General features: G+C 34.8%; 2 protein-coding genes across 3 annotated transcripts; one reads left to right on the plus strand and one right to left on the minus strand.

Moving 5' to 3' along the window:
• Positions 1–5,045: 5,045 nt before the first annotated feature.
• LOC124364811 (golgin subfamily A member 2-like) lies at positions 5,046–43,399 on the minus strand. 2 transcript variants are annotated; one of them, XM_046820584.1, is made up of 15 exons: positions 43,241–43,399; positions 39,625–39,786; positions 38,173–38,685; positions 37,432–37,603; positions 34,928–35,093; positions 32,839–32,980; positions 32,450–32,641; positions 29,987–30,181; positions 29,765–29,902; positions 26,943–27,023; positions 24,197–24,283; positions 22,726–22,819; positions 22,250–22,381; positions 14,820–15,002; positions 5,046–5,481 (listed from the first exon to the last, which is right to left on the minus strand). In XM_046820584.1, the coding sequence occupies exons 1-15, from the start codon at positions 43,286–43,288 to the stop codon at positions 5,273–5,275; spliced, it is 2,514 nt and encodes an 837-aa protein (XP_046676540.1). In that variant the 5' UTR covers positions 43,289–43,399; the 3' UTR covers positions 5,046–5,272. The 2 variants fall into 2 exon arrangements, with proteins under 2 accessions (XP_046676540.1, XP_046676541.1); XM_046820585.1 differs by lacking the exons at positions 14,820–15,002; positions 22,250–22,381.
• Positions 43,400–45,083: 1,684 nt separating this feature from the next.
• On the plus strand, positions 45,084–47,730 carry LOC124364812. The gene has a single exon (XM_046820586.1). It carries the CDS (start codon positions 45,339–45,341, stop codon positions 46,242–46,244), a length of 906 nt encoding a protein of 301 aa, XP_046676542.1. The 5' UTR covers positions 45,084–45,338; the 3' UTR covers positions 46,245–47,730.
• Positions 47,731–72,089: the final 24,359 nt, after the last annotated feature.

A 72,089-nucleotide genomic window follows, 5' to 3' on the forward strand; every position in this document is an offset into this window, starting at 1 on the left:
ATAGAAGAAAGGAGGAATAGAGCATTCGAAGAGTGTGAGAAGGAAGACCAGAGAGGACGAGACCAAGAATGAGACGGGGAGATCAGACATGAGGAAAAGAAAAGGATAGGAAAAGATCTTGGGAAAACCAAGATAAGAAGAGCATGGAGATACATTTTTGATAAACCGAACACCCAACTGTGTTTCAAGTAAATAAGAGTAAGGCTAGGAAATTAATTGGATAAAAAATTAAAATTATTTTATCTAGTACTTTCGTCTAGAATTTTGAGAAAGAAAGAATATTTTAACAGTACAAAGTATTTTTGAGTTATAATTAATTGATAAACTCAACTCTAAACTAGCCAAATTTCAATGACTGGGTTATAAAAGTTTAACCTTAAATGCAGTGGTTAGAAAACTCCCAGGTTGACAAACCCACTTTGGTGCTCATGCAGAGGTTCACTAAATATACGCACGCAAAGACTAAACTACAGTTTTGTATTTTGTAGTAATCAACAAGTTTTCATAGTTAATATTTAAGAAAATACATAGAAATGTTAATAAGAGGAAACAATGGTTGCAATGAGAGGTTGCTGCAGTACACAACTAAACTATGAGTTGGCAGTGTATATCTTCGGCGTGTTGAGGAAAGAGGAGTACAGTCTGGTTCTGTGAACTGTGTGCTCACAATGCATTGTAATGCAAACTATCACAATTAATACTCAGAGCAACAAAATAGCATCACTTGTTTTACTCCATCCTGATTTATGGATGAATAGGCTGTCAATGAATTTGTAGCCTCCGACACAAAGTGGAAGAAAAGTCTGTGCTACTTGACTCCCTCATACACAAGAAACTATTCTTATAAATGTATCTCAGTTAGTAATAGTAGTAGTTCACAATATCAACTTCACCATATGATAATTCAGGTTATATCTCTTTCGGCATCTCTTCCCTTCATTCAACAGGGAATTACAGTACAGTATTACCCCTCATATCCAACCTTGGGGGGAAAATTCTATTAATTCAAGAAGGAAAACACAATTTTTCAAGCAAAATGTCTATTGTATTTCATGAAAAAAATTCATACAGAAATATAACAGTGTATTCTGTATTAACGAAATAAGTTGTCGTAAATGAAAATTACACAGTAACTTTCCAGACAAGCTTGACGTTATCGCATGATACTGGAAACAATCAGACAGGATATCCAGAGGAATCTATTTAGAAGGGTTCTACTGTATATTGTACTAACTGTATCTTCAGTTCAAAATATTTGTGTGTGTTAAGTACACTTTATTCACAAAAATGTCTTAGTATACTATACATGATGTTACCGTTATTCCAGCTAATTTAAAACGGGTTTTGGATGGGATCAGTCGTTTCACCTTGAAATTTTTTTACGTTAAACCTTTTGTTGTTTGAAGCCCCCCTCTCCCTTATTCTAGCAACACTAGGAGGTTTATGGAATAGTAAGACCAAAATGTATGAAATTGTGAAAAATGTATTTAAGGCATTCAAAAGCGTTGGTTACATGTCTCACATATGTCCATATTAATTTAAGCACATAACCCAACATTTTTATATATATATATATATAACATATTGCTGCTATATAATGTACAAATATACAATAATAATATTTACATAACTAGCCATAATAACATACATTTTCCTTAATACATTGGACCTTAATGGTGGAAAGATTTTATAAATTCACATTCTTTACAATATTATATACAGCTGGAAAAAATTACCTGGAAAAATCAGTAAAGTGACGCTGAAAAAAAATTAAAATTATTAAAGTAACGTAACTTATATCACAAATTGCAACAAACCATCGTAAATGTCTTTGCCAAAGAGAGCCTGTTATACTAGCAGGAGATAACAACCCAAACAATCACCTAATAACAAATTAATGCGTTTTCTGAAAAATACACACATATTGCAGAGTAGAACATAGAAAATAATTTATTATAATCTGAAGATTTTAATGATAGAGTAAATTAACCTCAATAAAAATCCAGCAACTTCCATAGGAACTAAATTTATTTTGAAAAATAAGTGTTCTTAAACCAGTGATATTACTCAATATAAAAATAAATTTAAATAATTTAACCCATTCTAGGCGGTGAAAACTCACCACTTGACACCCAATGGTCAGAATTATTTCCAGTGGCAGATTCAGCAGCGCATATACAATTTATTCACGGCAATTCTTTACTGAACTAATTGCGCTATTCTAAAACATATTTTTATATATTGTTTATACATTTTTTACATATATAAATATAAATTAATAAATAGGAAATCATAATATTTTACTCACATTTACTTGAAGTTCTGAAGTGAACAATATATATATAACCGACAGCCATTTACCATTTAGAAAGAAAACAAATGTAACAGAACATCTGAGCTCATTCCACCAGATGTTCAATGTATTACTGTGAAAACATCCAAACTCATTCTAGCAGAAATGTCAAAAAATATAGAGATCATTACTGTAAGCAAACAGAAAACACAGTGTGTGTGTCTTTCGATCTCCGGCCCACTGAGTGATAGGAAGGACTTGCTGTGCCTTTCGACCTCTGATCCGCTGAATGACAGACGAACACGCTGTGCCATTCGACTTCCGGTCCGCTGAGTGATAGGAAGGACACTGTGCCTTTTGACCTCTAGCCCACTGAGTGATAGGAAGGACTTGCTGTGCCTTTTGACCTCTGGCCCACTGACTGATAGGAAGAACACGCTGTGCCTTTTGACCTCTGGCCCACTGAGTGATGGGAAGAACATGCTGTGTCTTTCGACCTCCGGTCCACTGACTGATAGGAAGAACACGCTGTGCCTTTTGACCTCTGGCCCACTGAGTGATGGGAAGAACATGCTGTGTCTTTCGACCTCCGGTCCGCTGAGTGATAGGAAGGACTTGCTGTGCCTTTCGACCTCCGGTCCGCTGAGTGATAGGAAGGACACTGTGCCTTTTGATCTCTAGCCCACTGAGTGATAAAACAAACACACTGTGCCTTTTGACCTCTGGCCCACTGACTGATAGGAAGAACACGCTGTGCCTTTTGACCTCTGGCCCACTGAGTGATGGGAAGAACATGCTGTGTCTTTCGACCTCCCGTCCGCTGAGTGATAGGAAGGACTTGCTGTGCCTTTCAACCTCCGGTCCGCTGAGTGATAAAACAAACACGCTGTGCCTATTGTCCTCTGGCCCACTGAGTGATAGGAAGAACACGCTGTGCCTTTTGTCCTCTGGCCCACTGAGTGATAGGAAGAACACGCTGTGCCTTTTGTCCTCTGGCCCACTGAGTGATAGGAAGAACACGCTGTGCCTTTCGAGCTCCGGTCCGCTGAGTGATAGGAAGGACTTGCTGTGCCTTTCGACCTCCGGTCCGCTGAGTGATAGGAAGGACACTGTGCCTTTTGATCTCTAGCCCACTGAGTGATAGGAAGGACTTGCTGTGCCTTTCGACCTCCAGTCCACTGAGTGATAAAACAAACACACTGTGCCTTTTGACCTCTGGCCCACTGACTGATAGGAAGAACACGCTGTGCCTTTTGACCTCTGGCCCACTGAGTGATGGGAAGAACATGCTGTGCCTTTCGACCTCCCGTCCGCTGAGTGATAGGAAGGACTTGCTGTGCCTTTCAACCTCCGGTCCGCTGAGTGATAAAACAAACACGCTGTGCCTATTGTCCTCTGGCCCACTGAGTGATAGGAAGAACACGCTGTGCCTTTTGTCCTCTGGCACACTGAGTGATAGGAAGAACACGCTGTGCCTTTTGTCCTCTGGCCCACTGAGTGATAGGAAGAACACGCTGTGCCTTTCGAGCTCCGGTCCGCTGAGTGATAGGAAGGACTTGCTGTGCCTTTCAACCTCCGGTCCGCTGAGTGATAGGAAGGACTTGCTGTGCCATTCGACCTCCGGTCCGCTGAGTGATAAAACAAACACGCTGTGCCTTTTGTCCTCTGGCCCACTGAGTGATAGGAAGAACACGCTGTGCCTTTTGTCCTCTGGCCCACTGAGTGATAGGAAGAACACGCTGTGCCTTTCGAGCTCCGGTCCGCTGAGTGATAGGAAGGACTTGCTGTGCCTTTCAACCTCCGGTCCGCTGAGTGATAGGAAGGACTTGCTGTGCCTTTCGACCTCCGGTCCGCTGAGTGATAAAACAAACACGCTGTGCCTTTTGACCTCCGGTCCGCTGAATGACAGGCCAAACACACTATGACTTTTGACCTCCGGTCCGCTGAGTGATAAAACAAACACGCTGTGCCTTTTGACCTCCGGTCCACTGAATGACAGGCCAAACACACTATGACTTTTGACCTCCGGTCCGCTGAGTGATAAGACAAACACACTGTGAGTTTTGACCTCCGACCCACTGTGTGACAGGACAAACTCGCTGTCCCTTTTGCCTGTAATGAGTTAAATTGATACTCCTTTCTTGTATATTAAAATTAATAATATTTACCAAAATCTACATGAATAGTTACCTACATCAGATAATGGAATAAGAAATATGTAGTAAAATCTCTCACGCTCTAACAATTATATATATTAATAATTTTTTAATGTATTCAACATTGATTTTTTATTATTCTCAGACTTTTTACTGCACAAAGTTAACTTTAAACTTAGCAAATCGAATAGTAGAGAAAATTGGGTCCATTCCTATGAATTGGTAATTGCTTATAAAATTACTCTTGGACTACGTGACAAAACACCCAGAATTAGAAGCAATAATTTTAAGCACTGAAAAACTACAAGGGATATCCAAAATTTGTCCAAACTCTTTTCTTAGTTTTAAGCGGCTCTACTGATTTCCCTGTTGTACAATAATTTTGATGAGGATGTGCAGAAATCATTTATAATATTTAAAAACTACCACCATACTGTTAAAAACACATCAACAATTCGTTATTAAAATATTAAACCCTCCATTAGTTTGTCTAGGATTAGGTAGCCGAATAGAACAGATTACTGTCAATTTTCAAGATAAGCAAGGAACTGCCAAACTAACAAATTTAATTTTAGGGTGGAAATTAAATCCGGCTCTTAAAGTATAAAAGGTACTTTCAAATTTATTGAATTTCACCTCATAAATTCTCTTTGTTTACTATAATTTACATTTCTTAATACAATATTGCACTTATACATAAACGTTTTCAGATAAATAAATGCCCATAGCTATTAAAATATACCAATAAAATATATCCGTAAAATGGGAACATGTTTCAGGTAACCTTGATTTGTTTATTTACACACGAGAGGCAAGGCACAATTCAGACGGTAATGAGGCGGCCAGAGCACCAAGGACAGGGATGGAAGGTGATGTTCGAATGTTCTCCCGATGAGACCAGGTTGTGTGATCCGATTTCCGTCAGTAGACTTCGAATCTGTTCTGCAGTCTCTGCATTCGCTGTGGTGATTTCAGGGGTTGGTGACAATGTTGGGTCGTTCGGCTTATCTGACTCTTCGGTAAGCTCAGTTTCTGTGAATACAAGTAACATTCTAAGTTTACAACATAGATTACATAAATTTCTTATAATTATCTGAAATATTATCTCATAGCATGAAACAGTACAGGATATGAGTGTGACATTGTACATAATGTGAGCATGACACTGTACAGGATGTGGTCATGGCACTATACAGGATGTGATCATGACACTGTACAGGATGTGGTCATGGCACTGTACAGGATGTGATCATGACACTGTACAGGATGTGATCATGACACTGTACAGGATGTGATCATGACACTGTATTTGTCTATCAAGGGTCCAATTAATGGTATCAGATTAATTAAAAGAGCTAGATTTGATTCTCATTATTCCTTTCTCATCCCATTTAATCTTGTTCATGATGTACTTCTTTGGTTTCCCAAAATTAAAATTCATTCAAAAAACAATCATTCAAAAACAAAATTAATTTTGAATCCATCTAAAGCATGACAAAAAAAATATATTTTAAAAGCTGCAAAATTCTAAAACTCATGTGATGATCACTATAACATCAATAATTCAGCTGTAAAAAAAAAAAAACAAATACGATTTCGGCATACAAATTACACTAAATAAATATTGTACCGTATTAGTTTAATTTTCACTACAGATATGAATTGTGTGCAAACTCTGTGCTGGGTAGTGTCAGAAGGGGCAGTGACGGTGGAAACATCATTGTTTGTTTATTTACTTAGACATACTGTTTCATTTAAAGGTGATACAGAATCAGTAAAACAGACAAAGACTAAATAGAAGTTTCATTCAATCCATAAAATAACTCAATTATCGAATGACATACTGTGCCAAGGAATGTTTCCACTGTGAAGTGGACAATGAAGATGGCCTTACTCTTGAAAGATCTCAAAAAAGAAAAATATTTAAGTATTGGTTGTTATGAATTTTAAATTTAGTAATTAGAATATGTTTCCATAAAAAAACATTTAAAAATTAAACTACAGTAATGGTTGTGTTTATACATTCCACTTCCACAAACCATTACTGTGAATGTTGGGCTGATTGCAGCAAAGTGTTTACATTGAAAATGTCTATGGTCTTTGAATATCAGGATATCAGAGCTTAGTCCCAAATAATCTGCATTATTGACGCTCTGCTCTAAATAACACACAAAGAAATTATTCTAAATTTTTCTGCCCATACCTTACTATTTTTATTTGAAATTTTTCAACTTTTAAACAAAATAATCAATTTTATATCTCAATGATTTTGAATACCAAGTTATTTTGTAATTATTTAGAAAATAAAGAAACAAATTTATGTAGATTAACGTTATTAAATCAAATACCAGGCCAGAATGAGAGTGTGAGAGTGAGTCAGGGTTGCATTGCATCATTACCTATGAATCCAAACTTATTAATTGCGTTTGGACCATGAAACGTGTGCACTAAATAATAATAATTATAAATAGTAATTATTATGAATAAAAGCTCAAAATAACTAAAATAGCTGAAATTGTACTTGTTCTTATATACTCTAGACTTACACCCATTCATAGTTAAAGCTATAAACACAATAAATACCTTAACTATTTTAATTAACACTCCAAAATAATGTATTTCTGCAAAGCAGGCATGCTCCAGGCAAGCAAAGCTGTTTTAAATAACACCAATCAATCAGAAAGCTATCACACCAGTTAAAAAAAACAACTGCATGTAAAATACAAGGACTATTTTTATAATTATGTATAGATATGATTTATTAAATATAACTTCGATTTGTACACAGTACATACCATGGAAATGATATACTTTCCACAAATCCAATGTACATAGTAAACATTAAAATTTTCATTACAGTACATTCTGAATTCCACCAGGTACAATAATGCATGCCAAATTGATGACCAATTTTTGTATACTGTATTAGAAAGTAATAAAATAATGTATGCAAGGCTCAACCGTTGAGCAAAGATGACATTTTACAACTGAAATTGCTACTTCACAGACTAATATCACTATCAGTATTCTTTCATTAGAAAGGAAAATCTTGTAAAATCAACCAATTTCTTGTTCTTCCCAACGACAGGCTTAAAAAAATAATACACATTTTCCGTCATGTACCAACACCAATACAGTCACCCCTCTAGAACCGAACTCGAAGTGCTAGAATTGTGTCCAGCCCAGCCAGTGGACTTGCAAACTGTGAAGTGGGTGGTCTCTTCGTGAAGTGCATGTCCATTACTCACTCTCAAATTGTGCGTATTAGACACTGTTTCTCTACCTATGTAACTAAATAACAGTGTACCTAAATGGTAACTTTCTCCCTCCTCATCAGTGAAGATAAGTGCCAAGTACGGGAACTTTCCGTTACGCAAAGTTGATGATTTTTTTTCTTGCATGTGTTTTTATATGTGACAGCTCTCGTCTCCACTCTACCCTAGAAGTCAACTTGCTCCATTAATGGAGGACAGCTCAGAAACTCATGGACATCTCTCTAGCCCCCTCAACCCTGTGGGTTCTAGTTCACAGAGTGGCACAGCCACCTGTATGGCTCGGCTGTGGACAAGTACGAGATTGACTTTTGAAAACGAAACTGAATGTTTTTGAAATATTTAAAAATATTTTTTTTCTGTATCTGTGTTCTTATTTCAATTATGACAATGCCCAGTCCTGAAACATTTTAACAATTTTTTCTACTCGTTTGACAATGATGTTATATCATCAAAACAAGGTGTTAATATTGTTTTTGGATTACTGACTAAAGGTACGTAATAACCTATTCAAATACTGATTTACACAATCCACAGGCTGAGACATTAATGTTGATAAATGTTTTCTTATTCAAATGTCATGAATTAACTGTTATTATCCTTATTACCAACATTGCCTGACTGGGGCATATCTCACTGCCGTAACATCACACATTAGTGCAAATGGATTTGGAAGGAGAATAATAAATTAGAAACTTAAAAAAGAATGGGAAGTCAAAGTCAAATATTTCTCAGTTACCTGATCTTCACACACCAAGAAGTAAGTAGTTGAAGTCTAAGACTATAATGGCTTACTGATCTAAGCCTTGTACTGTTAGTTAGTTCCATTTTATATAATGCAACATTTCACAACCTAGTTAGCCAGTACAACTTAATATTATTTTGTATCCAATGTTCCGGAACTAAATTATCGACGGACTAACTACCTAATTGGCACGGGTATGACTATTTTATTGTGACCCTTCGTAGCAGCCCAACTACGTGACCGATTTCACCTCGCGCGCTATGTCCGTAAGTAAAATTTATATTTTCGTATTATTAAATTAGCCCTTTGATGCCAAACATATAAAAATGAATGTAACATAAAGTAAAGTTGTAAATAGTAAAGTAACTTACCCTTGAAGATCTTTTATTTGCTTGATTGAAATGGATACAAGTTGTGGCGGCATCCTTCTGACGAGCACGTTGTCGTGATAAGTTTTTGTCTCATTAAATGGCTAATACCTTCGCGAATTTGTTTTAGGCGAGCTCACGTATTATTTGAGTAGATGGCTACCACTTTCATAACTTTTACTCCTCTTCTAGTAATTACCGACTAGAAATAACCCTTCTTAGACTACAGCTTCAATGTCTCGTGCCAAGACGCCGACGCCCAGGTTGTGAGTCTACATATTGTGAAGGGAAGTAAAATCTTAAAGTTTTATAAAGTAAAATATCGTAGGCATAATTCCATAGAACATTGGATATTTTAGGCCCACCTATCAGATATACATTTTTAGTTCTTGTACTCTAATTGGCAGCAACGTGGCAAGGCATACATTTAATTCATCATTTATTCATTTATTTACCAACTAAAAGTGGTGCTTGTAAGTTTCATTAAACCTCCATCAGGCGCTTAAAATTAGAAACACCATCAGGCGCTCACGGAGGTTTCCTCCAGGTTAGCGAATAATGGATATCATATTTGTTTAAATATTCATACTGATTTAATTACAATGTAATATATTAATTTTTAGAAATTAAATAAAAATTACTCTCTTATGTAATGAATTTTTCAAATAAGAAATTCAAAATCTTAAAAAATGTTATTGTATAAAATAACAACATGATTTATTTTAAGGAATAATGCAATTAATTGTAAAAATGTTTAACCTACTGTAATAATATATGGAAATTAACTTAGTTTTTAACTTCTTACAAAAACAACTTACTTCAATTCTCGAGATATTATACAATTGTAATGTTAATTATTACTCTGAAATAAAAATGTATTCTTTACTAACAATTTTTTTAAACACTACACAAAGTTTCAAAACATTTTCCTTCTGGTTCTTATAACGACAATGTTCACTCCATAAACAGTACTGAAATGTTCCCTAGCACACGGGTACTGTACTGACAAGTCTCTCGTCTTCATTCTCCATTTCACAAAATTCAAATAAAATATATTTTAAAACTTAAAAAGAAACCATCACAGGTCACACATTTAGGCGCACACGGATAAAAAGTACTCCATAAAAAGTAAACCCAATAAGGCGCTCACGGAGATTTCGTCCAAGCACTACAAACAAAACATCGGGCGCTCACGGAGGAATCGTCCAGTCTCGCACGGATGTAGACCTCATACTGACAGATTTTGACAAAGATAAGCGGGAGGCTATTGTTTCGCTTCCCCGAAAGATGCTCGTGAAGTACACTGCGGGAAACGACTGCCAACATCAGAAAAGTAGTACTATTTTTAATAATAAAAAAATACACGGAGGAAAACTCTGTTTAGCGCCCGATGTAGGGTTAATTAAATTGAACTTAGAAGTAAACTTTGCAATTCAAGTATTTATTACTACGACCTCAGAAGTCACCACCCCCATGTGTTATCGTCATTCGGTACACATACTGATTGCGCAAATCTGCTATTGATGTGCCTACTCTGACATCAACTGGGTGAAACTGAGTGAAAACGCCACAATGCCTGCCATTAAAATAGAGTATTTGTCTAAAGATGAGTTAGTATTTGAACTGATATCTAGAGGTGTTAAATTAAATAATGACAGTACAGTAAATGAACTTAGAAAGTCCTTAAGACAGTGTTTGAGAAATAATATTTTACCTACTGCAAGTAGCCTATTAAAAATAGATCACAATCAGGAAGTACAACTTCTCAGTGAAAAAGTGATTCTATTAGAAGATGGGTGCAGTGAATTGAACAGAAATGTTCACCTTTAGAAATCACCAAATTTCATGAAAAATTTAAACATTTAATAAACCGTTTATTTTTAGACAACCAGCTAGAACTAACTACTGTACATAGTGAAATTTTATCAGCTTTAAAGTGTAGGCTATTAAATGTTGAACAACAGTTAGCTAAAAACTTGCTACCTAAAGTGAACCTAGAACAGCTTAAAGTGTTAGAAGCCAATTTAAATGAATCATTGGAACAAGATAAGGCTATGGAACAGGCAGTTAAAGAACAAATAGGCCCTACTTCTGTACAACCACCAACAATATCGCAGCCTACTGCCAGTACCCTCACTTTGCCTTTAATGCCTATTTATAATGCAAACAATAATTGTATTAGTCAACCTATGTCTACTTTAAATATGTTTAATAAGTTAAACAACCCTGTAGAACATTATTTACAAAATTTTACAGTAACAAATGGTTTAGTAATACCTGAGCTTATAAACTTTTTGAAAACTTTGTGAAAACTAAAATATGAAACTAGCCTATCAGATAATGAAATTTTAGCATTGTTACCCTGTTATGCAAAAGGTCCACTTTTAGCCAAAATAATACAGTGTAAGTCTGTCACGCCAAATGTCAACTATCTACACAGGGAATTAATTAGTGCTTTTATCCCTGTAGGCCTAATTGACTTAGACTAGATTTAGTTTATAGGCCACAAAGGTTTGATGAGCCACTGTATGAATACATCTATGATATCAAAGAGCTCAGTCAAGTTTTATTGTGTAACATAAGTGAACAGGACTTGGTAACTTGTATAAAAAGAGGTATTAAAACCTACAGATAGGAATAAGTTAATTTTTGAAAACAATCCTATTTGTTTTATAGATTTGGAAAAAATTGTGTATAGCTAGTAACAACATAACCTTTAATGATAAACTTAAGGGACAATTTAATAGGACCATATGTTAACAACATGTATCCACCACATGTTTGAACCTAGAAAAAGTAGACCTACTGTAAAAAACCCAAAGTTATGTTTCAAATTGTAATAGGCCTGGTCACTTGGCAAAAAATTGTTTTAGGAAGCCAAAAAAAACTAGTTGGTAGGGGATTGGTATTACACACAACACCTAAAAATATCCCTCCCCAGTTTCATAAGTCTAAGAATAATAATTTTATAAATAGTAATGCAGTAAGAAAAGAAAAACACCCTATTTTATGAAAGTCTATGCTAAGGTAATTAAAAATTGGAATAAATTAAACTACAGAAAACCTAATCTAAGACTAAATGTTAAACAGTGTTAACAATATGCCTTTAGTTGAAGCTATAGTGGGTAAAAAATGTAAAAACAAACTGCTTATTAGACACTGGTGCTACAAGAGATATAATTAGTAAAGAATTTTATGATATACCTATTGTTGAATAAAAATGTTTCTAAATTAATGTAGTCAGATGATAGAATGTTTGCTGCAAATAACACTAAAATAAAATGTTTTAGATGAAAACAATAATACAGTATTGGTTTGACCAAGGAATAATTTGAACCCAGCACTTCAGCCTACTAAATCCAGCCTGTTTTAACTAAAAAAGGACAGACTTGTAGTCAATTACACAGAATTAAATAAAAAGTTACAGAAAAAATTGATTTTTCCATTGGTGATTTTAAAATAACTATTATCAACATCTTAGTGGAGCTAAATATTTTTCAGTAATATATTTAAGAAAAAGTTTTTTACAATGTCCATTATCACCTGATAGTCAAGATCTAACCTCATTTAGTACTATATTTGGTAAATATAAATTTAAACGAGTCCCCTTTGGTTTACATGTTGGTAGTGCTGTATTGTCCGCCTATCTGGACAAAGTCCTAGACAATATAAAATTTAAATATGTGATAAATTTTTGTGATGATATTTAGTGTACAGTAAAGACTTTAATTCGCATTTAGTACATGTCAGAGAAATTGTAAATAGACTAAGCAAACATGGCTTAAACGGCAAACCTAGAGAAAGCAAAGTTTTGTTTTGAGGAAATCTCCTTTTTGGGGGAATTTAATAAAAAAATAATACAGTTACTATAGATCCCGAGCGCGAACAAGGAGTATAAGAGAATTTATGCCACCTAAAGAACGCCAAAACAAGTTTTACAGTTTTTAGGTATGACCAATTTCTTTTCTAAATTTTATTTAAAATTATACCGAATTATGTAATCCTTTAAATCGTTTAAGAAGGAAAAACGCTAAATTATTTGGACAAGTGAAATGTCGAGATTCATTTTTAAAGTTAAAAGAAGCTATAAAGAATCCTCCTGTACTCCAGTTAGCCGATTTTTCAAAACAATTTGTAGTAATGACAGATGCTAGTGGAATAGCTGCAGGTGGTTGTTTATTACAGGAAAACGACCAAAATGAATTAATGCCCGATAGCCTATTACTCTAGGAAGTTTACTGATGCCGAATTAAAATATACTATTTATGAAAAGAAGCTTTGAGTGCACTAATTTGCATAGAAAAATGGCATGAGTTTTTAGGAAATTAAAACCTTTAAATTAATTACAGATAACCAAGCTTTATCCTATGTCCTCAATCACAAAAGAAAGGTAGGAAGACTTGCCCGGTGGATCAAGAGGATTTTGAATTTACCATTTGAAGTGGAATTTAAAAGTTCTACTGATAATGCGCTAACAGTCGAGTATGTTTGAAAGTAAGTCAACGGGAAAAAGCTGATCCGAGCCTCAGTGATCACCTGAACGTTCCAGACCAGAGTAAAAATAGCTTATCGATTTCCTTCTGCCATTCAGACTCCTCCCGAGGGGCAAAAATGTAAACAAACATCCAACGTAAAGCCTAAAATACAGATTAATAATAAGTGTAATAACAAGGATAATTTGTGGTTGTTAATAAATGATTTGCCATTAGCATTTAAGGACTTAGAGAAATATCAACTTCAAGATAAAGAAACTCAGCAAATCATTCAATCTGTAAAAAGTAATAGTAATAATTTATGTTATTTTATAAAAAACAATTTACTTATGTACAAAAGGAATGTAAAAAGTAAGAGTAAGATATTTTTACCTGTACAGTTAATTGACTTAGTATATGAATTCTTTCACAGTTCTTTAATAGGAGGTCATTTAGGCATTGCTAGAATGCAAAGAAAAATTAACCAGTATTTTTATAGACCTGATTTAAACGAAATTATAAAGGCAAAAGTAAAAGAATGTAATGTTTGTAAAATGAGCAAAGTGTGCCAAAGAAAATATGAAGGCGAATTAGTGTCAGTACCATTTAAGAACAATATGGATTGTTTATTCATAGATCTTTTGGGTCCCTTAGTGAGAACTAGAAACAGTAATGTATATTTACTTGTAGTTGTAGATGCCGCTAGTAAATTTCTATGGCTCATCCCTTTGAGGGAATGTAAGAGTGCTGAAATATGTAATAAATTAGACCGCATTATTTTTAACAACTTTTCTGTACCTAAAATAATAGTGTCAGACAATGCCGCATATACATTTTTAGTTCTTGTACTCTAATTGGCAGCAACGTGGCAAGGCATACATTTAATTTACCAACTAAAAGTGGTGCTTGTAAATTTCATTAATTAAATTGAACTTATAAGTAAACTTTGCAATTCGAGTATTTATTACTACGACCTCAGAAGTCACCACCCCCATGTGTTATCGTCATTCAGTACACATACTGATTATGAAATTATCTATCTTAATTAAATATTTCTATAAATTGGAGTACTATATGATTTTATTTCAAATTTGTATTGTAGTGTTTGTAGTAATATATATTACTATAAGATGTAGTAACAATAAATAGTAGAGAATAACCAATACAGTGGCTAATTACAACTCCTTTTACAATTAGAGTGAAGTATTGCAATGAATTGATCATGCCTTGTACTTTATTCGAAAACTAAACAGCAATATCAATTAAAATAAGGTGATAATATAAATCTATAATTTGATAATATAATCAGTTAGTATAATAACATTTTTACACTCACTAAAATTTCACCAGAGTAAATTGATTATTTATCATACGTCTACTTAAAATTATCAATTCAATTGTTTAAACAAATCATAAAATAGTGTATTGCAGTGATCCAATCCACAGCTAGGGCCATATAAAATGCATAAGAACACAAAGCGTCTAGCGTACGCTAGTCTAAAGCGAGACCCACCATAACCATTGATTTGTGGATGGTGTCCTTGCCCTACAAGCCGTTGTACCAGACAGTTGAGTTGCACAAGCTTGTTGCGTAGAGCCTCTTTGTCCTGTGCCAGCTGCGCAACCTGTTCGTCTTTCTCTTGCGCTCGCTGCCGCAACATACCTCGCTGTATCTGGTATAGTGCTATGTACTCTCCTAAAACAGCAAAATTTGTCACTAATAGCGGGAAAACAAAGAGAAAAGTCTTTACAAATTTTCTCTACACCTTAACTATCCTCTTTGATTTTTATAAAATGAACAAATAGATATAGGGCAGTATAAAAAAGTTCCTAAACAAGTTTTGCAACATGCTAAAAACAACAGTTCCATTACGCCAATATTTTTAGCCACCTAAACAATGGAATCACTTTATAGGGTAATTCTCCATCTGCTATAAGACTCTTTGTTTTACAAAAACGGGCCATTAGAAGTAGCATTTCAAATCAAGTGCATTGTAAACATTTCTTTAAGACATTTGGTGTACTAACAGCTGCAGTTTACAATCATGACACAAGAAACAAGCATAGGCTACTTTACAACAAGTGTACTTTCAGTTTACCCTGCTTGTGCAAGCATACCTATAAAGTAATCATACATAAAGTAATCGTGCTCGCTCATACGTTGACGGATTTCTTTGAAAGAGGTACCGTTGGAATTTGTATAGAAATGACTGAATAGTTGGTATCCTATGTATTTTTCATAACTATACTGGACTTTTTGTTACTTTACTTGCAAAGGTCAATACAATTCTCAAGTTTCATAACTTTATCTTAACTGGTTCAAAAGATATAATTTTTTTGATAAAAACACATGAAGACAGATAGATGGAACACTAAAGGATTTAGGACATACCTTCATATGCTCATTTTTATGTGTAGAACAAAATCCCAAAGTATTGGAACACTTTTACTGAACACCCAGTATATATTTCTAATAATGTATAGTAAATGTTTGAAAAAACTTGTGCTTTTTGAGTTTTAATTATAGTAAACCAGTGACAAGGAATATTGATTTAAGAAAATGTTTTTACATGTTAACTTAAATATTGTGCTTTACAAATTTCCAATAATAATTACGCCACATTATACAGCAGACAACACTTACAAAAACAAATTCAAATACAATTTTTATCTTTTGCTACACACATCAGTACATAGCAATGTGCTGAAGATGGATAAATATTAGAAAATCTAAGAGCATTTAATGGTCTGATGAGATTTGAAAGTCTCTTTTAGACAAATCACGAGGACATTATCAGGGTTTATTCACTGTTTTTTATTTCCCCATAGAGATTAGATTATTTTTTACACCTCTTGTAACAATAACCCAACAAACAGTGAAAGGATGAGAAAGCTCTGTTTAGTTTCCCTCTATCAAAATTATTTTACTGCTTCTAAAGAGTTTCCTTTATGCAAAGTGTGTCTATACAAAACCAGACTGACAATATCAAGTTCTATTTATTAATAAATACAATATCAACATTTTTCATTACTGTGTAATCCAGTGATTAAACGTGATTTAAGCAAGCATGGCCATAACTTTTGCAATGTTTTGCTTTTACTTCAAAAACAGGCTCAATTCTAATTTTTTCAGAACTTTCTTGAGTCAACCCAAAGTAACATGAGAATTTCCCCAATCCCTCTTGACTGCTGTGGATCTTGGACCTCTTTCACATTTGCCCAACAGCCGGGTGATCTGCATCAACATTTACACAGTATCAGCACCCAGCTCTAGTACTGCATGTGTCTATTTATTGTATTGTTTATGTGTTAATCAGCACAAAATGCAATAGCTACTACATTTCACAGTACTGTTTTATTCCGACATAAAATATAAACAATTAAAAATTTAACTCATACCAAATGCTTTGTATAAAATTCATTTGAATTTTAATCATTCATGATGATTTGAAAGAATAACATTTGTCCGTAATCCTGAATACATTGATTACAGTAACTGCCACAAATTCTACACAGATGGCTCACGCCTTGACTCTAGGGCAGGATACGGAATATACCGACCAGGAGTTGACATGACTGTTCCCCTAGGAAGACATGCCATGGTTTTTCAGGCGGAGGTCATGGCAATAGACTCATGTTCCAGAAGGCTCATACAAATGAGGACAAAAGGATTAAAATACTTAATACATTCTGATAGTCAGGCTACACTAAAGGCACTTGATACCTGTTCGTTTTACTAGAAAGCAGTCTGGGAATGTAAGAATGCTCTAGCTGAGCTGGCAACGAATAACAGAGTAACACTTGGTTGGGTGCGGGTCATGAAGGCATTCATGGTAATGAAAAAGCAGACATCCTCGCCAAAAAGGGAGCAGAGTCCATAATGGTGGGGCCTGAGCCAGGTTGCGGGATAACCTTCAACAGTAAAGCTCTGGTCAAAGATTGGGAAAAGAGGATAAGAAACATTAATTGGAGTAGAGCCTCAGGATTAAGACTATCCAAAATGTTTATCTCTCCTTACGTTAAAGGGTGGACAGCTCTCTTAGATCAGAATAAGGAGGATATAAGACTAATATTAGGAATGTTGACAGGACATGGCCCCCTAAAGAAACATCTTATGAGGGTGGACCTTAGCCAGACTGACGAATGTAGACTCTGTGGAGAAGAGGAGGAATCAGCAGAGCATATCTGGTTAGATTGTCCTGCTATCTTAGAAACTCGAAAAAGATTCCTGGGAGCAGATCTCTTCAGCCCCAATGATATCAGAGAACAGGAGCCCTCAAATCTGATCGGTTTTTGCAAAAGCCTCGGACTTTGAGGACACAAAATTAAAGTAAGGGAGGCACAAAGGTCCTTTTAGGACTAAGCGCGGGGACAAACTGTCCTTTTCCCTCAGGAAGGAAAAAAAAAACTGCCACAAATGTATCACTATCGTCAGTTGACAATGATTTTACTTCCCATAAACATTTAAAGAGAATACAGGTTATCATGGATGCATAACATCAATATTTTTCCTAGTCCCCAAATAAAAAATTGTATTGTTGTTTTGTACTTTTACAAAATAACAATGAATTTTCACAATTAGACTGCACGTACAACATAGATTCAACCACAATTTTATACTTGTGTTACGCTATTTTCCTCTCATTTGTTGGTAAAATAATTTTTTTGTTAAACCACATTGGGTATCCAGGTATTGTATGTAGAATCTTGGAGCATTGGAAAAAAGGGTTTATTGTACTATCACTAGTATAAACAAATTCAACATTTTCCAATATATAATTTTTATTCTGTGCAAGGCCTTTCTGAATCAAAGATTCCATCATCAGGCACTTCACAAATTATCAAATGTTTACATTTTTAAATAATAATTAATTTTATAATAATATATGGTTAACAATTTGGATGTATGGTTAGCCAGTATAAAATATTTAATCAGAATTACATTTTTAATTTCTTTATAAATTGAGATGAGAGTAAAACTGAATTTTTAATTGGTCCGTCTTCATTGTTGATAAGTTTTTCTTGATTTGTGTTAATGTAAAATGTTTCCCAAGCATTTAAGTGTATTGTGTTAGTAACTTCTTTTAATAATCGTAAATTTTTATTAGAGATGGTGTGTCCAGATTCAATACAGTGATTCGCCACAGCAGATTTTTCATTTCTTCCATATTTTATATGTGCAAAGTGTTCTTTAAATCGTGTCTTGATGTTCCTTTTAGTTTGGCCAATGTACAATTTATCACAGTCGTTGCATTTAATTTCATAAATTCCTGATTTGTTTTCGAATGTGGTTTTGTCCTTGGGATTTCCTAATATTTGTGATAATTTGTTGTTTGTTTTATAAGTGATAGATTTGTTTGTATGCTTTTTAAAAATTTTTTGCAATTGATTTGAAATGTTACTGTATGTTGTACAGATGTATTCTTGTTTCTTATCTTGAAGTGGTAGTAATGTTGTTCTAGATTTTCTTAATTTTCTTTTGATGGATTTGTTAAGTATGTTGTCAATAAGTTGTGTGGTGTAACCGTTAAAAATAGCAATATGTTTTATGTAGTTTAACTCTTTGTTGTAGTTATCGATAGATAGTGGTGTATTCAAAAGTCTGTAAATCATTGAGTTGAAACTAGCTCTTTTTTGTTGAGGTGGATGGTTAGATTCGTTGATAATAAATCTATTTATATGCGTCGGTTTCCTGTAAATGTCAAATTCAAATTTCGATTGGTTTCTAATTACTAAGACATCTAAAAATGGTAAAGTATTGTTTTGCTCAAATTCGTATGTAAATTTAATTGTAGGGTAAAATGAATTTAGGGTCGAGATAAAGTTTTGTAGATTTTCATTCTTATTAAATATTGCGAAGACATCGTCAACATATCTTATCCACTTTCTTGGAAAATATTTCATTTTTGTTTTGGCCGTAGTTTCAAAATAACTCATAAATATATTTGCAATGAAGCATGAAAGAGGATTTCCCATCGCTGTACCATCAATTTGAGTGTAGTATGATTCTTTAAATTGAAAAGTATTATGATTCATACACAGGTTTATTAACATGGAATATTCATCAACTATTTCTTTTTGTAAATTTATGGAAGACAACCAATTCAATATTATTTCCATTGTATCTCTAATTGGAACATTAGGATACAGTGAAACTACGTCAAAGGATATCAGATATTCGTCTTCTTCTATAACAATGTCTTTAATTGATTGTATAAAATCATATCTATTCTTAACTGAAAATGAAGGAAGAGGTTTTAAATTTTGAAGTGTTTTTGATAACCATTGTGATAAGAAATAGGTTGGAGAGTTTATGTTTGACACTATGGGACGCATTCCATTTCCAGGTTTGTGTATTTTTGGAAGACAATATTATTTTGGAATTGTAGGATTGGGAACTGTAAGTTTTCTGTATAATTGGTGGTCGATTAAATTTTTGCAGTTTTTTAAGGTTTCCGAAACAGATTTAGTAAACTTTAGTATAGGGTTTTTTAAACATTTGTTGTATTGTCCATTACTTAAAATTGTTTCTACTCTTTCAAAATATTCGTCTTTGTCCATAATAACAATCGTATCACTTTTGTCAGCTTTCAAATAAAATACATCCTTTTGTTTTAAACTCTTTACAGTGTAACTGTGTTTATTGAGTGTTGTATAGGGAGATTTTGCTTCATTTATACTTTTACAAACAGCAGAATATATATCAGATCTAATTGCTGTTTTCTTACTCTCATCTAAATTTTGAATGTTACTTTCTACATCTATTATCATATTTTCGTTATCATTCTTACTTTTTAGATTAAAATGTAAACCTTTATTCAAAAGATTCATTTCTTCTTTGGAGAGGCTTTTTGATGACAAGTTACATACCAGTTGTTGATCTTTAAAAAGCGATTTGTTTTCTTCATAAAGAAGTGGTTCATTGCCATTCTTAAGTAATTTAAATTTGTTTTCCAATTTTTGTTGTTTCTTTTTATATTTAAACTCAATACTTTCAAGAATATTTAAGTATTTTTCTTGAAAAACCTCATGATGAATAGTTGATAAATGTTTAGTTATTTCCAAGTGTAATTCTAAGGCCTGTAACGATAGGTTTTCTTGCTTAAAGTAAAGATTTTTTATTTCAAGATTAAGCCAATTTAATTTTGAATTATATAAGACTTTATCTGTAGTTTTATTTTTGATTGGTATGTTAACTTTAATAAATTTTGGAAAAACTTTGCTTCTCTTACATTTTCTTAAAAACTGAATGTCTAAATCTAATAACCTTACTTTTTGTTTGTATTTGTGAAGTCTGTTTAGCTCACTGGGCTTGAGTGCCATGTTGAATGTAGAATCTTGGAGCATTGGAAAAAAAGGGTTTATTGTACTATCACTAGTATAAACAAATTCAACATTTTCCAATATATAATTTTTATTCTGTGCAAGGCCTTTCTGAATCAAAGATTCCATCATCAGGCACTTCACAAATTATCAAATGTTTACATTTTTAAATAATAATTAATTTTATAATAATATATGGTTAACAATTTGGATGTATGGTTAGCCAGTATAAAATATTTAATCAGAATTACATTTTTAATTTCTTTATAAATTGAGATGAGAGTAAAACTGAATTTTTAATTGGTCCGTCTTCATTGTTGATAAGTTTTTCTTGATTTGTGTTAATGTAAAATGTTTCCCAAGCATTTAAGTGTATTGTGTTAGTAACTTCTTTTAATAATCGTAAATTTTTATTAGAGATGGTGTGTCCAGATTCAATACAGTGATTCGCCACAGCAGATTTTTCATTTCTTCCATATTTTATATGTGCAAAGTGTTCTTTAAATCGTGTCTTGATGTTCCTTTTAGTTTGGCCAATGTACAATTTATCACAGTCGTTATAATTTATAATACAATTTATAAAAATGTAAACATTTGATAATTTGTGAAGTGCCTGATGATGGAATCTTTGATTCAGAAAGGCCTTGCACAGAATAAAAATTATATATTGGAAAATGTTGAATTTGTTTATACTAGTGATAGTACAATAAAATATCCAGGTATTGTCTATTAATTGTCTTTAGTTTTCAGGGTCACAATACTATACGGGTAAATGTGAGTTAGTCTAAATATCCACCAAAACTGTTAAATATTCGTAAACAAATATTTTTAAAACTGATTAAAACCATAATATTTTAACAAATAAAAGGTAGGAACTTGAATAGTTCCTACTAAATTCATTTTATCAAGTAAGCATTTGGTCCGTACCGAACCAATACTTTCACATGAAACAGAGAGAGCTATATTAAAGAAGTAGAGATGGTGTGTTCTACAATACAAGATTCACTTGTCAAGCAAAAGTGATATCAGAGACAAATTATTTTCTTACTGACTTGGTAAAAGACAAGAATGGTTTTCTTCAAGTAATGGGCTGTTTTCCCTATATCAACTCCACAGGAATTTAGAAGGCTGCGTAGTAATTTACTCAGATATAGTTCTGACATTCAAACAACGATCTTACTGAATGATTTTTGAATTTCAGTGTTGTGTCTTTGTTCTCTGCCAGAGGATGGTCCATCATTTCAGAGTTTGAAAATCATTCAGAAAGATAATTGGCAGGGACCATCATTAATAAACCTACACTTTCTTCATATCACTTTAAAATCTGTGCATCATTATAATACACTATCACCATGCATCAGAAAAAACCCCCATTGCAGATTTTTTAGAAGAAATTTCATAGGACATATTATTTTTTAAGGCTCTAGATTTGTACTACACAACATCACATCATTAACTACTCACATCTTTTGAGTGATATCTCCATACAATTCAGCCTTATCGTATATGTTGGTATATTATAGCATTGACAGATCAGTTATTTTCTAGTCAGACCTTGCACAGTAGTTTGCAAATACTACAAGAAAGTCTTGCCTGTAACACTGAAGTATTCTGACTCACCAATTGTCTCCGTCTCACTCTGCAACTGTAGCACCAGATGCTCCAACCGCTGTTTTTCATCACTCAGATCTGCCAACTCCGTCATCGTCTTGCGGAACTTCTCCTCCAACTTCAACATCATCTCCGGACTCACTGACAAAAACACAGGACACACAATTCTACTATTTATTCTTCAACCATACAAATTAGGTCCTGTCAATCATACATTGTGTCCTTTCTTATAGGACATAAAGCATGTTAAAGCTCTCATACACTGAATAAAACTTTTGTATAATCTAAATAAAAATACGATCTACAAGCCAAGTGATAAACTCCCCTTAATTGAGCTGTGCATTCTTGATTTACCATCACATTCCAGTTTCCCACCAGGTGACGATCCCACTGCATAAACAAGTGTTCCCTGACATTTCCCCATCTAATGCCTGTACACACCATGCCATGCTACGGTAGACGACACCGAACACACAAGCACTTACCCACAGGGTGACTGTTTGTTGTCTGAGACCCAAACTCTTGCAAGGAAGGATTCTCCGTCTGTTGCGACTTTTCCACTTCTGTGATCTTTGATTCCTGTAAGTTAAACAATACAATGTTTATACCCAGAGCAATTCTTTCAAAAAGGCTAAATGCATAAACTTGTATGAGGAAAATTGAGCTCTATAAAATTACAGGAGGTATTGTACTCACATCTTAGACCAATATTTAACTTCTCTTACCCTATATGTACACAAGGAAACTTACTGCAACAGCATCGAATTATTTTGGTGGAAATGGTCATTTTGGGCTACTCAAATATTTGTTGCAAGACAGGCTCTTATGATAAGGTTCTTTCTGTATGAGTGTATCCTTACAGTCGTGGTCCCTTCTAGGCATGATGCTATGAACGAAATGTGGTATGTAAGACATGTAAAATTAAAAATTTGTAAAAGACTCAGTTTCAATTCTATGTCAAGATGTATGCACATAACACAATTAATTCTCTAAAGCATGGGCGATTGAGAGTTCATTTATTTTAAATCTATGGTATAGTGAAAAATCCAATATTTTTTCATCGTTAACTTTGCAACTATTTGGATTGAAATTTTGCCATTTAGATGCTTAGCAAAATGGCTGAAGTATCAAAGTTATAAAAGTTGTAAAAGATTTATTTCGTCTGTGTGACATCTCATTTGTAGAATCTTTCACGCCATTTGTTTTCACAGTTTTTAAAACTTAGATATTTTTAACCAACACCGAAGTTATTCAAGAATAGTTTTAGTGGTTTTGAATAAATTATTTAATTATACACCCAAGTAAATATAACAAACCACATTCAAAGAAAAGTCATGGTTTAACGTTTAACACGTTCATGACAACGGTTTTTCCGCATTATTTTATTTGCCGTTGAATTTGTCAATAATATTGGCAAAAAACTGTAATCTGTTTTTTACGTTAAACGTCTAAGTATAATGAGAAAAGTATGTAGGCATTGCAATTTCCCACAAGAAAATTATTTCAATATGTTTTTTATCAATTTTATCCGTGTACCCCAATGGGTACTTAAAAGAAATAATTTACTTTAAAAATTAAGCAATTGTGCGCTCGACGGGGTACACGATATAGTCTTAGGTATTTATTTAAGCACAGGATCACACTTAACAAACCACCAAGACAGGCAAACAATATAAATGCAATTAGGAAATGTATAGCAACGTCTACCCCATCGGGTGCACAACACACTTGAAGAAAGCCTGATGTGTATCCGAAGTGGTACACAACGGCAGTTGTGAAAGATCGCATGTGCCCGATGGGGTACACATCATGAACGTGTTAAGTTCTCACCACCATCACTATATTTTTTTTTTACAGAATTCTCTGACAACAAATACTATCTGATTTTAAATATAAAATTGAGAAAATGTAAATCTTGTAGGAAAGTCTTAGTTAGATTCATAGTGATAGTCAAACCTGCAGTTGTTCCAATCTTTCAGTCAAATCTCGGCTGAGGTGCTGCTCCTGCTGCAGCTGCTGAGTCAGCTCCAGCTTGTTGTTGCTCTGCAACACAAGTTACATGTTACTACACATCACAATCTGTTACAACAAATCATAGCTGGATAAGTTACCACATCAGCTGTGCCATCTACATCAATTGCAACAGATGTATCAGAATCGTAACAGCTAAATCAGCTGTCAAAGATACATCAACTGTCACAGATATACTAGCTATTGTAACTAAATCAACTTTTATAGTTACAATAACTGTAAAACTGCTCTGTTGTTTACTGTGCCAGGCACATAAAGTGAAAGAAATATTGTTAAGCAAATACAAGTAAAGTCTGTAATCTAGTGTTGGATATTTATCATAAACATTTTTTGTACAGAAAAGTGTCTTCTATAAATTTCTTTTAATATGTGGTATATCTGGAATTGTGAATACTATTTAGTGCCCAGTACAGGAATTATTTTTATGGAGAGACCAATCCTTTTTTAGCCTTATTCTGCCTCTTTAAATATTTACAAGTATATTTTATTACAATAAGATTCAATTTTATTACTAAGAATAATTTAGTTAACATTTCACTTCTCTATAAAATAATTGATAAGCTAGATAAGGACTTTAAGCCTACTATGGATTTTTTGTGGAATCAGATACTAGTTATTGCCAACCAGGTTGTAATAAAATGATATGACACACAGTGGCATATATGACCACTGATAATAACCTGATTATAAACTGATAATTATCAGTAAATAAAGTAAATGTAGTGTTAGATTACATAGTGATAAGTTTGGCCTGGAAAATGAAATGCTACACAAAGCTTAGTCAAGTGCACATCATGGATAAGATTAACCATAATACATAATTAAATTAGTAAAATCAATGAAAGAATCCATAACACTGACCATTACCTAGGATTATATGGGGTGTATTTTGAAGTCCTTAATGCATTGTGATTTTTGAGGAATAGTTTCACATTAACTGTTGTTCCATCAACCAATGTTATCTTCATTTTCATGTACTTTAAGGCATGATTAAAATAAGAATAGTAGGTTATTTTTGCAGAAGATGTATACAAGATTTGTACACATGAGATCTGATAGTTTAAGTTGAATTTTATTTATGGAGATTAGGCCTGTTTGTCTTTCTACTCTAGGTATTCCTGGTATTTCATCACATCTTCTATAAGCTCACGTCTATGGGATTACTGCCAAGTGATTAGAGTGGCAGTATTTATATGTTTATAACCATATAAGACTTTATTTAAAGACAATCCTTTTCTTTACGTTCAGAAGTGTTGTCAGCTTACGTTGAGATATGTATAAAGTTTCCAGACACTCCAGTATGACTTGACTGTCTATGATATTCCTCAGCTAATCACAAGTGGATGGGCAAATAGAGGCATTCAGTGTTAATGTTTTAGTGCCTGTTTCTCTCAGTGCTTTCATCTGTGCAGACATAGTTGAGCAGGATGTTCCATTGCCCCTTGCACAGCATATTATTATATAATTTAAACAAAAAAGGTGCTAACCCATTGCAATTTTTTTTCTCAGTTGAAGATGCAGTTTGTAACACAAATAAATTTAAGTCTTGCTCAAAATCAAAGATCAAATCAAAGACGACAACATCTGTTTAGATTGTGAACTAATCACTGTTCATGTGATCGCTTCAGATTTTGGTATCAACCTCTGGAGTGCTCAGAAATCATCATAGAACACCTTCAGAAATATGTTTGTTATGATTCTGACATTTTTGACTGAAAATTAATAACAACTCCGTTATAGCCTTACAGCCTGCAAGAGCATCAAACCAAAATGCAGAAAGAATCGGAATATAATAACTAATAAAAATGTAGTTTAAAAAAGAAATAATCTTATATAAATGCTTTTGCAACAAATATTCGTCATTGCAAATTCAGATGAACCTCTGGAAACAAAAAAAAAATATTTGTTGCATGCTACCTTTAGATTTAATCACTGAGGGTGGTTGGTTTTCATAAGAATTTCTTAGTAAAATTTCATTTTCCTAGGAAAACGGAAATAGAAAAACAAATATATAGGTCTTCTAGAGGTTGCAGCCCTATTTCAACCTCTATTGGCTGTCGATCTCAATAAAAAATCTTTACTTTGTGGAATGCTTATGGCACATTTGTGTATAGTGTTACCTTCCTAGGATATCGGGAAGTTGAAAAACAAAAATATAGTTCTTTATGGGTTGCAACCCTATTCCAACCCCTACAGATGTTAGATCTTGATTAACGGATGAAAATGCTTTTGACTTTCTATTTAAGTCCTGAGGCATATGTGTATGCTAAACTTCAACTTTCTGAGATATTGGCAACGGTGAACTGACTTGCAAATAATTACATTATATTATAATGACATGGTGATAACATGGAGTTTTCGCAGATATGAAAAGTCACTCATTTAACTTTAATAGTATTAAATGGCTCATTTAATACTAAACAAAATATTTAAAACCAACACTATAAATTTATTAGTTTTGATTCAGTGTCAGAGAACATACTGAGTACGTCGAAGCACCTACGACGCAGAATACAGCAGATGTAATGATTTCATCAAAATGCTTGAAAGGGTTTAAATTTAATTAAATTTAAAACCATGCCTTACAGACTTGGCAACCTACTACCTTCTAAAGAAATCAAATTACATTATGCTAGTTTTTCTGCCCTTTGCTTCTTGGACAAATACTCACCATTTTGATGAGAGCCTCTTGCAGCTCTTCCAGCTGTTTCTTGAGATTATTGTTTTGGGCCATTGCTCTGGATGCAGCCACCTGCCAACAAACACGCACGTTTGTTCTTTAACTACACCTCCAATGCTACTCCTAAACACAAATTCACTTCTAGTACACAACACGTTTTAAAAGTTCCAGTCTCTTAATAACTTTAAAAAAATTGTGATTACACTAAAATGTTTAAACTCTTAATTTTTTTAACTTTTTGGTGCTCAGGAAAAAGCCTCCGTTAGTTTTCATTGTATTCAATGCTCAATTTCAATCATGACCTAAAGCACTGTTCACATCACTTGCTTTGCCTTATCTTTGGAATAAAGAAATATCAACAACCAGATTGCTTCTTTCAATTCTGATTCTAATTAACTTAATAATGTTCATGAAGTATTGAATTTGAATATTTTTTGAACTCTAATTCAATATTATTTGATAATTACTTTTCAAGTGTTTAAGAAGTAACATGGGCTGCATGCTTCCAGGTGTGCGGTTTATTGGAATAGTTTACATATTTTTATTAATGATTTGCAATTAAAATATGATTTTAATACATGTTTATAACACATGTAAACATTATTTTGTATTGGAATACAAAGAAATGCTGACTCAGTAATTTAACAAATGCTATAAATTCGATAACTGAGCATGAAGTAATGAGTGATCCGTGTCCAACTTTTAACACTTTAGCCTACTTAAGATTTTCTTTCAGGTCATAAATTGTACACATAATATTATTAATGCATTTACCTTTAATACAGCAAATGAGTTTGAATCACTGATATAATGTTGCTATTTATCGCAGGGTTGCAGCCACAAACAACAGTGTTCTTGTTGCAGCGGGTTACGCTATTTTTATTGGAAATGGAAAATACAACCTTTGTTACTTTGAATATTTGACAAGTTTGGTTTTACCTCTTCGCAACCATAACTTTGGATAATATATACTATTTCAAAAGTTAAGTAATATGAAAAAATGTTGGTGGCACAATGGCAAACGTGCAGTTTTTTAACGGTTCTTTATCATTAACAGTGTAACCTTAATGATAACACTTGTTTGTTTCAAGGTAGAAAAAAATTAGTGATCCCAAAATCTCAAAGACAATCAAATGAAGTCTCCAAGGTCATTTAACATAAATGGTTGTACAAACCTGCTTGTTTCTAACAAAAATAATACAAATGGACGATATACGAGGTCTGTCCAAAAAGTATCCGACCGCCGACCAGTAGACAGCCGCGGCGTAACCAACCGGCTCGAACCGGTTATTGGAGGGGAGGGGCGAGCCTACTCCTTCCCATATTAGGCATTAAATACGATCCGGTCACTCAGTGAGTCACAGCGCTCTGTTCCGTACAGTACTGCCATTTGTGTGCGTCGCATTTTAATATGACTGAACGTGTTGAGCAGCCCATTTGCATTAAATTTTGCCAAAAATGGCCGCATATCAGTGGAGAGTGATGACCGATTTGGCAGGCCTTCAACGGCCAGAAACGCTGAAAATGTTGAACGTGTTTGTGCATCAATTAATGAAAACCGTCGATTGACTGTCCGAGAGCTGGAAGAAGATTTAGGAATACCAAAATCATCAGTTTGTAACATTTTACACGAAGATTAAAAAATGAACCGTGTTCCGGCAAAATTTGTTCCTCTGCTGCTGACAGAAGACAAAAAGAACTGTCGACTTGAAATCACACAGGACAATCTGGACTTGATCACAAGTGACCCAGGGCTATTTAAAAAAGTTATTACTGGTGATGAGTCATGGGTTTATGGCTACAGCCCTGAAACAAAGGCTCAATATTCACAGTGGAAAACTCACGAAGAGCAACGGCCAAAAAAAGCAAGACAAAGTCGAAGCAATGTCAAGACAATGCTGACAGTTTTTTTTGGCCAGGATGGCGTTGTTCATCACGAATATGCTCCAAGAGGCCAGACAGTAAATAAGGAGTATTATCTTGAGGTCCTAAGGCGGCTAAGAGATGCAATGCGAAGGAAACGACCTGAACTGTGGACAAGCCGTGACTGGATCCTGCACCACGACAATGCGCCAGCTCATTCCTCAAATCTTATTCAGTGTTTTTTGGTCAAACACAACATCAACCAACTACGACAGCCTCCCTACAGTCCTGACATAGCTCCTTGTGACTTCTGGCTATTTCCGAAATTAAAAATTCCTTTGAAAGGAAAAAGATTTGACGATGTTGAACAAATAAAACAAAATGCGACAAAGGACCTGTTAGCCATTCCGCAAAATGAATTTAAGGAGTGTTTCCGGAAGTGGGAGGAGCGTTGGAATAAGGTAGTGGCTTGTGGAGGGGAGTACTTTGAAGGGGACCAGATTGCCGTTGCCGCCGAGTAACGTCAGTTCATGCCAGACGTCAAGGTCGGATACTTTTTGGACACACCTCATCTTGTCCAATACTCCTCAAATGGTTGTAAGTTTATTTAACATGATGTATAAAAAAAATTTGATCTGACATTCCAGCCCTAAAATACTCACGTTAATCGAGAAGTTTGTCTACTATCTAGAGATCATTGAAAAGTCAAGTCGATAAACTTTACATCTTTTAATTTTGTGGTAAACACACATGATGGTATCCTAAGTAGTGTCCACTAATAGGAACTATTTTATTTATAGAAGCATTATTTACTACAAATATAATACAGAAATATTTGTTGAATACAATACAGTGTGCAGTACCTAAACTGAAATGTTTTAAAGACTCACTCATTTTTTTAATCAGAAGTTTATTCAATACAATGAATAAAAATGCAAATTTGACCTGACCTTGTCGCTCTCAATAGCCGCCTGCAGGTTGGCCGTGTCTGGGCGCTCTGTCTCCAGACGTTCCACTGTCACCTCCAGCTCCTGTATCCTGGCAGCTCGCTCCTGCAGTCCTTCCCGGAGGACATCTACCTCACTGGTCTAAAACAACAAGCCTTTACATTACCATTACTGTTCAACTGAGCTAATATATTATTTTCAAAGAGAACACAGAGACTGTTGTACCTTCTCCTGTAGTTGGACCTGCAGAGCTGCGATGCTGTCTGTGGCCAGCTGCAGCTCGTCGCGCAGACCACGCAGCGCTGGGTCCTCTGTGGGCTGCGGGGCTCGAGCCAACTGTCGTTCCAGCTCACTCACTTGCTGCACCAGTTGCTTTTCCCTTGCCGTAAGCGCCATATTCTGTTCGTTGACAGTCTCATGCTGTAACAATCCAAAACTGAGAGAGTTTATGTTACATTCAACTCAAATTACTTAACAAAGGATAAAGAAGTATTGGTTATATTAAGATCAGCCATGGAAAATAGGCTACATGCTAGCTAAAGTAATTTTATCTATTTCCAAAATGACTAGAAAATTCAAAAAGTGATGTATGACCACAGTGAGCCTGGTTTAATAAATGCCTTTGATAAGATCTCTGTAAACGCAACATACAGAGTGGCACTTAAACTTAGCATGAATACTCTTGATCGATGCTGTCCATCCGTAGAGTAAAGACTAGGCTCGGTGGCAAGTTCCTTGAAACTGTAAACACAGTTAAAGGTTCTCAGGGAGAAATTTTACCACCTCTTCTGTGGTGCTGGTTGCTGATGATCTATTAACTAGACTCAGCAATGAAGGCTTTGAAGTACAAGGATATGCAGATGACCTCGCAAGGAGTAAATGTGAGGTTGCATTAAAAGAACTCATGCAGAAAGCTTTGCATCTGGTATGGAAGTGGTGTGCAGAGGAGGGATTGAGTCGTTAACCCTTCCAACCCGTTTTTGAGAAGGAAGCACAGATCTGGTACGCAGCAGATGGAACATGTAGAGACAAAGGGATGGATCTTGGTGTTAAAGGACCAAACTTCTGAGCCTCTAAGATCTTGGGTTCCTCCCTGACCAACTTTCAAGCTTGCAATACATCTGTGTGTCTGCATCAACTTATCTATAAAACCGAAGAATACTAAGATCAACATCCTATCGGACATTCACAGCAGCACTGAGATCTCTCAGCAGCTACATCTTTGTGTCCAAAGTGGTCTGGGAGAGTCTAATAATACTTTAACCCTGGCTAACAGTAACAAAGTAACTCTAATGTCAGCACCGGGGCAAGAGGTGATTGCTAAAAATGAAAAGGCAGACATGTTGGCGAGAGCTTGAGATATTTCGTGACTCATAAGTCTGGAACCCTTTCGTGGCTTGGCTAAGTGTCAAGTCAGAAACGCTATCACAAAATGGGTAGCTGTGGAGACTTCTCTCAATTCAAATGAAGTTGTTCTTGGACTCAATAGACTGAAAATCACATTTTTCAAATCTGCTGACTGTATACTGCCCATTTAACAATCACCTGTTTAAGATAGGTATCTTAAGGAGACTGTTGTACATATAATTTGCGATTGTGAAGTTGTAACAGATTAACATCGATAAAACTCTAATTCAAATGGTTCGAGGTAAAAACAGTGAGTGGAAATTAACATATAACCTGTAGATGTAAACAAGCATGTATTTCATTCTATTCAAACATATCGTTTTGGGTTGAAGGCTAGGAGCTAACGACTTCCGTTGATTTCCGGTGTGTTACCCCCGTTTTGTGGGCCTCAACGTTTGTCGGAGAAATCTCAACCTTCTTTCTTCTCAATCGCAAGACAGAAAAGGGGAAGGACGTACTGGTGTCCTTTCTGTTCTTTTCCATGTTCTTTCAAAATTAACTTATAAATTGTTTAATAAAGATGATTTCTATTATCTCTGTATTTTTGTTTATTTCTAATTTCATCAAATAGTAACTTGAATACAGGAGTTTTCATTTAATTTGTGATTGAAGTGATGAATTTGATTTCGGTGAACACGTGCTCTGTAAATACTCTTAAATGTATATATTATGTTTGAAGTGGTGTTTTTAATGAATAAATTAGAGCTTTTAATTGAAAGTCAAAGAACATAATAATTTATTCTTCCTTGTTATTGAAGATCACATATTGGAAAATTTAAGTGGTTACGATGGAATGATCCAACATCAGTAAAGGAATATTGTAATAACTAAAAAGAAGAATATTAACTGAATCACAGTATCACAGGTAAGTGATAAATATCTAACATAATGTCCTACAACAAATTACTACCAACTTGGAGCTTTAAGATAAACCTCGATAACTGATCTTCCACATATGATGTCACCAACGTTGGGCAGTTAATTTTGACCACACACCAAACTTCTACAAATTTATTGCCTTGTTTCGGTGGAGACACCTGCACAGGGCATTCATAAAACCTGCTGAGGTGAGAATTTTAGCACCTAGGGACGTCTCGAGGTTTATCAAGAACCTGGGTTCAGGGTTAAGTCACTATAGATCCTCAGGATCCCGATGCCGGGGGTATTATCTTAACCTATCATTCCTTTAGTATCAGTTTCTTTTCAAATTTCCCAATTATGACACAGTAGATCATAATAACAGTCTAACAAAAGTACAGTATGTATGCGTAATAAACTTACTGCAGTTTTCAATTCCTGTAGTTCAGTCTGTAGTCGATTTACGTATCGCTGATAGTCTTTCATCGATTCATCATTGGTGCTATTTGTTGCATTCAATTGACTCTCCAGGTTCCGAACAGTCTGTACCAATTCTTCATTTCTTTGACGAAGCTCTTCTTCTAGTCTTCCATCACTTTCTGGCCCTCCACTAAGCTGCAATTTTACACAGAAATATTTTAAAGTAAAAACGTTCAATTTAACTTATTTCTACATATTGTGTGTTATTAGTAATTTCACTTACACAACAATGGCATTATTCATTTGCATCTTACCTACCATTGCAAAGAAACATGTTATGACTGATAAATTACTTATTTCCAAAGCTTTTTGAACAATTTATCATCTTTTACCTGCTGTATTCGTACTTCAGCCAAACTTAATTGTGAAGTCTTTTCAAGCAAATCAGTCCTGATTGTAACCAGAGTTTGATCTCGAGTCTCAAGTTTACTTCGCAGATCGCTCACTTCAAGCTCCAAGTCTCCCACTCGTTTTCTAAAACATATTACACACTACTTTTTAGGAATCTTTCATATCCTTGATTTGTATTAGTTATGTTTATTTTGTGTTTCTCAAATTTCAAAAACACAAACAAGCAAGTAATTGCAACAAGTAACATAATTGCAATGCATACTTATTGTTTAGATATAAAACATGTGCATATTTCTCTATAAAAATGGAGTCTTAAAAATTAATATAATTTTTGGTGATGCTTTAAGTCTTTGTTGCAAAATTCAAACAGATGTCATAAATTACGAGGACTGTTTTTTAAGTAAGGGCCGTTTTTTTTTTTTTTTAATAAACAACAATTATTTTTTTCAAAATACATTTATTTTCAGAATCTACATATTTTTTTTATTTTTCTACATAGTTGCCTTGTTTGTTAAGGCACTTATCATATCTTAAAACTAAGTTTTGAAATCCCTCTTAAAAGAAATTTTCCGCCTGCTCTGACAACCAGGAGTTCACGGCCGTCTTGACTTCTTCGTCGTCACTGTAGCACTTCCCGCCAAGATGATTTTTCAAGTACCGAAAAAGGTGGAAATCGCTCGGAGCAAGGTCGGGGCTGTACGGCGGATGATTCAAAACTTCCCAGCCAAAAGAGTCGATCATTTCCTGTGTCCGAGCAGCGGTGTGAGGCCTTGCATTGTCGTGGAGGATCAGAATTCCCTTTGTCAGCATGCCGCGTCTTTTGTTCTGAATGGCGCGTCGGAGACTGGCCAGGGTTACGCAGTAGGCTTCTGAGTTAATCGTCATTCCTCGCGGCATAAAGTTCACTAGCAAAACACCGCGCTGTCCCAGAACACAGTTGCCATAACTTAGCGCCGCGACAGCGTTTGCTTGGCTTTGACTTTGACTGGAGATGTTGTGTGCCGCCATTCCATGGACTGTTGCTTTGATTCAGGAGTGATATGGGATACCCATGTTTCATCTCCTGTGACAATTCGACTCAACATGTCGTCTCCTTCCTCGTCATAGCGGGTCAAAAAAGTCAAAGAACTGCTTAATCTCTTTTTTTTTGTGATCCTCAGTGAGGAGTTTGGGTACCCATATTGAGCACAATTTTTTAAAGTTTAGGTTTTCTGACACAATTTTGTACAGTACTGACCTGGACACTTGAGGAAATTCCATAGAGAGAGTGGTTATTGTGAACCGTCGGTCCTCATGAATTTTTGCGTCAACTGCAGTAACCAAATCTCCCGTGATCACAGATGGCTGGCCTGAGCGATTTTCATCGTGGACATTTTCGCGGCCATCTTTAAATTCTCTGACCCATTTCCGCACTTTACCTTCACTCATTGCCTTGGCAGCATACACCTCACAAAGCTGACGGTGAATGTCAGCAGCCGACATGTTTCTTGCAGTCAAAAATCGTATCACTGACCGAATCTCACACGCGGCAGGTGATTCGATAATCTTAAACATTTTAAAGATCCACAGTAATGCATACAGGTTAGCTACAGAGCTGCAACTGACATGAAGTTGTTCAGTAGGAATGCCGGGAGGCGGGGCGCACGCTCGTTACGGCAGGAACGCGAACTACTACCCTGTACGGGAGAGTGGCCCTTACTTAAAAAACAGCCCTCGTACTTATTTAAAGCGATTTGCAGTTAAATTAAATTTAAATCAAAGTTGGAAGTCTTTAAAGTTCAGTTATTGGTAAATAAACATGGTTCTCTTCTGGTCTTCAAAACAAATTATAATGACCCAAGATTATACGATATAATTCTACACTGAACTTCGCAATGAAATAAGTTTTTGTGTCCAAGACGGTGATAAGTAGAATCGATAAGTTTGCTGCACTGAATAAAGTTTTTACAATCCCAGTTGATCATGAAACTTCAAAAGGATTAAAATTTGATCATGTTGGTTTGGTTATGAAAAGCTTTCAGTTTTGAAGGTAAAAGATACTTTTAAAAGGAATACTTCTGACGCACTCACCCTTGAATGTCCGACTGCGCCAGTAGCGTAGCCTGACTGCGAAGCAAGTCGTTGTACGATCCCTCCAGACTGGCAATGTGACACTTGGTGTTAGCCAGTTCCCGCTCCACATCTGACACACGTTTACGTGATGCCCTCAGCCGTCCCTGCAGCTCCTCCACCTCCCCTACAGTCAACATTGTAGAATAGTACTTTCATCTCTTTTAAACTGCTTCCATTAAGTCTATAAGTGCCATAGCCACAATAACAAAAACAATAATGTATTTTTATTTAGATAAAAACAAAAGCCATGACATTTTTTTATTCAATTCAAACTCTCTAAGGAGAGTGAATAAATTCAACAGTATGTGTAAATATGACAATGTATCTTAGAAGAAACATTTCTGCTTAAACCATGAGTTAAAATATAAAATACAATGGAACACACTTATAACTTTCCTGCTTTGACAGCCTGCATCAACATTATAAGCAGGAAACTTTGTGTGGCTATATGCGACCAAGAGTTTTCTGCAGTTTATTACCCACCAAAATCACTGTTTTCTCCTGTCTTAAGCTGTAATGAGAGGATAGCATCAGCTTGTAAAGTGCATCAGCTTGTGACACAAATACAACTCGCTATGCTCATGACGTGACACCGACAATGACCAGTACTCGTCTGACACTCCAATGCTTCTGACACATTTGCCATCGTTATATTTTTAAAAAAAAGATATAGCACTAGTTACGTACTAATGCATCATTTGAATATTTTCTGGACAAACACCATAATTGCACAACAGCTTCAAAAACGTAACAAAACAAAACAACATCAAAATTAAACAACAAATGAATACCATATTAAAGGGAAAACTGGAATGCTCTATACTGATTGAGAAAGATTGCAGTGAAATAGAATATTTCAAAATATGTGATATTTTATGAGCCACCGCTTATGTGTTTCTTTCAAACCAGTGAACCCTAGAAGGAAGTTTTCAAAGTAAGCCTCCTGAATGTTAATTATTAGTTTCTTTCATATTTATTGATACTTGAGGAATAAAATAAAAATTTGTAAGTAACTTTTAACTATATATTTTGTTAACATTAAATAATTTTTTTCAGGTTACAATTTTCTTGAATTAAATTTTGAAAAAAAGGCTTTCAACAACAGTCCTTAATGAAATAATATTATTAACAAACAATCAAGGAAAAGAACATTGGTAGTTAATTTTCTTTTAGATCTTGTGTACATAAACACACAAACACACACACACACACACACAAACATTTTGCTTTAGAATTACTTCTTGTTAAAGAATCATTTTGTACAAACCTATTGTAAGTTACTTCTATAAACATAATTATAGAAAAATAAAATGTATTACTATTTCACTTTGAAATACAGTACTACCTTGTTTCTCCAGACTTCATTTACCATGATCTCCAAATCATTCAGATCAGTATTACAATGTGGATTGCATCCAATTTTTTAAAGAATAAACCATTTTTGTTGAATATCCAGTGTAAAGTTGTTTGAAGATTGTTTTTGACGATAGAAGGATTGTGAAGGAAACAGGATTTTTTCAGACATTTGCCATCGGTCACTATGACACAAAATCAGTAACACGTGTTTAGCATTCAGAATAATGCATAACAACACACAGACATTAGACTGAACAATTTTAAGTCCCTGCATTGATCTCCCCCAAGAATAGATCCAAGTTAATCATGTAACAATACGGACACAAAACATGATCACAATCAACCAAACTATTCACTTTTGGAACGCAACCAACAGCTAGTGCCATGGGTCGTAAGGTGGGACAGCACCACCTAGTAAAGTCAAATCGTTTTGAGTCTTTACTCGAAGGACAAGTGGATGTCAGACCGATTAGGTCTGAACCACACTTGTCCAGAATGCCAAATATGGGCTCCTTTACAGTAAGGCAGTAAAAAAGTAGGTATTCAGCAGTTTATCTGGATTACTTCCAGTTCTAATTAATCTAGATAATCAATGTTGTACCATATGTCAAAAATCTTATTGTGCAGGGTTGCATGTACAAAACTTTTTTTCTATTAATAAATAAAAATACTAATAATGTACTTTGGGATAAACATACTCGTTTTATTTAACATCAACCTTCTCTTTTCTTCTTGAAGAAAAACGAATCATTAAACTTCAAAAAATGAAAGAAATACATTTTTCAGAGTCAACAAATGGAATACTTTGCAGTTTTCAGGACGACTTTTAATTAAGTTCAAGGAGAAGAAAATGCTAGTATCGTTTAAAGGATCTCTTGGTTTTCTAAAATCCTGTATATCTTGTAGTGGAGAGTTCAGATACCATAATATGATTATGGTAATATTTAGCACTTTCAGAAGGGAAAAAGCCTATAATCATGTAGTAATGGATAGTTAAGAATTCATTATACTGTAACTTATATGAGCCTAGTTTATGTAAAAGAGTAAAAAGAGAAGGAATAATACAATTTTTACAAACTCTTAACTATCCATTGAAGTTCACCTACCTGACTTAGAGTCCAAAGTCTCTTGTCGTCTCTCCAGCAAGTTTTGTAGCTCTGTCTTCTCAGACACAAGAATCTCTATCGCTTGGATGTGATGTTTTAGAGCAGAAGCTCCTTCATCTGCTTTCACTTTAACTTCTTCTAGATGTGACTGGAGTTGAACTATTTGGGTTTTCTAAATCATACAACATCATTCTTATTCATGTTAAATTTTATAGATTTAAAGAGACTACATAATCTTTACATAGTTGAAGATAAATTATTTAAAAATAATTGTTTAACTTAACTGAAAACTCAAGCCATCATAATCTAGGTGTTTGCTGTAAACACCTGTTGTAAGTTTTGTATGTTGGAAAAAAACAGTTGTATTAGTTTTATGCTATGGTAAATAAAACTATATGTCTCTGTTAATAAAGAACAAAAATAACATTATTTTTGCAATGAATAATGTTACTGAGGGTCATTAACACACATAACCAATGACTTTGACTTAATCCTGTAAATGTAGATAGAATGGAAGTAAAATTCACCAACTGTCAGTTAAAGTAAACTACTGTTAGCCATTTTACTAACTATACTTTAAATCAGAAACAAAAACTGCATGCATGAATGAAAACTAAAAACTAACAAAGACTAAAAGTACACTATTTACCTAATTTAATGACTTTTTCAGTTTAGGTATAGGGTCATCTTGTGATACAAAACACTGTCTTACTTGTTCTCTAACATCAAACAAAGTTCTACCTGTTCTGTCAGTTGCTGTTCAAGCTCCATATTTTTTGCATGGCTATTCTTCAACTCCATTTCCAACTTCTTTGTCACCATTTCACTGGACATGTTGTTTTTTATCTCTTTTATGGGAGAAAAGGATGCATCTGGGAAAGAATAGTTAGGAGTGTCTTGAAAAAGAGGCCCATCTGGCGTAGATGCATTTACGTGCGGAGAATGAAACGCCGTGACATTCAGAGCAGCATTAGGAGCCAAGGCCAGGTCATGGACAGGATACGATTCTTGTGATAGCCCATCTGGGGGGTCGTTCCCAGAGGATAGGTTGTCGAAGAAGTCCGATGCTGACTGAGCATTAGGTCTCGGAGACGTTTCACTGAAGAACGAATTAGGTGAGGAACTTTGAAAAAGGTCCTCCGAGACTTTGGGTAGTGTGCTCAAATTCAAAATATCTGGTTGTGAATTCCCATTGAAAATTTGACAAAGGTTATCAATGCTGTTGTCCATGGCAAACACTGGTGAATCTGTGCCCTGTAAAGTCATATCATATTTTAGAATGGCAAGACTTAAGTAAATGAAAAGTCAACAAAACATTACATTTCTATTCCTCTCTTTATGTGTATATCTTTTTGAACAGCCTGTGTAATAAATAATAAATAACATTCACAGCATTTGCATTGTCACAAAAAAAATAATCTGGAGCCTAAAACCAGTAATAAGACATTATTATGTAATATTAAATTTATTCAAAATATATACACACTGAACAACACTTTTTGTTTACTTTACATTCTTGGTTCTCTACCAGTCATCACAAAAGCCTTGACACCTATCTAGTTGGGATAAGAATTAAGTTAATTTATTACTGGTTTCTATCTTCTCTCCATCTTATTGCCTGATACTTATTAACCATATTCCTTTTTGTATAAAGTGACATCTAGTAGAGTATAAAGATTTGAATGTTATCTGTTTGGAAAGGTATTTTACAGTTTGCATTAAATTCTTGAGAACAATTGAATATTGACAGTATAACTTGTTTACCTGTCAATAATGATTAAAACACCTTGTTGATTAATTATTACTATGTTACTTTAATTTCTGTAGTTGACCTACCCAAATATCTGTTTATATTCCATTACATAAAATAAATAGTTTGAAGAATTAAGGAAAAACATAACTTGTTTTATTTAACATAATTTAACGAGAACATTTATAACCATAGTTATCTGTATACCAAGTTAAGTAATATAGGTATTGAAAGCCACATTGACTCTTAAAAATGTTATATAAATCAAAATTTTAATTTTTTATTTCACTAACTGAAATTTTTATATTTGATATCAATCCGTAATCAGAAATTGTATTGTTCCAAATGATATTTGATTTATAGATCAGATACAAAAGCTGGAATCCCTGCTTTACATTTCTTACATTCCATGGTTAAAATAAAACAATAAAAATTTGCATTACACTAATGTTGGAGCTTGGGTTTTCACTATGTGACAGACTGTGGATCGAGCCCCCATTCTCACTCATAAAAGTGGTTGAATCCTCATCTTGTTTTTTTCTTGAAGGAGTGCTCCTCCCAGACTCACTCTGGCCATCTTTGTTCCTTTGTTGGAATTGCTTCAGCTGCAAACAATTTAGAAAATTTAATCTAATGATTAAATTAACCAATAACCAATCAAAATGTACAACATAATTTAATTAACTAGTGTTAAAATTGTATAGTCGTTTAGGTCAAACATTCTTCACAAAAAAGGTTGTAGGTCTTTTCTTTTCTGTAATAAAAATTCACTTAGAGGAGGCTGTATTATTGTGGTTAAGGGACACTCCTGATAGTAAGTGAGCCAAAATGAGTACAATTGTGAAGATAAAGGCACAGAACAGTATATGTATGGCCCTTATCTTGATTAAAAACACCCCAATCGATAGTCTTTAAAAGCTTTCTGGAAGTTTTAACGATCTTTACAAAACAAGCTGACTGTTGAAAGGAACTATGCTATTTTTGATCAAAGTGTTAATACTGCATAAACTGCTAGAGATATGTCAATAATTAATAAGTCAACAACCACTTTTCCACACGTCCTAACATTGGCCACTGTAAATTTGTTGTCAATGTGTTAATATCATATACACTGCCTGAGAAATGTTGACAATTAACATGTTCATAACCACATCTTACATACTGACTGTTCTACACGTCCTAACTTTGATACTGTGTCTTTAGTTGTAGACAGTCTCCGCCGTCTTACGTCTATGAGGAATACGATACAAGGACTTAATAAACACTGTAAGGGAATCCACCAAAAAGATGGGACTTTTCAGAAGCATACTATGTGAGCTTCTAGTATCTTCAGAATATTGAAAGTCTTTGAAGAACTTCTAGAGTTTTTTTTTTAATTTTCTGCAGAGGACAAAACAGAGGCAGTTTACAAATGTGTAGGTCACCTTGAGTAAATGTTTCAATTCAAAACTTATTTCTTTTAAGGTATTTATTGCTATGCAATGAACCCAGTAGAAGGATGTCAATGATTTATTGTTTCCTGGAGATCACTGCCCTCCAGACTTTCACCAGCAGTATTAGTAGAGAAAGATTATTTACCCTCCTGAATTCCACCAGCAGTATAAGTATAGGAAGATTCTCTGCCCTCCTGAATTCCACGAGCAGTATTAGTTGAGCAAGTTCTCTGCACACCTGACTTCCATCATCAGTATTAGTAGAGGAAGATTCTCTGCCCTTTTGATTTCCTTCAACAGAATTAGTAGAGGAAGATTCTCTGCCCTCTTGACTTCCACCAGCAGTATTAGTAAAGGAAGATTTTCTGATCTTCTGACTTCCACCATCGGTATTAGTAGAGGAAGATTATCTGATCTTCTGACTTCCACTATCAGTATTAGTAGAGAAAGATCCTCTGATCTTCCGACTTCCATCATCAGTATTAGGAGAGGAAGATTCTCTGCCCTACTGACTTCCACCAGCAGAATTAGTAGAGGAAGATTCTCTGCCCTCCTGACTTCCACCAGCAGTATTAGTAGAGGAAGATCCTCTGATCTGACTTCCACCAGCAGAATTAGTAGAGGAAGATTCTCTGCCCTCCTGACTTCCACCATCAGTATTAGTAGAGGAAGATTCTGTCTGTTAATTTCTGGGTATCATTCCAACAAATGTCCCAAGTAATACATTTTGAACAAGATAGGCTCACTTAAATTGTATTAGTTAATCTACCTGTAAATTAGTGACCACAGTACATTTATTACCTCTTTACAACATCAAGTGACAACAAAGATTTTTTATTACTCAAAGCTCACCATTTTGGATTAAAATTGAAGAAAGTAATTGAAAATTTTACAAACATTTAATCACAGAGAACTTTCCAAATTTCAAACTCTTTTTCTGCAAAAAAAAATGTATTATTAATTTTTAAATTGAATTGTTGAACAATTGGGTTTTAGTTTATGTAATGTGAATGCTTTGCGATAGATTTCTGCTCTCATCCCGTACTTTCAACTGTGTTTGTTACCAGCTTGATCAACCACACCGTAAGAACTCATTTCTCTAGATGCATTTAATAAAGCTTGATTATCAGCTTAAATTACTTTTATACCCACTTACCTGTATTCTCATACAGTAATATAAATCTTTTAATTTGTCAATATCTTGTAACTTTGAGAAAATAAATTAGTCTTTACTCATTAGTATTTTTTTAATTGAACAATATTCACTCAATATACATCTTTCAGTCATTATTAACAGAGTCCAACTAGTGTTTTCATTGATAAATTAATACATATGCTGAACTGTAATTAATTATAAATATACCCATCAATGACAAAATCTGTAAGACTTTCCAAGACAGACTAATTTATTGTAAGAATTATTGTTGGACTCTGCCCAGCATCTCATAACTGATCTGACAAGCTGAATAAAAAGATTCTAAGAGTTGAAATGGAAAACTTGTCTTGGCTTCACCTTAAAACAAAATAAGTACTTAGTTAGCTTTTTCACATATACCAGTAAGATCTTTAAAATTGCTTTAAACACAGAAAAAACCAAGACCTCTTAAGTGGAAGACCTGGACAGTGAGTGATTTGTAATGAAGAGGGGGAAAATGAGGCTTTCACTCTTGCCTAAATCACCACAGAACACTTTGAAAATTGTACTTCATATAATTTAACCTACAACTGGCAATGGTGAATTTCTATACTGACAAGGCATTTTTTGTTTCTTTTCATGTTATATTTCAAACATTCTATATATTAAATGGGTTGTCATAACTAACCCATCATGTTGCATACTGTTTTATTCTGAAGAAAAAGCCTGTATATTTTATATCACCATTTTATTAAGTTTTTGTAACCCTTTAGACAAACTCAGGTGTAGAAAAAAAGTTTGCCCTTAAACGAAAAAAATTTTAACATAAACCACATTAAGCCAAGGAAACTAAATATGAGTAGTTTGAATAATGCTCCAGTCTTTCTGGAAAGGAACCGAGATTTTAAACACGGCGAGACTTTCATAAGCGGTCTACACTCTTTATTCGATCGTCATTATCAAACGATTTCGGTATATTACCAAACTTCGATATTATATAAAAGTCTACCCGCCGCTTATTAAGTCTATACCCTTAAACACTAACATGGGCTACTTACAAAAGATATATAGCCTAGGCCTAGACCTACATAAATCATCTGAATATATGAGAACATAATTTTTACTTGTAATAGGAATGTTACTGTATTTTACATGATAATTAAATAAAATATTATGTAAAATATTTGGTTTCGGTTAGAATTATTATTGAAATGTGTTCAACATTCATACTTTAATAGAAAGTTTGGAAATTATCTTTAAAAAATAATTTTTCCTGATTTTTAATATCACTAAAAATAAGAACGTGATAGATACAGATGAGTTTAATAACATATCTCATTATAAAAGGTAGCCTATATCTAGGAACGTGTATTACTCTACGCTACAAGAAAAAGTTCAAGCCCCAGGGTAGACCAACCCTTAGCGGGTTAAGAGCATAATCATCTTGATAACGAATAATAATATATTAGTATGTAATGTTAGGCTAATTACCCTTTTCTTAGCTGATGCAAGCTTCTCCGCTCTTCGTAATTCTGCCATGTTGGAACCTGGATCAGATGTGGATGTCTGGTTGGATTATTTGATAGCTTCGTTTACTCTCAATTCGCTTGCTGTCGCTCGTCTCGTTCACAAGCTGTTTTTGACAGACAGACGACAGGCAGTGCCAGATGGGAGCTCACAGCAGCTGGTTTTACAAGACTCACGTGTCTCATTCGCTTTGGAAATTATATTAGCCTGTTACAAAATATTGTTCGTATAGTATACAGTACAAAAGAATGATACGTGATATTTATCAGAGCAAAATTTTAGTATGAGCTAAAAGGTTTGAAAATACTATACCTTTTAAACCAGTATGACTGTATTAAAAAGGAAATATAAGGTATAAAACCATTTAAACACTTTAACTGAGCATCATCGAACGTATATACCATAAAAATACTTCTGTATATAGTTCATCTGTAACTTTTTTATAATATGTGTAAAATATTAAATTCTACATTATATATGCCTTCTTTATATGTATTTCTTTTCTTGTAATGTCATACGGTATGCAATAAGTAAATAAATGATCATATACATAGGAATCAGTTTGAACTATTAAACAAATTTTAAATGATCATTAACTAATTTTGTAGTCAGGCAAATATAACCTCATAACTCAGCAAAAAATTTGAGATTTTTTATGCAGTAATTAGTTTTAAAATTTCTAGACAAATTGTGTCTCCAAAGGCTACAAATACGTAGCTTCTTACTCTGATAAGGAAAAGAAAAAGTTTAGCTCAATGTAGCTTCATGTCGTTTACCTTGTATGTATATGTATATATATATATATATATATATATTATATATATATATATATATATATATATATATATATATACATATACAAAGCGACGTCAAAAATTCAACACAATAAAAATCCTGAAATATTTTGGCATTATTGTGGACAACTATTTTCAGTCAATAAATGTGCCATGACTGCAATTCAACATCTTGAAATATTAAAGATTGTGTTAGCAGTTTTCAACTTTTTTTGACACATTCGAGGCAGTCTTTGACATTTTAATGTTTGTAAATATAAACTATTTTACGCAGAACTATTATTGTAAATACATTATTCTATATTTGTATCGAGAAAAAACTAAAAAAAATAAATCATCTTGATATAAAATCATAAAGCTATCTTTCGTTATTTAAACAATATCCATTTAAAATTTGTAAATTCAAAGGATCTTTATAGTAATGAGCTAGAAACACCTAACTACTTTAGATCTCTTTGGCATACAAGATACCTCTTTGGCTTAACTCTACGGCAAGAGCGTGGTTTACAATTTCTCCACTAGGTAGCAGAAGCTTCCAGATATAATAAGGAAATTAAAGTATTTTAATATAGAACCTCATCATGATATTTACAATTCTTCTGCGTTCACGATTTTTGTACGTGGTCTATTTCTATGTATCACAAAATAATATTTAGCACTAAAATGATAAATAACTGTGGTAAAAATGAAACTTTTGCTCGGATTTTCATATATGTAAGTATGCAATCATATTGAAACTCTGTTCTAAAAATTATTATTTAGAACGTATTTTGTCGATTGTTAAACATTTCAGAGTGACTGTAATATTACAAATGTATACTACTATTGGATTTTTTGTTTCTGTAATTTATTTTGTCATGTTGGCAGCCATTCCTTGGTGCATACCTTAGTTCTCAATTCTGCCGTTCTCAGCGCGGGGATAGCGCTCACAGTCACCTCTTTTAAATGGCGAAGGCCGTTCACTGATTGGTTGATAAGTAGGCCGTGACGTCACCAGAACGGAAACTTACTTATATGGCTAGTGTTGACATCAGCGGCCATTCCAGTTTATGCTCTCGCGTCGTGTGGTTGTGATTGTGCTATGAAGAGAAAAGTTTAGAGTGAGTCATCAAGGAAGTTACTCGAAACAGTCAGTGTTGTTTAAAGTGTTCATGCTGGATATGAGTTAAGTAAATTAACTCGAACTTAAATTTATATTGTTTAGTTGTGTTTTTGTGAATTGTTTCTTTACATCAAAAGTAAAATCTATTAACCTCAACATAGACACTATGGCAACAGATGCTCAAAGGTTAATAACAATTTCTCTCACCAAGATTGCTCAGTCACGCTCTCAAAGAGGAGGTGTTAGCCTGCATAAGAATTTACTGGTGGCAACTGTTCTCCAAAAAGCAAGGTTCATCTTCATGGAAGAAGCTTTCAACATGGTCAACGGTCCTTCTACTTCTGCTGGAGGATATGCTGCAAGCACACCAGAGGTTCAGGAGTACAGCTACATCGATGACGACAATTTGGTTGCACTAACAGCAGAAGAAGCTGGTGTAGGAGTCTCTTCTTCACAGCCTTCCTCTGAAGCAGAATCTGCATCAGGTGATTTGAGTTTTTTACAATCACCCATCACTTATGTAAGATGTCCTGAAGCATTGGAAGCAAACAAAGAAAACCATGCGCCTTCACCATACTGCCCTCAAACTGGAGAAGCTCCAACTTACCTTGATTTGGATAAGGCACCTAGAGAACAAAGTGTTGTAATCCTCAGAGAGAGATCTTCCCCCTGTTCATCTTCAAGGTGCCTGAAAAGAAGAAGAGCTGTTGCTGAGTGGGAAACTGAAGAAGCAGTACTCTCAATTCTTCCGAAGAGACATAAGTCAGGTCTGGAGCACGAGAGCGGTGATGATTCCGTTTTCTTGGACGATTCGACTCTGCTGTCCGACTGCGAAGAAGTAGGTGATGGAAGTTCGACAACTATGGAAATAGACCGCATCACAAGTTTGGTTTCCATATTTAGTTTTGGTGGACTGAGTGCAACTGCTGGTGGAAGTGCAACCGACCTGAGTACGACTTCAGGACTGGGTAAGCTGACTAGATCGACTTCAACACCTGACCTCTGTTCAGCACAAGCAAAAGAAAGCGTTGATGCATTACAGCAAAGGCCTTTCCTTGCTATGACAGTATAAATATACATTAATTGACGATATTTGTAAATTATTTTAATTTTAAGAATTGTCCATTTTTCTTAAATGTAGAGATTTGTTGTTAAAGTATGGCCTATTTGGACAGTCAGTCTTGTTAATAAATTATTAAAAATTCACTAAATTAAAGTGAATATAATGTTTCTTACTTTGTAATTTTGCTATTTGTACTTTAGTTTTAACAAATAACTGAGGTTTTGAATCAAATTCAATCTAATTTACTAGGCTACCTGATTAATGAATATCCTAGGTCTTAATCTAGGACTAACAAATATTTCAATGCTAAAATAACTTTATTCATTTAGCTCAAATGTGCTGATCTAGTGATTAACCTAGGGATATTACTGTCCAAACTAAATACTTTTACTAGGCCTAGGCCTATTATTGTAATTTTTTATTGAAAGAGGAACCAATTGATCAAAACAAAAAGGAGAAATTTATTTTATTTAAAATTTAATTCTTTTAGATATTATTAGTATGTATAAAGAAAATTAGCTGATGCCAAATCCTCTATAAATGTATCTTATTGTTTCACTACAATTCAATAATGACACACTGTACGTTTTTGAAGCTGTATGAGTGTAGTCTATTTATTCCTGTAGTGAAGTTGAACATAAAGAAAGCTCTATACAATAGTTTTATTACTGTGTTTGTTTATCCATGCTTGTATGAGCGTAAATGTTTCAAGGTAGGCCTAGAAACGAAATCTTTTCATTTTAATGAAATGCTGGACTGGCCGCCCATCGAAGTTACCAACGGGCCTTTACTTTTATACAAAGTTAAATCCTTTAAATATTTTTGTATTTTGGTAATTCTACCAATGTGATATAAGTGAGAATATCTTTTTTTTATTGCACATATTTTATATTGTTCTGAAAATATGTTATTGTAAATAATTCTTGTACATAAAAGTAAATGTTTTATTGTAACGTAGCTACATAAATATCCAGATTAATATATCTGGTAAGGGGAGCAGAGGCCAAGAAACTCGTAGTCAGTTGAGGATGTTGCCAATTTCGTCTTAGGTCCAGTAAATTTTCTAAGTTTTTATCATGATACTTAATTGGTGGCCTTTGCGATTTACTATTGTTTTTTGGGAAATTGTCAAAGTAAAAATATCCAAACTTGTTTTCATCCTGTCGTAACTTAGTGACTTTATTCTGTTGAAAGTCACTATCATCTTTACCTTATATTTTTTATTGTTCTAAAATTTGTAATGTTTCACTATGTTTTTACTGTTACTACTGTTAGTTATATAGGTGACATTGTTTACTATTCTGAAAATAATATCAATTAATGTTGAAATTCATTAAAAGAAATAACGTTTTTATTTAAGACAATTATTTTTTTGTACTTGTGTTGACATGCACAATTTTGTATAAAGTTCAGCTCTGTTTTAAGAGACTGTTGTGTATTTTTGTAAATAAACTGATATGATTTGCTATATTAAATAAAAAATGACTATCCTGAATGTTTGTTTTAATTTTCCTTGGTCTCACAATTGTATTATTTAAATGTAGCATTTGACAGAGACTTCTGTATTTTTACGGTAATTTGGAAATGAAATATGTTGGTAAACATTATTATTCTTATTTTTAGCCTGAATAAATACAAGTGTAAAATATAATTTCATCATTAATAAGCTACTTAATATTTTTTGATGGAGGCATGCTGAAGTTATTAGCACCTTGACTATTAAGATATTTGTTTTAATTTTTACAAAACAATTACTAAAAGGAAACTTGAGTAAAATAAGATCACTGGGATCAAACTTAACAAACTTGAAATGTCAGTCGGCTGTCACGAAGAAAGAAGCAGCAACAGGAGAATTGCATAAGAGGTAAGTATTTTTTCCAGTTGTATATCCTACACATTTAAGAATACACAAGCAGTCAAACTTTTATCTGTATTACATATCTACAAACAATATTACTTCTGTGATAACATGTAATATTACTCTCGCTTTCTAAATTAATTCTACACTCATATTTTGTCACCTAGTCGAAACGATTCAGTTTTAAGCAAGTAAAACCACTGCAACAAAATTCATAAAGTACGATATAGAAAATGGTTTTGAAATGATCAGCATAATCTGGTGTGATCTTGACATTTTTGTGAATGGCTCCAATAAACTTCAACAAAGCACTAGTTTGCTCAACGCATGCAGTAGGGGAGTAAATTCACACAACTATTTTGTTAATAGTAACAAAATTAAATTGAGGTGCTGATTTCTACTGAGATTATGTGGTTGTCTTCAACACTCCATTAACTCAACATCACTAACTTACTAAATAAAAACCCAGATATAACAGAATCGTACTTGGAAGTTTTATCCTGGCCTCTTACAATTTTATTTGCATCATAAGCGCGCACAGAGTTCATTATTTGTAGGTGCCTGACATACCATGGGGTTTTGGGGGTATTCCAACAGAAATGGGGGGGAAATGTTTGAAAATTGTGAATTTATGAATTTTGAAGCTTTTATAATTATTGTTTCAAAACACAGAACTCTTGTAAACCACAGCACTATTTTTCAGTGAGCTATTGTAGAATACACCATTTAAGTGGTGGCTAGGAGGGGCAGTAGGAAATAGGACAGAGAGGAACAACTAATTATAAACATAACAATATAAATAACAAAACCCGGCATCGGCGAGCTAAATAACCTAACTCTTGTACTTCAATAATAGTATAATTTTTGTACCAAAGTTATATAACAAAAATCTCAACTTATAAGCAGGTGCTTGTGTACCTATAGCACCCCCCCCCCCTTCACCCATCATATGCACACCAGTGGTCTGCATGTTTTTAAAATCATGTATAACTGAATTTCTTTTATTAGTCTCTTGAGCTTTGAATGATCTAAGTTCCTGTACTGTAGTGCAAAGTCACTTTTATCTGATTGTCCATAAACAACCTTGATTCTTATATTTAAACACTTCAGTTAGTAGTGTGAGCTTAATTTAACTGTAAAACTGTTGCATTCACTTCAGTACATATTTACAAGTACAGTACCTCCACACTTTTCATTCGATTTTATGTTTAACTAAAACTTAATGGCCCAGGCATAAACAAAAAAACTGCATAATATGGAAAAACAAGTTTTAATTTTAAAGCACTTTCATCAGAATGCTATATGACAACTTTACCATAATTATAAAGGCATTTTCACACAAAAAGACAAGAAATTAAATGTATATTGACATAATTTTTACCTTGCTACATTCTACTAATTTTCTCTCATCATTTGGTTATTCAAAAGTAATGCATTTTCTTACTTAAAATGTTAACGTTATATTTCATAAGAACTATGAGTTTATTTTTTTATGATCTTTTGGGATAAAACTATTCACAAATAAGTTTCTAAGGAGGGGGCTGCAAATTATTTCTGCCTAGGGCCCCAAGAAAGAACAATCCACCACTGATTCCAAGCTCTCACCAAATGAACTAAATGGTAAAATAAATTAAAGTGGTAAATTTTTATTTTTTTTTATTTATGAGTTATGGTAAGTTTATTTGTGCAAGATGGTTGTTAAGAAGTTTAAGGGAGTTGGTATGGTTATTTGCAACCATTTTGTGGACTAAAACTTAAAAGTTAAATGAAGTTTAATTTGAACAAGTTTCAGATTAAACCCAGAATACTCATGGCTACTTTAAACAATATATTTTTCTGGGAAAATTGATTTTTTCCTTCATAACTTTACTACACTTTGAGATAAAAAAAGCGTGTTAAAAAGAGAAGTAATTTTAACTTAATGGATGCTAAGGAACAATTTGGAATATTTTTACTGCTTGCATATGAAAAATAAATTTATAAATATATTTTGTATGTACAAAATATATTTATATTCAACTTACTATTATGATTGTAGTTCATATCACAGCTGCATATGTCCTAAATAATCCATCAAAATGTTATAGCTGTGGCTCTGATAGATTTTTATTTAAGAGGGAATGGTAACTCAACATTTGTAATTAGGAGGATTACTGTTTCAGTATTTTAAGAAAACAAAATTTATCTTTATCAATAGCTCTTATTTTTTTTTTTTAAATAACTATGATTTGTTCAGGGTTTAACTAAATATTTTTTTCAAATTGGACTTCATTTATTTACTGTGAAATTTTTAAGTTTGTTTGCAAGTAACCAAACTGCCTCCTTAATTACTGGGGGCTTTATATATATTGAATTAATTCGAGATGTGCCATTGCACTGTGTAGTTTGATTCTTCTTCCCAAATTAAAATTTCGTTAGGGTTGAGATTCTTAATTAAAATTTTTATTGAAACAATTATGAAAAATTCAAGCAGCATTTAATGTGCAAAGCTAGAAATTGATTTTTGTGGAAGATCTAAAGATAAATAGTGATTTTTTTCAATCCTAGGCGATAAAACATTGGACATCTCGGGGAAGGGGCAATTTTTGTTATTTATTTAACAAAATATACTAAGCCAGTTCTAAAAGAGGACTTTCTTTCTTTTACACAGAAAAACACATTTTTTACAGATATTTCCTACATTGGGCTTAGATATGACTAAACTCGTTGGCCAAGGCTATGACGGATGCTCCACATTCAGCAGACATATAACTGATGTCCATCAAATATTTCAGCATCTGTACCCAAAGGCTATATATATTCACTGTACGTCACAGGTCAAGTATGGTTGTGATTCACTTATCGTTCCTTGTGTAGGAAACTGTCCTGGCATTGTAAATGACTATCAAACATTCTTAGGTTAGAGATGCATTGAAGACCAAATTTCTAATCTAGTACAAAAATAGGGAAACTTTGGGATTGTGCGAAACTAGGTTCTTTTCAGCGGCAGGGTGCCATCAATACATTTTTGGAGCTCATTCCAGCTATAATATCCACTCCTCAAGAGTTTTCTGAAAATAACAGGGCAGTATCATCATAAACCACATATCTTCTCTCAGGGATTGAAGAGTAGTTTTTCATTTCACTTGTTGCGAATTTTTATTTAGCTCAACTTTATCTTTATCAAAGTACCTTGAACAAGTCGAAAGTGAGTTATCAGCCATAAACTATGGTGATGATGTGATAAATACCTTACAAAGTCTACGTCAACTAATAAAAAAAGGCAAGGAAAATGACTGAAGCCTTTTCTGCATTATTCAAGAAGGCACAACAAACCTTGATGAAAGATCATTTTGATATATAAGTATTCCTCGACAAACAAAGAGAGACAATACCCCTCACATCATCGCAGAAGATGAGTATTACTTTAGAACAGTATCCATACCATGCATAGACACGCTGATTTCTGGTCTTGTATATCGGTTTGGTGCAAATTAACCACCGTAAATGCCTTTGATGTATAAAGTCGTTAACTACCCTTAAGCTATTTTATGAGATGGAGATATTTTAAATCACAATTAATTATTGAATTTGAGTGCCTGCTGTGGTGTAGAAAATAGTGTGATGCGCAAGACAATGATAAACCAACCAAAACAAATTATGGCCGTCTTGGATAGCTATGATCAACTATTCTACTCTAATGTCAACTACTACATTAGAGCTAGTGGTTTACATTAAACTACTATAGTATCTACAGCTGAAGTTTAGAGATCATTCTCGTCACTGAAGAGGATAAAAACATACCTTTCAAATTCCATGAAAAATGATCGACTTACGAGATTAGCCCTATTATCAGTGCATTACCCAGTTTCCATAACAGCAGACGAGGTACTTGAGATGGCAAGAACAAGGACGAGAAGAATTTTATTGTAAGGTGAACTCAGGTTACTTGTTTACTTCAAATGTTTGAACCAAATAAAATGTCATTCTAATTTGAATACAGTTTAGTTTACAAGTTTTTGATTGTTCAGTATTAACCTTAAATTAATAAAGGGTTTCATACAGTAAATAGTTGCCAAAAAGTAGTGTTTAGCCATTGTATATATATATTTTTCAATTTTCTGAGAGAGCACTCCCGGACCCTCCTTTTTGATGGTTATAACCCCCTCCCCCCACTTCTTTGAAAAAATTGAATCCCTGCTGGGGTAAAACAACTTTTTTTGCTATACAACTTGGGCTATGCATACCGTCAGATTACTTTAAACATACTACACTCGTAAAAACCATACGAAAAACAGAATTTAAATCTAAACTTTACCGGCAATTGATTTCTTTATATCATAAAGGGGCCAACTCGATAAAAAAATAACCACGAATAAAAGAATAATTCAACTACAAACTAGATAATATATAAATAAACTCAATCTCAACAATTTACCAATGAATCATTTGATATAATTTTTTATCTAAATTGCAATAAAGGGGTCAAAATTACCACAAAAATGAGCTACAAAAATATTTTCAGGAAAAATAGTTATTTTCCTTAACGTATCTGCTTAACCAAATAAAAATTAAAGTCATGACAATATGTGTGACTGTTAGACTTTTAAACGTCTTGTTTTATAACTTAATCATTTCTGTTCTATACGGATATGTAGCCATGTCATCTTTATGGGAGTGTTTTTATATTATTTATTGCGAGATTACACTCTGCCAAATACTACGGCATTTAAAAACATCGTGCACACAATTTTGAAGGTTTGGGAGGTAGCTCTGTAGATTTTAAACATTTCTGAGGAACTATTCACTTTGATTAGTTTTCATGGTTTTGCCTGGAAAATCTAATAATTTTATAAAGTTCTTGTTTTCGGCTTTTCAACTCACACACATTTTTTGTCAAAGTTACATTGTACGAGTAATTTACTAATTTTAATTGACTTGCTTGTTTCCTATTGAGTAGTGTGTACCATTTATATTAAATAACAGAAAGAGTTGCCACATCACAGAAATCCTCGGAAATTACCGAATTATTAGGGTAAAACTATAGCTTTCGAAAATTGCACAGAAAAACTAAAAATATTCTCTTTACTAGTGTTTTTACAAAAATAATCTTATATTTTCTTCCTTTATTAAAGTTAGAACGTTTCTATGGTCACCATTTTGAAATGGTGTTTTTTGAAACTCTTTTAACGACGGTTTTAATAAGACTATAAAGTGTGCAATATTTGAATATAGTAACTCTATTTGATTTAAAGATGTGTTTTTCTTAAAAGCCCCAAACTAAGCACTGTACATATTTTATATGATGTTTCTCACTTATTTTGACTTGAAGAATCAAATTAAGTATGATAGAGTAATTTATTGCCATCTTGCACTATTTATTTTTCTTGTTAAAATACATTACAAAGCGGTTTTCAATACTTAATTTTCAAAATACTTAAGGTCAACCTTGAACCTTCTCGCCTACTGTCAGCTAAAATCTCCTCTTTGTCCAACATTACCATGTGTCAGCCCTACTTACAAATAGTGTTCAGAAGTGTCATAGTTCTTTAAAACAAGGCATCTACTATATTTAAACGACTAAAATAAGGCCGTAAAAGTATTTTAAACTTATTTAAATAATATAAAAACACCACAAGTGATAGTCTCAGCTTATCAAATAAATCTAAGGTAGTTGAAAAAGTTGTACACGTTCCCGAAATACCGTTCCTGGTATGGAACTGTCCAAAGTATAAATTGGACAAACGCCCTGGCCTCTTTTACTGGTTGAACAGATTATCTTGGCTTTATCCGGAAATCTTTTAATCTAATGATTTTAAAATCATTTATGCAACGTAAATGTTTATGTGATAAATATTGTACGTGTATAATTATAGTAGTGGTAAATTAAGTAGAGTAATTTCCATGAGCGTCTTGTTTAAATGTTTATAGCGTTTATTTTCTGTGCTGTGGAATGGATTGTTACGTATTAAGTGGTTTAGATATTTCTAAACATGTGATTAAGTCAATAACTTTTTAGCGGTTGAAAATTACGGTGTTGTAAATGGTTCGGTGGCAAAGGAGAGGTGTAATGGAGTAGGGGGATGTACAGTACAGCATTACAAACATGCTGAGAGAATAGACCACAGAAGGAACATCGATAGCCGATGTTTAGTGTTAAAGTTTACGCGGTTTGCGCAGAGCCAGGCCAGGGTCGATAGGAGTGCGCCACAGCTTGTAAACAGCGTGCAGCGCATTCCCGCGCGTAGTAAGTTACGTTCTCCCACCCCACCGCCAGACCTACCCCAACTCCAGGGCAGCCAACTGCTAGCTGCTGTTTGCCGCCTCTTTCTGGCTCATTCAGTTCTGCCACCACCACCGACGCGAAAGTCCTTCAACGACTGCAACTGCAACCCACCCAGCAGCGCGCACTGGCATTATACATACATAACCAGTCCGCTTCACATTGTAAGTCTTCACTCACTCCGTAGTCGTCTTCTGGCTGTGTGAGATGACTCTGGTGTTGAAAATCCCTTATTGGGGAGCTATATGAAATCTTCAAAACACACTGTGATTATTTATACGAAATTACTGGCAATAATTCATACAGATGTAAACAGAGTTTTAGAGGGCTAATTTTTTTAACTCTCGTGGAAAATCGGATTTCAAGCTGACAATCACAGAAACCGAGCAAGAAACAGTGAAAGTTAACGTTAGATTGTCAAATAGCTATGAACTAATAAGCACCATGTACACTAACTTAAATTATAAGATGTTATCAATGAACGCCGTTAACCAATGTCTGTGATTCTTAAAAAGATTAAAAAATGTTACGTGCCATTTTAGCGTGTCTCAAAATATTAAATAAATGGTAAGGGTTAGTGATGACAAATCGACCAAAATTATCAAATTGGGCCAGCGTCCATTCTCTAATCGAACTATCATAGTTTTCCATTGTTGTTGTAACTACAATCATTTCTCAACTATAATATTATATTTTTATACACAAATACAATTTCTTGATATTACACATTTCGACACATATCGTCATTTTGTGAATTTTACAACTGTTGAATACCAAAGTCGAATATCAGACCACATCAAAAGTTTATACATTCCTGTAATAGTGGATAAATAAAACTTAGACCACTATTGTGTGAAATCTGTAAGGAAACAAGCGAATTAAGGTACTAATCAATTATATTGCAATACTGATGCAGTCAGCATAAACAAATATTTTGTTCACTTGTTTTTTGTCAAACTGTCATAGTCCACCCTACACCACCAGTGCGACTACCGCCAGTATTTAATAACTATCCTGATTAGTCTGTCAAGGACTAATGTACCCCCACTGACTTAAAAATACACTAACTGGTGAGTTAGTCAGAGGACCGGTAGCCTATGTGGTAGGGCTTGTAATTTGAGATAAAATTATGCTTTAGCACCAGACTACAAGATTTGAATAGTTTAAATTGAATGTGTCAAAGATTCTGTGAACTTGAAAATAGTTAAGGATTTTTAAGAATGTTGCTTTATTGTATACGAAATATGTCAATGGATACTAAAAATAAATGCACGGAAGGGCAAGTAGATGTTCATGAGGGCAACATCTCAAACTACCTGAGTCCACAACTCAGTCGATGTCGTATTTCAATAACAATTACGACAAATCGATTAAGAAAAGGATATGAAAATAATGACTTATTTCTCACTGTTTATGCAAGCAGGGTATATGTAATAATTTCTTAGAAATGAAAACTGCCACGTCATCAAGTTATGTGGCAGCTATTTAGAAAAAAAATGAAATATAAATGCACAAAAACAAAATAGCCAACAGTCTTAGAGTCCAGTAACACAATAACTAAAGTATTTAGCTCAGTGGCGTCAACTACAGTTTTAACAAATATACACTAGTATTAAGGAGGATAAACGATGAATACAAATACATATAGTAAAATAAAGAGCAGTGTTAGGACAATGTTTTAAATCATGTTTATAATAATAACCAGACTATATTACAAAGATTATGAAAACTGATTGATTAGATATTTGCACTAGTGCAACACTTCCTTAAGAAATTCCAAGCTGTCATGCTCGAGTAGTAAGTAAGCTTCTTGCAAAATTTTGCCAAGTTCTGAATCATTTTAAGATGCTGGGGCAATTTATTAAAACACTTGGGTTCAGCATACTGGAAGGAATGTCTGAAAATGGATTTATTAACCTTAGGTAATCTAAAAATCCGTTGTCGAACCAATAGAATCTGGAACCAATCCAAAAATTAAATCAAGACCCAGGAGGTTGCAAATCTTCATTGGTCCTGACTTCCAACTCTTGAACTGCCTTAATTACTGAAAGAGTCTAAGTAAAAACGGCCCTTTCTCCGATTCATTCAAGTGAAGGCTCTTACACAGTACATCATTGACTCATATTGTGGACTTGAGGGATATAGATATCGTCACTGAGGACCTCAAGATTTTTTTTAAGGAGAAGCCGATCCCCTTTTGAGCCTTATTCTGCCCGTCCTCATGGGTCACTGGCCTGTGCGAGGTTCTTATCAAACAGAATAAGGGGGAGAGTAGATACAGTACAAGGTCGATGGTACTGAGAAAAAGTACAAAGGTCACAGACAGGATTCAAACCTGCGCTATCTCCAACTCATACTCAAATTCCAACGCCTTAGACCGCTCGGCCATCGGCAGTCGCAATTCGCTATAGCTAAAGAAAGAAATGAAATGCTAAAGACAATTCAGGAGGTCAAACGTGTTACTATGTCTTGCACAGCCAGCTAGAAGCCTGCCTGCAAGATTTGCAGACATTGGAGAGCGGCTGGGCGATGTGATGTCAGCAGCCCGGCCAATGACCTCCTCCTGCCCGGTCTATGGTCTCCCACCTCCCGCTCACCGCACCGGCTTTCGCGAGTCGACTGCGGAGATATCTCTGACGCGAGTCGGCCTCCTGGAGTCACTCCTCTGCGGTAGTGAGTGACCCAGCGCCATCCAGGGGGAAACCCTACGCGGCTCCCAGTGAGCTTCGGAGTTCCCGTTCCTCGAAATGTGCGCAGATCCGGGATTTCCGCAAGCGCAATTTTTTCCAGGATTTTCATCCTTAAAAAGAAGCAGTTCGAAAAATTTCAAAACTGCAATAGAGAGAGTCGTGCAGGCCAGCTTTAAAAAATCTGAAACTGCTGACATTTGACATTGCCTCTACATTTTGGAAACGTGTCTTTTTCCAAATCCTAACGCGAACACATAATAGGTAGGGGTTTACACTCTTATGCAACTAGTGGCAGGGACGACTAACTGGGAGACACAGGACGGTGGCTCACGAGCGTTTGCCGTCTCAGGCAGGAGTTCGAATTGTCAATAACTTGCCGAATTCTATCAAAAGTGTCCCCATGCTGAAGGCACTCAAAACTCGTCTAAAAATAACATTGACTACACACGCGTTCTACAGTATAGACGAGTTTATGGCACACAATTGGGAGACCTCTCAATTGGCTGACTGACCGGGGAAGTGGTGGATAAATTCGAATGAATGAGAGAGAGTGAACGCAAAAATTGTACGTTTGAAAGGGACTTCGGTGTTAGAATGAATGGAAAATTTAGCTATATAACTTAACGATTGTTATAACATTGGTTTTATGTTTTACGCAATTCATCATTTATTTATAGAACAACAAGTTTTAGTTGCAGGTAGTCACGTGACTATTGACGGGATGTAATTCAATACGATACGTTTTGTAATTGAGAAATAGATGGAGTGTCGAAGACAAATATTGGTTCTAATACTCTTGGATTAATCGTCATTGAAATTGTAGTACTGAACGTACTTTGTGAAATTCCTAAAAGGAGGACTTTTGGATTTGAAAAGGGGGACATTAAAGCAAAAAGGAGGACAGTATTAAACTTTGCGAAAAACATTCTTCTATACATTATTAAAAAACCCACATTATAAATTAGCACTGTATTTGAACACGGGCAAAATGTATGTTCCAATATAGTACTAATTGAACATAGTATATATTATGTATGTTTAATATAATGCAAATAAAACACTTGAATTGGATTTGTTTTGACATATAAATAAAAAATGAAATATTATTAAAGAATACATTGTTTATTATTTGAGGTTATTACTTTTGTATGTGGCATCAGATTGAATTATTATTGTTAAAATTTTTCTCTTTAACTTTCAGAATTATATTAACAATAAGTGTTGACTTTTGAGGTTGAAAAGGAGGACATTATTAAATATTCTTAAAAAATTCGAGAAAAACATTCATTTATATACATTGTTTTAAAAAAACATTATAAACTAGTACTATATTTGAGCATTTTATAATGCAAATAAACGCTCAAATTGGATTTGTTTTGACACATAAATAAAAAATGGAGTATACTATTAAAGAATATTTTAATGGATAAATTTATTATTTTGGGCTATTACTTTGTATGTGACATCATATTGAATTAATTATTGTTAGAAGTTTTTTTCTCTTTAACTTTCAGAATTATATTAACAATAAGTGTTGACTTTTAAGGTTGAAAAGGAGGACATTACGGCATAAAGGAGGATAGTATTAAATATTCCTATAAACTTTCGAAACACATTTTATGTATACATTATTAAAAAAAACTCACATTATAAATTGGTACTGTATTGCTTGTAATGCAAATAAAAAAACTCAAATTGGATTTGTTTAGACACATCAATCTAAACATAAAGGTAATTCTTGTTATTAAAGTGTAAATTGAAAAACAGTATTATTTGAAGCTATTATTTTATGTGACATAATATTGAGTTAATTATTGTTAGATTTTTCTCTTTAAAAATGATAATTGACTTGAACCCAAATGCTATTATAAATAAATGTTGTAAAATAATTGGAATTAATTTATTGCATTGATTCATTACTTTATTAGTAAGCTACACTAGCAGCCATAAATAAGAAATTATCACTGTAACAGAAAAATATATAATGTATTATAAAAAAAATTCACATAATTATCATTCATAACACATAAACAGAAAATTCAAGGGGTAGTAGCGCCAGTGCAGCTGAGTGGATAGAAACAACAGTGAGTCAGTGACACTACAGACAACACTCAACATACAACTGAATCTAACAGCAGTTCACATGCCATGACATTACGTGTGCGCTGCTATAATGTTTCATGATCTATCTTCGGAAATCGGAAGAATGTTTAATGTGATGCTACTATTTTAGAACATTTAAACGTCCGCCAAAAAGCCGGACATTGAAATAATTTTCAAAGGCCGGGAGGACATGTCCTCCTAAAGCCGGACGTTTGGTCACCCTGTCTGTACGTAAACTGTGCTTAAGAAACAGCCTATGAAATTATCTTTAATTTTCTACATACAAAGTTATTTAGGGATAACGTAAGTCATGAGAGCTCTGTCTGTACGTAAACTGTGCCTAAGAATCATCCTATGAAATTATCTTTAATTTTCTACATACAAAGTTATTTAGGGATAACGTAAGTCATGAGAGCTCTGTCTGTACGTAAACTGTGCCTAAGAATCAGCCTATGAAATTATCTTTAATTTTCTACATACAAAGTTATTTAGGGATAACGTAAGTCATGAGAGCTCTGTCTGTACGTAAACTGTGCCTAAGAATCAGCCTATGAAATTATCTTTAATTTTCTACATACAAAGTTATTTAGGGATAACGTAAGTCATGAGAGCTATAATTCTTGTAGTGCTCCTGCGTCCCTACAATGATCGTTACTCAGGACCATCCTAACATCCTTTTGTTGTTTGTCTATCCTATGATAACTCTTCACATAAAGGACTGGAGGCTTGGTACTTGGTATACGTATTTCTCTTAGTACAAGGAGGCTTACATTAACTTTTTTTGTCAAAATTAAAAATACAATTCTTACCTTTTTACTTCAGTCTTGATAACCATGATGACAATAGAAAGTCACAGAATAAACGTATCTTTGAACAAACTAAGTCCAGCCATTTCGTTATTTCCCTGTACGTTACATAATAACACAAGAGATCGTGTTATTTTGTTGGATTGGTTGATAAGACTCACGATACGTTCTTTCGGATCCTTCCACAGGATCCTTTCTACAATCAATTGTATCGGTTTATTGACATTCTGATATATTATTCTTTATACATAAAATCTGTCAATACTTTAGGAAAGTGAAAGAACAAAGCACATACCTATTGGCATACCTAGTCGGTAGAAAAGAGGAATTCCTAGAATCCCTATGAATGGTACAATCACACCGGCGGACGGACAGGAAAAGTCGCAACACGCAGAGCTACGTCAGCAGTCCGCTAATAACTCATACGCAGAACCGGGCGGTATTTGCCGTTTACAAACAGCACCCACATCCGCGCAAACACCTCGCACCAATGTGATGACGATAATAGGCGGAAGGGATAAACACAACGCTAATCCAATCATCGAAGACAATTGTGATATCGCTGATGATATTTAACAATTAGTCATTATTTCCTCCTAAAGGTGTAAGAGTATTACTGATGGTTTTAAACAAAATGCAATTAAGTTTTTTGTTATATTTTAGAACAAGAAGCTTAGAAAATTGCACCTAGTCATATAAACACCTTTGCGCTGCTTCCGGAGTGACAGGATATTCCGGATGGGTAAGGTTGGGAGTAGGGGCCACCTCTTGTCGACATCCATGAGGAAATCTTTAGGGCACTAATCTCAATTCATGTCCCCTCGGAAGAAGGGGGGGCAGCTCTGAACCAGTCTCCTCCAGTCAAAGCAGGCAGGGGTGGCACACTCTTGTGTCTAGGCTAGCAAGAACCTTTGACTCTTAGGGAACGAACCCTACCAACTCCAACAGTCATCTCCCGCAGTAGACTAGACTTGTCGAATTACCCTTGCATTCCAGAATCTCGACATTTACGGTTAGTGATGTGCTGCTCCTGGACATCCATAAGGTTGCCCAGATTTAAGTGACACATTGGTTTTCGCTGTGCCTAGTGTGGGTTCAACTAGAAGGTATCAACCAGCAAAAAGAACGCTCCTAGGGGATTCAATTGAGTTTTTTTACTTGTGATTAATAAGTGCAGTACTCCGTGAGCTGTGCCTGGACTCCACAGAGATGATGGGTTGTGAAAGAAGATTAACAAAACAGTGTACATTAATACTGTTATCGAAATTGTTCTCTCTTGCAACCCCCCCCCCTTTATACCCAAATTATGGAACCCAAAGATTTCCTACTTTCTTCTTAATTGAATTAAGAACATCGGCCTTTCAAAGAAAGAGATGCGTCTAAATAATCGTGCAATGAGCTGATTACGAAGAATGTTGTTTCATCCATTCCATGTATAACTTTACTAATAAATGTTGTTCCTATGTATAAGAGGTTTTGGTACCTGAGCAAGAGGATGGATTTCGATCCTCGTGTGATATTTTTTGTAACATATAACGATGACAAATGTGTTTTGTTATTTTAGTTGAAGTTACTTACAGTGTCACCACAGGCTCTCCATCCGCTTGTAGCCCAATCTTTTTGCTTCTTTTTTAGTTCTAGACTTACTGTCTTGTACGTCTTAAATATAACCTAAAGAATACAGATTGAACTGAGTTCTCTGTGGTTGGTCGGTGAGTCTAGACCTATCTTGCTATGATTATCTTAACCTAGATTGTAGTTATGTGTTACGTTCGTAATTCGCGTGAGGAAGAGATCAGATTGCAGTGATCTCGAAAGGTAGTGTTACTGATATTTTGTATCACTGAACGACGGTCAATGTCCGAAAAATCCTGTTCCTTCACAATCTTTGCAACGTCAAAAACAAACTTCAAACAAGAAAGTCTTGGGTTTTCAGATATTATTAATATTATTCCGGTTTAATTACTCGATATTCGTTTTGATGAATTTACGAATTGTTGAATGAAGAATCTTAGAGCATTGGAAAAGGTTAATTTAATATTATTGGTAAATGAATACACATTTTCCAGTATTAATTTTATTCTTGCAAGGCCTTTCTAAATCAATTATTCCATCATAAGGCAACTTCACAAATGAATAAATGTTTACATTTTTCTAAATAATAGATAATAAATTAACATAGATTTATTCATCTGTTAAGTTGTCTGATGATGGAATCATTGATTCCGGAAGGCCTTGCAAGAATAAAATTACTATTGGAAAATGTGTAGCCTATTAATTTACCAGTGATTTTAAATTGCGAATTTTTGTTGTTATGTTTTGATCTTATTAACTTGTTCATTACTGAGAGTGTATTTATTTTTATATTACCAAATTCTAAAATGGTGAAACTGTAAATAAATAAATGAACAACACAGAACAGTTCAGCAACCAAAACAGATGTCAAGGACAACACAGTATGCTAATGTTTAATCCTACAACACGACAGGGCAGAACTTTACATAACCGTGAGAAACTGTTTAGAAATCAAAAATTTAAAAACTTTAACAAATCTTAGAGAGATAGTGTAAAATATTTATTATTTATGCATATAAAAATAGTCACAATATCCTATACTTGTGTGGTAATCCTGGATGTGAACCAACTAGATAAGGTCCGAAGACAAAGTTCAAGCGAGACTCAGGCTACAAGAGGGTCCATCGAGTAGCTTCGTTTTGATTTCAACGTCCGCATAGTAACAATGTATCCAATTTTATCTTTCTTATCGATCAGCCAGAAGTGTTCACAGCTGCAGCGCAAGTAAAAATAAAATCCTTCCTTCTCGATCACTCCGTGTAGCCTATGTCCTGTAAATTTCTCCAACATACAGACATACGGTATGCGATACATCAAGGGTTCTGTGAACTCCAGAGATACAACCACAGTGCCCTGTAATGTACTTGGGTCTGCAAAAGTTCGTTTTAGATAGAAACAGAACAGAGGACAGCTGACTGTGGCTAGCAGATGCCAGGTGCTGCCGAAGCCTCGGGACAGGATACTGCTGCACCTGCCCTGCCTGTAGACAGACGTCTAGCTACGTCCAAGCTAATTACCAAAGGCTAGCTAAGGTTTATAATCTATCATTCTCTAGACGAAGTAAAAATTAAGGAGGTCAATACGTACCAACCACAGATCAAAGAAAGAAATAAACTAGGAATAAACAAACGGAAGTAAAAGAAGTTAGAGCACGTAAAGTAGCTATGGTAGGAAGGGTTGATTCCATTTGAACGTTGAGTTTGGCTCCAGTTCACCTTCCTTTTATTGAAGCGTCTGGAATCTGACGCTGACACTGACTTGACTCCTGGAATCTGGAGTCATGTTGGTCTGAAGAGATCCAAAGAAAGCCGGCGACGAAGAAGCTCAAGACGAACCTTTACATCGTTTCGACATCAGACACCTATAAATAGATAAAGTGGCAGTATCATTGTCTCATCAGGTGCACAATCCAGTGCACTTCAAGATGTCGAAAAGATGTAAACGTTCGATTTAAGCTTCTTCGTCGCCGACTTTCTTTGGATATTTTCAGGTTAACATGATTCCAGATTCCAAAAGTCAAGTTTGAGGCGTCAGGTACCAGACGCTGCAATAAAAGGAGGGTGAACTGGAGCAACATTAAAAGTCAGAGCAGTTTCACCAATCAGGAGTGGGGAGAAACGGCATAAGTTACACTCACTAATTCATGAGGTCATGCCTCGCCATGTCACTAGTTCAATTACTGCAAATTATTGCAGTGCCTAAATTAATATTGTGTACTCCCCTACAATGTTTACGGATTTTAGTTAATTTGAGTATTAAATGTATGTAATAACTAGCAGTTACCCGCCGCTTCGTACGCAATTTTGCAGGTTTGTCACCTGTATGAGCACTTCTGGTTCGAGTGAATTATATTTCCGACACCAATGTTGAGTTTAACCGAGAAAATATTATAACACGTGTATATTTATGGTCGTTTAAATTAACTACAGTCTAAATATTTTTTGTTCCATAGTTGGAAGAGAACTAAGAAGAATTTTATATCAGTCTTTAAATTTATAGTAAAAGGGTTTTGTAATATTTTAGAACACTTAAAGCTGGAATTGGTATAAGAATTCAAAAAAAAACATTCCATCAAAATTTCATCTTGTCAACTGCTTTAAACGGAGTCTTCAGAGTCAAATTCTGATCTTATGTTTTAGGACTTTCCTAAAGTAGAATAGTACTTAGTAAAATTATGGTTACTTAGTAGAAAACTCACTATAAATGTAAACAAATTACAAGTAATAAACAATGTTTACACAGAACAGTCGGTCACACTTGACAGGCTTATTCAATTAATATTTCACAACTTTAGAGACCAAGATGGGATTTGTTTGTTTACTTTAAAGACCAGTGGGGCGAAGCCTGAAGGGATTTTCGAAATAAGAATAGGACAATATAATACTCCCCAGGAACTGCAAGGTTGATTAGTTCACGCGTGAAAACAAAATAAACAAACAAAGGCATCCACCAGTTTAGGACATTGGTTTCACCAATTAAACGGTGAGGTTCGGCTTCGTCCTATGAGAATGCCCAGTATATTTCACCTTTGGTGCCAATCTGAACAATATCTACATGTGACCAGATTTTGTGTGATCGTCATTCTTATAATATTTCGATACAGTAACGATTTAAAATAAAATCAGTGTTCATACTTAAAGCTAATGAAATTGCTTGACAAAACATCTGCATGACACATTTCCTAGACACATTATTCAATTGCTTCAATGTTCATTGGTAGACGGTGATTGTCACATTTGATGACAACTCAGGAGGAAATGTCAAGCAGAAGATAGTGATGCACGTTCAGCTTTATCTACTGTTAACAGTGAGTGAGTCAGACGGTGACTCAGCTGACTCACTGACTCACTTCCTGAGCCGTAGAGAGCCGGAGCGCACAATAGCAGCCTCTGTGCTCTGTTGTTCCTTCGGCGAAGTCTGTACACCGCAGCAAGTCGTGTGTTGTATATCTTGCTCATACAGATTCCCGGTACACTAGGAGTTCTACGACTGTGGCGAAATTTCCGGCAGAAGCCCTCGACTAGTCTGGCCTAAATCTGAACGCACAGTTACCGACATACCTTCGTCTTGACAAAAACTACAATTTGAGAATGATCAGATCCACATCTAATCCCAAAGTATCCAGTTTTGTGAAGAGGGAAGATAATTTCAATACTCATTAAATCAGCTTGGGAAGATAGACGTTATCTCCAAACCATAAAGGTAATTTGATAACGTCCACATTTTAAAAATTGAACGAGAAGTCTAGCTTTGTACATACAGGGTGGCGCAAAAGTCACTGGACAGTTGGTTAAAACAAGACTAGATTTATTTGAAATTATTTTTTACAATTTTTTAAAATCCAGCTCAGATGCTAATCGTCTGGTCGATTTTCGAGGACTTTTGGTTACAGCTAAACATACCCGCAATAAATTGTCATCAGTTGAGACTGTTGTTGGGCGGCCAGACCTTGGTGCATCCATAACACATCTATGTTGTTCAAATCTCGTATCTGGTATGTCGTACACTGTTTGTCTAGACGGTGGTTTTGATCTAAAGTGTATTCCCCATTCATTAACAACTGCAGTAGCACCACTTTTATAAAATGTTTTAACGCGAAAATCCTTTCTTCTTTCGTTAACATTACGACTAATGTTTACCAAAAATTCTATTAGAAAAATAATAATTTGGGGACTACAGCTTTAAACACGTGTCACAGATGAACTCACTAGTTCGATTGTTGTGTGTTTCATTGCATTGTATTGCCAACTTAAAAAGGCATAATTACCAACATTTAGTAATACCAACATCACGGACGAAAACTATTGTACAACGTCTTGCCATTATTTTTTTCTTCTTTTAAACAACTGTCTAGTGACTTTTGCGCCACCCTGTATAATCCGTATATATTTGTTAAAAATTAAGTTAAAAACTTGATAAATAAAAATATGGAGGATAAAATCCAAAATGACCATTATAAATGCTGCTGCAGAACCTTCAGTTACAGTAGTTGTGGTCGGCAGGGTTGATTCAATGCCAACGATAAGTTTACCAACATTTCGCCTTTCGCTTTGTGCAACGTCTGGAATCAGACAAAACTCGGTTACTTCGCCGCACTTTGGGTTAGTGTCTAAAGCGTAGTGCACTAAATGGGTGATACTAGGAGAACACCTCTTCATCTAGACTGCACTGGATGGTTTCTGTGTAAACCAGGCAGACATATTTTTATAATCTAGGTGTCTCTGATGTCGGAAGGATGCTAAGAGTTTCTTTGAACGTTTCACACACAGTGTTTCCTCTTCAAACGGATATGGACTCTAGATTCCAGTAGTCAAGTCTGTGACAGTCAGATTTCAGATGCTGCACTTAGCGGAAAGTGAAAGAGTGCTAAACTCAACATTTACACGACTCCAGTTCGTGCACATATGGCAACATTGTATGGCAAACGGCATAATGTATTCTAAAACACTCACATTCAAACTTACAACATGTTCCTACATTCACCTCTCGTCCATCCTTCGCCAATTTCAACCCTCTTCCTGCGCTGGACTCAGTCATCGAATGGGCGGTCTCCCAGTTAAACACCAGAAACTCGTCAACGCTATAGAATGCATTTAAAACCAGAAAGCGCTTCAAACAAGTTTTTAACGTCTTGGGCGTTTGGGCAATTTTCATAGAATTGGGTAATCGGTTGGTAAAATGAACATCTGCCTGCGAAGGCAAGTGCTCATAAACCACCCACCGTTCTGTGTCTTCCAGTACGGTATTTATCTCTGCCTCGAGTCTCATACCCGTGTATGTCACGTCCCCTGGTTAGGGACACACAGACAAAAGTTGTTTCCAAAATGTAGAGACTGGGCAATGTAAACAGTTACAACTTTTTCAATGCTGTCCTGCAACAACTTTGCGATGATACGAATCGCTTTTTTTGCAATATGAACTCTATCAGGAAATGATTGCTTGCACAGGCTTGCCACAACACTACTCCAAAGGAAAGGTGGTATATACAATAACTAATATAGCATTTCGAATCAGTACATTGTATGTCCTTTTACGAATTGATTTGTCTAAAATTGTAATATATTCCAGACACGACATCGCTACTAGTGTATTTTTTTCTTTAGGATTGGAGACAGACTTGCGGACTGCTGGAGTGAGCTATTACAGGAGTACGGAGAGGTGAGAGGGGGGGAGGAGGCAGCTCGCCGGTGTGCTGGCCGCTTCCGCATACTGGACCGAAGGCCGCGGACCGTTACGTAGGTTATACTGCGGCCGGCCAAACTGATTCTGATCTGTCATTGGTTATACAGATACACTAAGTTGCTTATGCGTCCGTGACTTCATTCTTTTGTAACATGTAGCAAGTTGATTGTCTTCGTCACAAAAATTGGGAACAGTGTGAGAACGCGTACAGAGCATTTAAATAAACAGAGTAGTACCGTAGTGGAAATCACAGAGTGAGGCAAAAATATGAATACACCCCAATAACAATGTATGCAAGTAATATAATACCGTCTGGCATCTGGTGAAATCCGCTGCGGCGGCCATCTTGGTATTGGATAGACATTTTTAATGGAAGGGGGTCATTTTGCACATCATTTTGAAGTAGCATTTAGCAGTTATGGTTAAAGTCTGCGGGTTAGAATTTAACTAACTACTACTACAGAAATGAAGATATCTTTGAACTGATGTCACTTTTGTGTTAATGAGAATGAGAATGATCTGCAATATGATATCTTCTTCGGGTAAATAACTAACCTAACACATAATATTACAGACTAGGTTAAAATAAACAAATCAAACCAGAGCGTTGTGACACGCGTAAGTCAGGAGTCACAACCACCATGTTGTGTGTCAACTTCCCTAACTCTACAACATGCACTTAATAAATAACAAAACACAACACTAACTTTCAAAACTGAACTGCAGAATACAGTTCACAATAGGTCTGCATTCGCCGACCAACCACCTACGACTGACCAGGGGGTAATAGTAAATGGCAATTGTCACGGCAGAAAACACTGGCGGCAAAAAAGGAGGGAACAGGATTGGGCCTTTTATTGTTGGTTCATGCTATATGAACTTTTTAAAACCATACTGTGACTCCGCATTGGTTTATTACAAATATCTAGTCGGTTTGATAGTTTTGGTTTTCTTTTTAGTTCATTTTTCAGAATTGACAACCAAAGCGGCCTAATCTTGACTGAAGGTTGACTGATTGGTTGGTCTGCCAATTAAATGTACGTAGCCTCGATTAATTTCCTGCCAAAGACAAGAGGTTCTCGATGTATTATGTTGGCTTCATCCCAATTCATATGATGGTCTTCGGAGCAATAATGGTGTGCAATTTTTCTTTTACTTTTCTGGTGGACTTTCTTGTATTTTCTTTGTGTTCTTTCACCTTTACGTTCAATGGTCTTTATGTCTCCCCCTATTGCAACTACATTTTATACTGTAAACACAGTTTTTAGAATCCTGTGTGCCATTTTTGTTTTGTTTTTGTTTTTACGAGATTTTGTCTTGGAGTATTGTGTGTTTTAAACGCGGTTCTAATGTTGTACTTTCTACCTACTTTTCTAATCTCTGATAATCCCGGCTCATAAGGGATTGACATAGGTAATCGAAAATAACCTAAATAAGCAAAGTTTTGTGATATCTCTGATATAATCAAAAATAACATAAATAACAAAGTTGTGTCATGTGTTTTGTTTTTCACACCTTTCAAATTGCCCTTGAATTAGGGCCGTATATCTGGAGTTGGCGTATTGTAAATTGAAGGTAACAACTCATTTCCCTTCTAACCATTGCCTCAACGTTTTTTGCAATACCTACTCCATCATTACAAAATGTTATTGTATATCCTATGAAATCGGAAATGTACAGACGATGTGGTGTGTCGAGAACTCGTATGACTAGGGTGTCATTTGTTTAAATGTGTTAAAATATGTTATCTTTGTTATTCATGAGACATAGCTAGCGAATTCTTTTACCAGGGATAGCTAAAATACTGTTGATGTAAGTGATCCTCAACCTAACACTATTTATTATTAAATATGTTTTAATATTATATTCGTAAATTTCCCACCGTGGTAAACGGTTAGATCGGCTATCAATAGATAGCCGTTTGATAGCCGACCAGACAACCTCGTGACTTCACGAAAACGGGAAAAAGTGAATTTCGTGTGTTAATTAAGCATTGCTTTTTACGTAAAAATCCATCACTGAGACTAAGGCTTTCCTCGCCCACACTGAAATACTTCTACTTCTTACGTTTCTTGCGTTTCTTCACTTGATAAATACTACAGGGACTTGGCACCTTCAATTTCGATGGTTAAGAAGTGGTTTACAGAGTTTCGTTGTGGTCGTACCAGCACTAGTGATGCCGAACATTCAGGTCGCCCAAAAGTAGTGATCACACAGGAAATCGTCGATAAAATTAATAGAATAATATTGGACGATAAGAGAAAGAAAGTGCGTGAGTTGGCTCATGCTGGAGGTATCTCAACTGAACGGGTACATCACATTTGACACGAATATTTGGACATGAAAAACTCTGCGAGGTGGGTGCGGCGACAATTCACACTCGACCATAAGCGCAACCGTGTGACCACTTCGAAAGAGTATTATTTAGCGAGGTTCAGCCGTAATCTGGACGAGTTTTGGCGCCGTTTTGTAACTGTGGACGACACGTGGATCCATCAAAACATATTGATGGACCACGGAATTGATAGGAAATATTGATAGGGAATAAGGAACAATCGAAACAGTGGTTTGCTCGGGGTGAACGTGGTTCAAAGAAGGCCAAGGTGAGTCTGTCAGCCAACAAGGTCATGGCCACAGTTTTTTGGGATGCACGGGGTGTCATTCACATCGATTACCTTGAGAAGGGTAAAACGATCACTGGCTAATATTATTGAGAGCTTCTGGAAAGATTCGAAGTTGATTTAAAGCAAAACGTCCGCGTTTGGCGAAGAAAAAAGTGCTGTTCCATCTAGACAATGCACGTGTGCACACTTGTCTGGTAATGATGGCAAAAATCCATGAATTGTGCTACGAACTGTCACCCCATCCAGCATATTCTCCAGATCTAGCCCCCTGCAACTATTTCCTGTTTCCAAACCTAAAGAAATGAATGGCTGGGCGGTAGGATATTTGGGTCGAATAAGAAGTCACTACAGAAACAAACGTCTATTTTGAGTGCCTTGAGAAAACCTATTATTTGGAGGGAATTAAAAAAAAAGACAAACGCTGGACTAAATGTATCGAGCTAAAATGAGATTATATCGAAAAATAAAATGTTTACTTGCCGAAAAATTTTGTTTTTTTCAAAAAGTCACTGACTATCAAACCGTCCTCGTATATGCTCTATACCATAATTTATTTCGTTGGCTAGGATTTCCTTTTTACCTTACCATTTGAATTCTTGCTTACCACATTTGCTTAGTTAGGAATATATTTATAAACTTCTTAACTAGAAACACTACCAAGGACACTTCAACAGAAAAACGAAGATTTGTATTGTTTGCTTGGCAAACAAGTACAATTTTACCAATAAAATATGAAGGAAAAGTTGATTTTGTCTCGGGCGACATTTACTAAATATAGTACATAGCAAAAAGGTCATTCTGAAGCCTTTTGTTCTTGAGTAACGTTAATGAATTAGCGTTTTATATCCCATACAATTATTTTGGGATTCAAGCAATGACTAAGGATAGTGCCAGAATAATTTGCAGAGAAAGCTTTATATTCTTCGGAATTCAGTAAAGCGTGTACTTCTTTCAATCATGTTCCACACCTGTACACATGCTTATCAGCATGTATCTTGTACACCGGATTTCAAGATCTACTGACAATTTCTTTAATAACCACGATTCTCATTGGTATTGTACTTCAAATTAATTTATTTTATTTGTTTCAGGGCAGGTATAATAAAGGGCTGAGAATATAAAAGGTTTAAAGTTATTCACAATTATAACCCAACCAAAACAGGCTGCACGATCATTCGTTACACTCCATTTCGCCCTAACTAATGGGGTTTCATAATTTCAACAACCATTTTGTCGTTATATCATACATCTGTTAACTATATGAACAGCAATTATTTTAATTTGTAATTGATCAAATTCCATGTAGTAATTGATCATTCAATCTCTGAATATTATCCTATTACACTTGTTACATCACAAGATTACAACTTTGTCACCCCAAAATTCCTATTTTTGTCTAACTACAATATTTTGGAGTGAGTGTATTCGTTTCTATCAACCGATACAGGAACAGGATTTTCGAAAACAATCGTTCACTGCGTTTATTGATCAACCTGATCACTTTCAGTGGTACTCACATCCTGATGTTATCTGCTAATGGCTGTCAAAGAGAACCAATAGTCGCGACAAGATGTGTGCCTACGTGACCATGACTCAGCCCTAGGGGAAGGGCAGAGGGCACGAAGGGCGCGAAGGGCGAGGACAATGACTCACAATAGAGGGTGATGTCCCCCTGGCCTCTAGAATGTAGAGCCTCCCTCCACCACCGCGCTGTCGCGGCTCTAATACACAGAGCTCAATCAATTTAACAGTTGGATGTAACTCTAATATTAGCAGGTGCCCAATGGGTCAAGGTCGTCCCTGGATCACTGCAAGGTTTCGGCTTTGGCCCTTCATGTCGCACTCGTGAGGGGTGAGTTAATTTGTGTTTTATCTGATGTCCATTTGGAACCGCTATGTGATTCTATACTTAGACGTAATAAATTTGTTTGTTTCAATTAAAAACTTTTTCATTTTAAACTCTTTCACTGCTGACGTCCGGATCTGCAAATGCTCAGGACGGTAGTAACAATTGTCTATAATACTTAATGTGGAAGTCAGTGACGTAGCCAGCGAGGGGTTCGGACCACCCCCAAAATTTTCAATTTTTCAGTTACTTTTTCGATTATTATTGTTTAAATAAGACAGTATTACTGACATGTACTGCTGAAAGATCGGTCTCAACAGTCAAAGGAAAATGTCAAGAAAATAATGTTTTTAAATAAAAGTAGTAATGCTTTTTCAAAATATATGTATGGATATTTTTAAGTACACC

This window comes from Homalodisca vitripennis, chromosome 6 (assembly GCF_021130785.1).
Source record: "Homalodisca vitripennis isolate AUS2020 chromosome 6, UT_GWSS_2.1, whole genome shotgun sequence".
NCBI lineage: Eukaryota > Metazoa > Arthropoda > Insecta > Hemiptera > Cicadellidae > Homalodisca > Homalodisca vitripennis.

What these genes read in the sequence shown, in the direction of transcription:
- LOC124364811 (XM_046820584.1), bottom strand. Translation starts at nt 43,288, where the DNA reads ATGGCAGAATTACGAAGAGCGGAGAAGCTTGCATCAGCTAAGAAAAGG. An exon ending in CGGCTATTGAGAGCGACAAG is followed by an intron (nt 27,024 to 29,764) that starts GTCAGGTCAAAT and finishes GTTTGTTGGCAG; the next exon opens with GTGGCTGCATCCAGAGCAAT. An exon ending in GAGTGAGACGGAGACAATTG is followed by an intron (nt 15,003 to 22,249) that starts GTGAGTCAGAAT and finishes TTGCTGTTTTAG; the next exon opens with GAGAGTACATAGCACTATAC.
- LOC124364812 (XM_046820586.1), top strand. Translation starts at nt 45,339, where the DNA reads ATGGCAACAGATGCTCAAAGGTTAATAACAATTTCTCTCACCAAGATT.